The 71,364-nt window shown below is 43.0% G+C and overlaps 2 protein-coding genes across 6 annotated transcripts in view; both read left to right on the top strand.

The window, feature by feature from the left end:
* Window positions 1–822: 822 nt before the first annotated feature.
* Window positions 823–33,837, top strand: PRPF3 (pre-mRNA processing factor 3). Of its 2 annotated transcripts, XM_023213588.1 has the most exons (17): window positions 824–948; window positions 4,578–4,760; window positions 5,414–5,544; window positions 7,203–7,298; window positions 7,977–8,123; window positions 12,368–12,451; window positions 12,665–12,885; window positions 14,972–15,278; window positions 17,926–18,092; window positions 20,501–20,580; window positions 23,367–23,510; window positions 24,140–24,239; window positions 24,412–24,525; window positions 25,996–26,114; window positions 26,385–26,468; window positions 29,490–29,551; window positions 33,475–33,837. In XM_023213588.1, exons 5-17 carry the CDS (start codon window positions 8,106–8,108, stop codon window positions 33,619–33,621), a joined length of 1,647 nt encoding a protein of 548 aa, XP_023069356.1. In that variant the 5' UTR covers window positions 824–948; window positions 4,578–4,760; window positions 5,414–5,544; window positions 7,203–7,298; window positions 7,977–8,105; the 3' UTR covers window positions 33,622–33,837. The 2 variants fall into 2 exon arrangements, with proteins under 2 accessions (XP_023069355.1, XP_023069356.1); XM_023213587.1 differs by lacking the exon at window positions 7,203–7,298 and having other exon boundaries at window positions 823–948.
* A 10,651-nt stretch (window positions 33,838–44,488) lies between these two features.
* The window catches only part of RPRD2 (regulation of nuclear pre-mRNA domain containing 2), a 118,252-nt gene continuing 91,376 nt past the window's right edge, over window positions 44,489–71,364 (top strand). For 3 of the 4 annotated variants that reach the window (XM_023213589.3, XM_023213590.2, XM_023213592.2), the window contains exon 1: window positions 44,489–45,299. In XM_023213589.3, coding sequence (XP_023069357.2) covers window positions 45,095–45,299 — 205 coding nt within the window. In that variant the 5' untranslated portion in view covers window positions 44,489–45,094. The remainder of the gene's footprint in view (window positions 45,300–71,364) is intronic. The other variant, XM_023213591.3, reaches the window with a different exon arrangement.

A 71,364-nucleotide genomic window follows, 5' to 3' on the forward strand; every position in this document is an offset into this window, starting at 1 on the left:
CTATCTTTGCCCACACACATGTTGTTACGATTTAAAGGGTCAGTAGGGGCCAGGTGTGCTGGTTCAAGTCTGAAATCCCAGCACTTTGGGAGGCCGAGGTGGGCGGATCACGAGGTCAAGAGATCGAGACCATCCTGGCCAACATGGTGAAACCTCGTCTCTACTAAAAATACAAAAGCTAGCTGGGCGTGGTGGTGCGCGCCTGTAGTCCCATCTACTCGGGAGGTGAAGTTTTAGTGAGCCGGGATAGCGCCAATGCACTCCAGCCTGACGACAGAGTGAGGCTCCGTCTCAAAAAAGAAAAAAAAAGGGTCAGTAGGTTAGAGCCTCATTTTGGAGAAAAGGAAATATATAGACCTATTGATAGAATGGAGAAAGCAATACTGGTAGGTCTCACTTGTCATTTATTGAGCCCAAAGTGCTGGGATTACAGGCGTGAGCCACGGCGCCCGGCCTGACACCACTATTAAATTAGGGAGAAAGGTTAAGGAGGGGTGGCTAATTCTAGTGATTACGACTGTGAAAGGGTTTACTTTCTACCAGAAAGACTGAACACAAACGCAGAAGTCTCGCTCTTCATTCTATCCGAAGTTTACCTTTGCGCACTTATTCTCCATATGAAGAAAACTGCAAGTAGCCCAATTTCCGCTTCAGGAAGTTAAAAACATTAACTTGGCAGAAATCTAGTTAATAGGTTTAGCTCGGGAAATAGAAAGCAAGAAACTTGCTCAGGGAAACTTTTCAGTTCTACGACGCATGCGTTCAGCCTCCAAGAAAGTGGCAAATACGGCTGCGCGAATTGCCGGCCCAGCCCTCCTTGGTCACGTGTTGGGAGACAGCAGCGTGGCGGCGGCCGTGGCGGTAGCGACGGCAGGCCGTAGGGCGGTCAGAAGGTTTCCGGTTCCGGTGTAACGTTCGGGCTCCGTCTCAGGGGCTGAAGTTTGTGAGGTGAGTAGTGGCCCCGGGCCCAGAGAGGATAACTCCAGTCCGCGCGACTGTGGCCGGGGGCTCAGTCCAAGGGGAGGATCGAAGCGGGAGGGTTCAGCGGGAAGGAGTGTGAAAGGAGTACCTGGTTTGATGGAAGAAGAGATTGGAATGAGATTGTTGAGAGGAAAAGGGCGGGGGCGGGAAGGAGACTGGGTAGGGAGACCAGCTGTGAGGTGAGGAGTTTGGGTAGAACAAGGTAGAGTAAGAGACTGGTTGGAGTGACGGAGAGTAAAAATAGAAGATTTGGGGCTGCAGAGGGAAACTCAGGTTCTGCAAACAAGAGCGCGGAGTAAGGAATTCCTTCAGAAGACTGGATTTGGATTCTGCTGCCTGCTCATTGAGAAATCATTGTACCTCGCTCTCCTTCCGCACCCCCATTACCCCTGCACCTCGTAGTTATTGTTGAGCATTTGATTAGTGACAAAGCTAATTACCGTTTGAAACTTTTCTGTCCATGGCTGTTTAGTTTGCACATCATCTTATGGAGGTAACAGTGGCACCTCATTTATTGCTTTGGGCTTTCAAATTGCTTATACTTTCTAGCCTATCATCCAATTCTAGTGGAATATGAGACCCGTTAAGGTGAGGACTCTTGTTAGTTTTGCTCACTGTTTTATGTATCCACTGCACTTAGTACATTGCTTGACACTTGGTAGTTAATAAGTATTTATTGAATGAATTAAGATGTAAATATGGCAGTCCTCATTTTGTAAGATGAGTAAACTGCGGCTCCAAAGAATTAATTAACTTGCCTAAGGGCTTGTAAATGGTGGAACTCAGTGTCCCAACTGTTCTGTGTGAACTCTCGTTTTCACTTTCTATGTCGTCTGGATATGCTGCTTTTGTGCCATACGTATGTAATATGTAGAAATTGGTAGGCTGTATGTTTACTCATTATGGGGTAATAGAGTCACCATTGAATTACTCACGTAACTTGTCACTGAGGCAGAAAATCTTTCAGTCTTAGTTTCATCACTTCAGTCTGCTAGCTTCCTTTGGATATACCAAAAGTGAGTCTACTATTTGGCAGCAAGTCTTTTTTTTTTTTTTTTTTTTTTTTGAGACGGAGTTTGGCTCTGTCGCGCAGGCTGGAGTACAGTGGCGTGATCTCGGCTCACTGCAAGCTCCACCTCCCAGGTTCACTCCATTCTCCTGCCTCAGCCTCCTGAGTAGCTGGAACTACAGGCGCCCACCCCCACCCCCGGCTTATTTTTTTGTGGTTTTTTTTTTTTTTTTTTTTGAGGCGGAGTCTTGCTATGTAGCCCGGACTGGAGTGCAGTGGCCGGATCTCAGCTCACTGCAAGCTCCGCCCCGGGTTCACGCCATTCTCCTGCCTCAGCCTCCCGAGTAGCTGAGACTACAGGCGCCCGCCACCTCGCCCAGCTAGTTTTTGTATTTTTAGTAGAGACGGAGTTTCACCGTGTTAGCCAGGATGGTCTCGATCTCCTGACCTCGTGATCCGCCTGTCTTGGCTTCCCAAAGTGCTGGGATTACAGGCTTGAGCCACCGTGCCCGGCCTTTTTTGTATTTTTAGTAGAGACAGGGTTTCACCTTGTTAGCCAGGATGGTCTTGATCTCCTGACCTTGTGATCCACCCGCCTCGGACTCCCGAAGTGCTGGGATCATAGGCGTGAGCCACCGTGCCTGGCCAGCAGCAAGTCTTGTAGACTCTAGTATAGAAGCTAAACCTACCAAGAATGTAGAAGTTAATCAGACTGAATTTTTTGGAGAAAAGATGTCTTAAAACATCTTGAAAAACTGATTCCCAGATCTCTGATAAGTGGCACTGCTGGGAATAGCTGAACTTGGAAATTGAGGTCAGTGCAATTTATTGACTACCATTTAGGCACTTTTTTTTCCCCCGAGACGAAGTCTTGCTCTGTCGTCCAGGCTGGAGTGCAGTGGCGCAATCTTGGCTCACTGCAACCTCAGCTCACTGCAACCTCCGCCTTCCAGGTTCAAGGGATTCTCCTGTCTCAGCCTCCGGAGTAGCTGGGATTACAGGTACAGGTCACCACGCCCAGCTAATATTTGTATTTTTAATAGAGATGGGGTTTCACCATGTTGGCCAGGCTGGTCTCGAACTCCTGACGTCAGGTAATCCACCCGCCCCAGCCTCCCAAAGTGCTGGGATTACAGGCTGAGCCACTGCACCTGGCTTTCATTTTTTTTTTTTTTTTTTTTTTTGGCGATACAGTTTAACTCTGTCGCCCAGGCTGGAATGCAGTGGCGTGATTTTGGCTCACGGCAACCTCCGCCTCCTAGGTTCAAGTGATTTTTCTGCCTCTGCCTTATGAGTAGCTGGGATTACAGGTGCCCACCACCTCACCTTTCTGATTTTTGTATTTTTAGTAGAGATGGGTGCAGTGGGTCGTGCCTGTAATCCCAGCACTTTGGGAGGCCAAGGTGGGCAGATCACTTTAGGTAAGGAGTTACCTGGCCGATACAGTGAAACTGCGTCTTTACTAAAACTACAAAATTGGCCAGACGTGGTGGTGCATGCCTGTAGTCCCAGCTACTCGGGAGGCTGAGGCAGGAGAATCGCTTGAACCCAAGAGATGGAGGTTGCAGTGAACCAAAATTACGCCACTGCACTCCAGCCTTGGCGACAGAGTGAGACTCTGTCTCAAAAGAAAAATGAGCGTATTCTTTTCTGAGCTGAAGGATCATCAAGTCAGCTGATGGAGACCCTGTAGGTTGAACATGATAATTATCTGTATGCAGAATTTCCACTGGGATGAATATGACCACAGAGAAATGTGACAGAACATTCTTAAGGATCATGAGATTTAATTTAATATCCAGGATGACTGACCTGGATAAACCCTGTTTTACTTGCATATCTTAAAGAAGGGAATCCTACATAAGTCAGGGTTGGGTTAGGAAATGCCTGCCTGGAAGTAGGAAGAATGGAGAAGCTGGCCTCTGGATGGGCTTTTTTAGTTTTGTTTTAGTGTTACTAGGTTTGCAAGTCCTTGTTGATATGACAGGATCAAGAAAGAAGCTAGAATTAATATCTCAGATGTAGCTTATTCAGAGTTTATTTTATTTATTCCACAGATTTCATTGATCAACTTAAGAGTTAGAGTTAAAAATCAAATGGGATCTCTTTCTGCTTTGAGATAAGGTTCTTGGGGGAAAATACTTGCCTTCAAATGAGTTGGAAGAACTTGTCTAGGGATTGAGAATAGGGATGGGGAATGCATTCCTGATGTACTAACCATTTCCCTGGATCACTTTAGTCTTTTTTTTTTTTTTTTTTTTTGAGCCGGAGTCTCACTCTGTCACCCAGGCTGGAGTGCAGTGGTGTGATCTTGGCTCATTGCAAGCTCCACCTCCCTGGTTATTCCCCTGCCTAAGCCTCCGGAGTAGCTGGGATTACAGGCACATGCTACCACGCCCAGCTAATTTTTTTGTATTTTTAGTAGAGAGGATTTCACTCTGTTGGCCATACTGGTCCCTGACTCCTGACCTCAAGCAGTCCACCCACCTTGGCCTCTCAAAGTGCTGGAATTACAGGCATGAGCCACTGCAGCCAACCCACTTTAGTCTTTTCTTATTCTCTAACTTGTCTCTTTTTTTTTTTTTAGGTGTAGTATTGAGTCCAGTTTGAGCTATTTCCTGCAAAATGGCACTGTCTAAGAGGGAGCTGGATGAGCTGAAACCATGGATAGAGAAGACAGTGAAGAGGGTCCTGGGTTTCTCAGAGCCTACAGTGGTCACAGCAGCATTGAATTGTGTGGGGAAGGGCATGGACAAGAAGAAGGCAGCCGGTATGTACCTTTCTGCATCTTTTGTCTTAACATACAGGGTGACCCCAAACACTGAACTTCCCCAAAATTCTCTCTGTTGGGAATATCTAAAAAAAGGGCAGGCCATATTTTATTTTCATCTGTATTATAATGAAAATAGGCTAAATAATAATTTGCTTTTTCTCTTATTGCTTATTTTTTATGTTATTTGTGATAGATTTTAAATCTTTGGCTACCATACTGAGTCACCTAAGTTAGATTTACTTAGGAAGTATGCTTAAGTCAGATAGGCATATTCAGATTCAGATTGACATCTCAACATATAAAAGTCTTTATGAAATACATAAAAAAGCTTGAAAGAGGTAGATTTTGTTAATGGTAGTCTCCTACAACTTGCTATTTGGGAAAGGTTAGGGTGGTTATTCATCTTAAACTTGATGTTCCATGTAAACAGGTTGCTCTGACTGTACAACTTCCCACTCCAAAAAATTATAACTATTTTCACCTCATAGGGCAAGGTCATTCAATGTAAGAGAGATGGAAATCGTAGAAAAAAACTTAAAATTTGTTTCACTTCTGGGAATAAAATTCCAGTGTTGGTACCTGTTATAGGCCTACATATAGACTATGTAGTCTTACCTTTCCAATCCTACCACCGCCTTTCTTCCTGTCAGATCATCTGAAACCTTTTCTTGATGATTCTACTCTCCGATTTGTGGACAAACTCTTTGAGGCTGTGGAGGAAGGCCGAAGCTCTAGGCATTCCAAGTCTAGCAGTGACAGGAGCAGAAAACGAGAGCTAAAGGTAGGTTACAATTTACTGTCTAATGAGCTCAGGACTGTTTTGAATGGTAACAGAGTTGCTGAGCTTACCAGTTCACACCTTGATATCCTCTATTTAGAGCAGCAAATGTTCAAGAGAGGTACTTAGACGTTAAAGTAGGAGAGGTGAATTTGTGTCATCACCATCTGAACTACCTAAGTTCATGGGTTTAAATATCCAAATAAATAATTGGTAGCTTTGTCTTTTTTTAGATAACAGGAGTTTTGGTTCTCATGTTTCTCCATATTTCCTTTTTTTCCTTCTTACTGTTACCTATAAACTGATTGCTCTAAGATTTTATGTTTGATTTATTTGAGGCCTAATAAGTTGTTTTAGAATGTGACTCCACTGGTACCTGAGCTGTAGACCTCATTGTTGCCTCTTTGTAGAGGTTTCTCTGCAATGCACTTGTAGATAGGATACCAAAAAAGTAACATTTATTATATTCTTGAGAGCTTACCATTTGCTCTATGGCATATTGCTGGTCCTCTGGTGCCATAAGTGAAACACTTGGAGGAGTTGTCGGTAGCCCCTTAACTACTACACTTTTTATTCTGTAGTTGCTGACTGATCCTGGCCTTTTTCAATATTAGCAGTATCAAGTAGTCTATCTTTCTACTCATTTCCCAGTATCTCTCTTTAGAAAAAAAAAAAATTCTGCGACTCCTATCAAACCTTCCAAAGTTCTTTTGATACCTTGGCTATCCCATTGCTTTTCCTGAGGGAAAAGAGTGAATATAATGTCTGCTTGGTCCCCTGGCCAGGCTATGGAACTAAAAAAAACCAGAGAGATTTGTGCCCTTTGTGTTTAGAGCATTGTAGGGTGATCAGAGGAGAGATAGTGCTTGCCTTCAAACAGTTTGTAATTTGCCAGGCACTATGGCATGTGCCTGTAATCCTAGCTACTTGGGAAGCTGAGGCAAGAGGATCTCTTGAGCCGAGGAGTTGCAATTTAGAAGAGGGAGGGGTATCACAAAATATATATTTACGTATTATAAAATCTAAGTAGCAGTTTCATGTAAATTTTAGGGTTGGCTATAGAATTTCAGACTTATGTTGAATTTTGTTATATTTAAGGGGGAGTGATTGAGCCACAGTATACACAGATCTGTACAGTGAAGATTATGTCACGATAGGGCATACTTCTTTTTTTTTTTTTTTTTTTTTTTGAGGCTGAGTCTCACTATGTTGCCCAGGCTGGAGTGCAGTAGCACAATCTCGGCTCACTGCAACCTCCACCTTCCAGGTTCAAGTGATTCTCCTGCCTCAGCCTCCTGAGTAGCTGGGATTACAGGCACATGCCACCATGCCCAGTTAATTTTTGTATTTTTAGTAGAGATGGGGTTTCACCATGTTGATCAGGTTGATCTCGAACTCCTGACCTCATGATCCGCCCGCCTCGGCCTCCCAAAGTGCTGCAATTACAGGCATGAGCCACTGCATCTGACCAGTAGGGCATACTTCTGTATGATTGCTGAGGGCGTGCTGTGAATGAAGTGACTACATTGGGTGGGATTAATAAAAATGGCTTCTTGAAGGAGGTGTCTAGATAGCTTTGGGATACGGGTCCCATTTTTGGTCCATTCAAGTCCCCACCCCACACAATATATTATGGGAGAGTCCTTTTTCTTGAACTGTAGGAGTTCCAGGAAGCGCTCGCCCCTGGCCGAGGATATGTCCTTGCAAAACACGAGCCCTCCTAGTGAAGAGGGGATGTCACCCAAAGCCTACCACCGGTGTGTACATTTGCTTTTTCCCATTGTCCCTTCCAGTTGGCCACTCTCGGTCCTGTTAAATTCACCTTGCAAATTAGTCATCATATTTGAGTTTCCATTGTTTGATGAAAACAAAGTGTTAATGGGGATTACTGAAGAAGAAAGAGAAAGCCCGTGTCCTGGAAGAGCTTAGACTTAGTTGGGAAAATTATACTAACATTGAAATACTTAACACTTGGCAAACAGAATATCAACAGTGTAATTTAACCTAATGTGAACCAAGCTCTTACATGATAAGAGAATGTGAAACAAAAAGTTTAATCAGAGTGGGATAAGGTTGTAATGAGGAAAACTTCTTGGAGGAGGTGAGTTTTAGGCAGGATTTGGAACAGGGGGTGTGGAAAAGTTGAGAGAAATCATAAATGTGGGCAGTAGCATTTGCAAAGACCTTAAGATGGGAACATTTATAAGAACATGGGAATGAAATTTGTTTGACTGGATTAGGAGAATGTTGAAGTTGGGTGAGATGGTCCACTTGGTGGAGAGTCTAGTAGACCCTGCTTCTGGCAGGTGGCTATTTGCAAGGTTATGTCATATTCCCCTGGGAATAGCCAGAAACTGCTGGTAGGGGCTAGGATAATTCTTCTCTTCTCCCCACGGGGAAGGATACAGCTTTTCTTTCATCTTGGGTTCCCTTAGGAGGTGTTTGGTGATGACTCTGAGATCTCTAAAGAATCATCAGGAGTAAAGAAGCGACGAATACCCCGTTTTGAGGAGGTGGAAGAAGAGCCAGAGGTGATCCCTGGGCCTCCATCAGAGAGCCCTGGCATGCTGACTAAGCTCCAGGTTAGTAATTAGGGACTGGAAGCAAAGTGGTTTTGTGAGTTGAAGAAGCAAAAGGTGCATGGGTCTGTATTTATTGTGATTTTTTTTTTTTTTTTTTTTTGAGCTGGAGTTTTGCTCTTACCACCCAGGCTGGAGTGCAGTGGTGCGATCTCAGCTTACTGCAACCTCTGCCTCCCAGGTTCAAGCGATTGTCCTGTCTCAGCTTCCCAAGTAGCTGGGATTACAGGTACCCGCCACCAAGCCTGGCTAATTTTTGTATTTTTAGTAGAAACGGGGTTTCAACATCTTGGCCAGGCTGGTCTTGAACTCCTGATTTCAGGTGATGTGCTCGCCTCGGCCTCTCAAAGTGCTAGGATTACAGGAGCGCGCCACCGTGCCTGGCTTATTTTTTGTATTTCTTTTAGTAGAGACGGGGTTTCACCATGTTGGGTAGGCTGGTTTCGAACTTCTGACCTCAGGTCATCTGCCCACCTCGGCCTCCCAGAGTGCTGGGATTACAGACGGGAGCCAGCGTGCCTCACCTTATTGTGATCTTGATTTAAATTTGAGGAATTTAAATCAAGTGTTTAGCATTTGAGGAAGCTTTTTTTTTTTTTTTTTTTGAGATGGAGTTTCACTCTATTGCCCATGCTGAAACGTAGTGGTGTGATCTCAGCTCACGGCAACTTCCACCTCCCAGGTTTAAGAGATTCTCCTGCCTCAGCCTCCGGACTAGCTGGGACTACGTGCGCACACCACTACGCCTGGCTAATTTCTGTATTTTTAGTAGAGACGGTGTTTTGCCATGTTGGCCAGGCTGGTCTGGAACTCCTGGCCTCAAGTGATCTGCCACCTCAGCCACCCAAATGGCTGGGATTACAGGTGTGAGCCACCGCGCCAGGCCAGCATTTGGGAAAATTTTATTTCTTGCTTTATGTTTTAGCATTCTTTGATTTGACCAGGAGTATTCCAGGTAAGGATATTGAAATTGCCATTTACTGTGGCAAGCAAGGTGTGTTATGTACATTATTTGCCTAATTACCTACGTCACTGAGTCATTGAGAAAATTAAATGAAATGATTAGAACTCATCTTGATGACAGAGGAGAATTTCCAAACATAATGCAAAGACGATATAATCCACTAATAAATAATTTTAAGTTGACTTTGTATTTTTTTTAACAGGAAATATTTGTGTTTTTTCAATTGATAGTGTTAAATAATTTTGATACCACATGAACAATAAATGTTTACCATTTAATATTTGAGGGGGGTAATAGAACATATACAGAAATATGGATGGGTTGATTTGCATATATGTGATATTTACAGAAGGAAAGAAATGGGTGATTTTTTTTTTTTTGGAGATGTCTCTTTCTGTCACTCAGGCTGGAGCACGGTGGTGCAATCTCGGTTCACTGCAGCCTCCGCCTCCCAGGTTCAAGTGATTCTTCTATCTCAGCCCCTCAAGTAGCTGGGACTATGGGCTTGTGCCACCATGCATGGCTAATTTTGTATTTTTAGTAGAGATGGGGTTTCACCATGTTAACCAGACTGGTCTGGAACTCCTGACCTCAAGCGATCTGCTTCCCAAAGTGCTGGGATTACAGGCGTGAGCCACCATGCCTAGCCTGTTTTTGTTTTTCAGGCAAGGTCTCACTCTGTCCTCCAGCCTGGAGTTCAGTGGCGGGATCTTGGCTTACTGCAACCTCTGCCTCCCGGGCTTGAGGGAGTAGCTGGGACTATAGGCCACCATGCCTGGCTGATTTTTGTATTTTTTGTAAAAGTGGAGTTTTGCCTCATTGCCCAGGCTGGTCTTGAACTCCTGGGCTGAAACGATCCTCTTACCTCTGCCTCCCAAAGTGCTGGACTTACAGGCGTGAGCTACCACGCCCAGCTGATTATTTTCTTTTCTTTTCTTTTTTTTTTTCTTTTTGAGATGGAGTCTCACTCTGTCACTTAGGCTGGAGTGTAGTGGCACGATCTCAACTCACTCCAACCTCCGCCTCCTGGGCTCACGCCATTCTCCTACCTCAGTCTCCTGAGTAGCTGGGACTACAGGCATGTACTACCACGCCCAACTAATTTTTTGTATTTTTAGTAGAGACGGGGTTTCACCACGTTAGGATGGTCTCGATCTCCTGACCTTGTGATCCCCCCGCCTCGGCCTCCCAAAGTGCTGGGATTACAGGCATGAGCCACTGTGCCTGGCCCGATGATGTTTTTTATGGAGAATAGGGATGGATGTATTCACAATATATCCTTTTGCAATTTTTCTTTTTTTTTTTTGAGACGGAGTCTTGCTCTGTCACCCAGGCTGGAGTGCAATGGTGTGATCTTGGCTCACTGCAACCTCCGCCTTCTGGGTTCAAGCTATTCTTCTGCCTCAGACCCCCAAGTAGCTGGGATTACAGGCGCACACCACCACTCCTGGCTAATTTTTTTGTATTTTTAGTAGAGGCGGGGTTTCACCATATTGGTCAGGGTAGTCTTGTACTCCTGAGCTCATGATCCGCCTGCCTTGGCCTCCCAAAGTGTTGGTATTACAGACGTGAGTCACTGGCCCGGCCTATAATTTTTCATTTTATTATCTTATTTTATTTTATTTTTTGAGACGGAGTCTCACTCTTGCACTGTTGCCCAGGCTGGAGTGCAGTGGTGCAATCTCAGCTCACTGTAGCCTCCGCCTCTTGGATTCAAGCAGTTCTCCTGTCTCAGCCTCCTAAGTAGCTGGGATTACAGGTGTGCATCACCATGCCAGCTAATTTTTGTATTTTTAGTAGAGACTAAATTTAGTTTCACCATGTTGGGCAGGCTGGTCTCAAACAGCTGACCTCGTGATCCACCCACCTCGACCTCCCAAAGTGCTGGGATTACAGGCGTGAGCCACTGCGCCCAGCACTGTAATTTTTTATTTTTTTATTTTCTTATTTATTTATTTAGAGATGGAGTCTCCCTCTCTTGCCCAGGCGGGAGTGCTGTGGCATGGTCTTGGCTAACTATAACCTCCGCCTTCTGTGTTCAAGCAATTCTCCTGCCTCAGCCTCCTGAGTAGCTGGCATTACAGGCACCCACCACCATACCTGGCTAATTTTTGTATTTTTACTGGAGATGGTGTTTCACCATATTAGCCAGGCTGGTCTTCAGCTCCTGACCTTAAGTGATTCACCCACCTCAGCCTCTCAAAGTGCTGGGATTATAGGCATGAGCCATCATGCCTGACCCTTCTGTAATTTTTGAATTTTGAATATCACCTATTCAAGAAAAAATGTTAAAGACAAATTTTTAAAAATATCTGGAAGCTCTTTTTGCAAAATGCAAGAGGAGTTGTTTGACCATACCCTCAAAGCTTATCATTCTGAACTTCTTTAGGACAGAAGGGGTTTATAGAGACTAGGGAGCAGGTCTTTGCACCATCGTCTCTTGTTTCCCAAACTAGTAGTTCAAGTACTAATATCATGAATTTTTTTAAAAAATTAAGTTTAGGCTGGGAGCAGTGGCTCACGCCTTTCATCCCAATACTTTGGGAGGCCAAGGCAGGCGGATAAGGAGATTGAGACCATCCTGGCTAACAGGGTGAAACCCTGTCTCTGCTAAAAATACAAAATCCATCCTGGCTAACAGGATGAAACCCCGTCTCTACTGAAAATACAAAAAATTAGCCGAGTGTAGTGGCGGGCGCCTGTAGTCCCATCTACTTGGGAGGCTGAGGCAGGAGAATGGCGTGAACCCGGGAGGCAGAGCTTGCAGTGAGCCAAGATCGCGCCACTGCACTCCAGCCTGGGCCACAAAGTGAGACTCCGTCTCAAAAATAAAAATAAAAAAATTAAGCATAATATTTTGTGTAGGTTCTGTTAGGTTTGCATGCATTATTTAAGTGGTTACAATAGACCTATAAGGTAGGTACTGTTTTTTTTTCTCCCTTTTAGATGCTTAGGAGGTTTAGAGACTAAGTTCCTTATCCAAGACAACAAAGGCATTAAGTGTCAGAGTTAAGATTCAAACTCAGGTTTCTCTGACTCCAGAGTCTCAATCATCACACTGTATTGCTACCTAATATGCCAATCTTGCCTTAGGAACTTGGGTTGAAAAATTCCAGTGCACACTTTTATCTTGACTAAATTTTTTGCACTATGGTAGGCAGTATGTGGTATATTCAAAAAATTTTAAGTGTCTAGACCTGAGAGCCTTGTGTGTTTAAAAACCTGAATGGGAGAAGTAAAGAGGAGAAATTAACAGTTTTTCAATTTTTTTCCTCGAGAGCAGATCAAACAGATGATGGAGGCAGCAACACGACAAATCGAGGAGAGGAAAAAACAGCTGAGCTTCATTAGCCCCCCTACACCTCAGGTATTGTGTCTAGATTACTCTGAAAACAATAGTCTTTGGCACAGAATTTCTTGCCATCCACTCAAAATGAGAGACCAGAAGAGGTGACTGCATGTTTCACTTCATAATCATCTACTACAGTCTACCATGATGTGTGTGTGTGTATCTGTGTGTATGCATGTGTATTTGTCTGCCTGTCTTAATGCCTCTGATTTCTTTTACTCTATCTCACAGCCAAAGACTCCTTCTTCTTCCCAACCAGAGCGACTTCCAATTGGCAACACTATTCAACCCTCCCAGGCTGCCACTTTCATGAATGATGCCATTGAGAAGGCAAGGAAAGCAGCTGAACTACAAGCTCGAATCCAAGCCCAGCTGGCACTGAAGCCAGGACTCATCGGCAATGCCAACATGGTGGGCCTGGCTAATCTCCATGCCATGGGCATTGCTCCCCCGTGAGTGCCTATTTCATGGAATACCTTTTCATTTCTGAAGTTTGAGAAGCAATAAATACCTTTGAATGTTACTGATCTGGCTGGGCACAGTGCCTCAGGCCTGTAATCCTAGCACTTTGGGAGGCCGAGATAGGTGCATCACCTGAGGTCAGGAGTCAGGAGTTTGAGACTAGCCTGACCAATATGATGAAACCCCATCTCCACTAAAAATACAAAAATTAGCTGATGGCCTGGCGCGGTGGCTCAAGCCTGTAATCCCAGCACTTTGGGAGGCCGAGACGGGCGGATCACGAGGTCAGGAGATCGAGACCATCCTGGCTAACCCGGTGAAACCCCGTCTTTACTAAAAAATTACAAAAAACTAGCCAGGCGAGGTGGCGGGCACCTGTAGTCCCAGCTACTCGGGAGGCTGAGGCAGGAGAATGGCCTAAACCCAGGAGGTGGAGCTTGTAGTGAGCGAGATCCGGCCACTGCACTCCAGCCTGGGTGACAGAGCAAGACTCCGTCTCAAAAAAAAAAAAAAAAAAAAAATTAGCTGGACGTGGTGGTGCATGCCTGTTATCCCAGCTACTTGGGAGGCTGAGGCAGGAGAATCACTTGAATCCAGGAGGCCGAGGTTGCAGTGAGCTGAGATCGTGCCACTGTACTCCAGCCTGGGTGACAGAGGGAGACTCTGGCTCAAAAACAACAACAACAAAATTACTGATCCTCTTTTTCCACAGAACTTAGATCATTTCTCACAGTTCCATATTTCTTATGTGTGATTGATTAACCAGTTGAATTTTTTCTCTTGGCTTCACTGTTGTTGCAGGGTTTATTATCTTCTTATGATTGATATAACTGAGATTAAGGTTATTCTTCTGATATTGGAGCTCTGAATAGAGCCAGGTTTCCTTCCTGGTTTCAAACTCAGATTTATCCATTAAACCACGTTGTGTGAGATCAGATCTGAGGTTCCTCTGCAACTGGTCAAAGATGTTACACTTTTTTTTTTTAGCATCTACAGTTGGTCTGGCATCCCATGACTGATGTAAGAATTCAGGGATAAAGAAAGATAGGATTATAAATTCATATAATTTATAAACTCATTTTGTTTGGTTGTCCTGTATACTGAAATATCTACTTTGATATTTTTAATCAAGATGTTATTGGCAGGTCGTGGTTACTCACACTTGTAATCCCAGCGCTTTGGGAGGCTGAGACTGGCAGATTGCTTGAGCTCAGGAGTTCAAGACCAGCCTAGGCAACATGGCAAAACCCCATCTCTCTAAAAAATACAACAATTAGCCAGGCATGGTAGAGCATGCCTGTAGTTCCAGCTGCTTAGGAGACTGAGGTGGGAGAATTTCTTTGAGCCTGGGAGGTTGAGGTTGCAATGAGCTGTGATTGTGGCAGTGTACTTTAGCCTGGGCAACAGAGTGAGACCATGTCTCAAAAAAAAGATGGTATTACTCACGGATGAGATTGTTCCCTAGAGTTATTTTATCGCCTTTTTTTTTTTTTGAGAGGGAGTCTCACTCTATTGCCCAGGCTGGAGTGCAGTGGTGTGATCTCTGCTCTCTGCAACCTCCACTTCTTGGGTTCAAGGAATTCTGCCTTAGCCTCCCAAGTAGCTGGGACTACAGGTGCCCGTCTAAATTTTGTATTTTTTGTAGAGATGGGGTTGCACTATGTTGCCAAGGCTGGTCTCGAACTCCTGGGCTCAAGCGATCCACCTGCCTCAGCCTCCCAAAGTGCTGGCATTACAGTGTGAGCCACCATGCCCATCCATCCAAATAGCTCTTACAGAGAAGGCACTGCACCCTCAACTTCCTAGGCTCAAGTGACCCTTCTCAACCTCCTGAGTAGCTGGGACCAAAGGTATATGCCACCACACCCAGCTAATTTTAAATTTTTTGTTGAGATGAGATCTCCTTGTGTTGCCCAGATTGGTCTCTAACTCCTGGGCTCAAGTGATCCCTCTGCCTTGGCCTCCCAAAATGCTGTGGTTCTAGGCTTGAGCCACCACACCTGGCTTTATTTTGTTTGTTTTTTGTTTGCCTTAATGTTCCATACAGGATTTATTTCTTTGCGGGCTATTTTTCAGGAAGGTGGAGTTAAAAGACCAAACGAAACCTACACCACTGATCCTGGATGAGCAAGGGCGCACTGTAGATGCAACAGGCAAGGAGATTGAGCTGACACACCGCATGCCTACTCTGAAAGCCAATATTCGTGCTGTGAAGAGGGAACAATTCAAGCAGCAACTAAAAGAAAAGCCATCAGAAGACATGGAATCCAATACCTTTTTTGACCCCCGAGTCTCCATTGCCCCTTCCCAGCGCCAGAGACGCACTTTTAAATTCCACGACAAGGGCAAATTTGAGAAGATTGCTCAGCGATTACGGACAAAGGTATCTGGCTTATAGTATAACACAGAATTTAGAAAATGTTAAGAAGCTGACAGGAAAACATTGTTAAATCTCTATGTTCTAGGAAATTAGATAAATAGGTCATTTAAAGCAGCAGTCCTCAACCTTTTTGGCATCAGGGACTCATTTCATGGAAGACAATTTTTCCCCTGGAGTAAGGATGGTTTTGTGATGGTTCAAGCACATTACCTTTATTGTGTACTTTATCATTATTACTATTTTCGAGATGGAGTTTTGCTCTTGTTGCCTAGGCTGGAATGCAATGGCATGATCTCGGCTTACTGCAACCTCTGCCTCTCAGGTTCAAGTGATTCTCCTTCCTCAGCCTCCCGAGTAGCTGGAATTACAGGCATGCGCAACCACGCCTGACTTATTGTGTATTTTTGGTAGAGATGGGATTTCTCCATGTTAGTCAGGCTGGTCTTGAACTCCTGACGTCAGGTGATCTGCCCACCTTGTCCTCCCAAAGTGCTGGGATTACAGGCGTGATCCACCATGCCCGCCTTTTTTGGCAGGGGAGGGGGGACGGAGTCTTGCACTGTTACCTGGGCTGGAGTGCAGTGGTGCAATCTCAGCTCACTGCAACCTCCACCTCCTGGGTTCAAGCCATTCTCCTGCTTCAGCCTCCTGAGTAGCTGGGACTACAGGCGTGCGCCACCATGCCTGACTAATTTTTTGTATTTTTAGTAGAGACAGGGTTTCACTGTGTTGGCCCAGCTGATCTTAAACTCCTGACCTTGTGGTCTGCCTGCCTTGACCTCCCAAAGTGCTGGGATTACAGGTGTCAGCCACTGTGCTGACTTCTATTATTATTTTATTTTAATATATGATGAAATAATTATGTAACTCACCATAATCTAAAATCATTGGGAGCCTTGAGTTTGTTTTCCTGCTGAGATGGTCCCATCTGGGTGTGATGGGAGACAGTGACAGATCATCAGGCCTTAGATTCTCATAAGGAATGTGCAACACAGCCCCCTCGCATGTGCAGTTCACAATAGGGTTCGCTCACCTATGAGAATCTAATGCCACCGTGGATCTGACAGGAGGTGGAGCTCAGACCATAATACAGGTAATAGGGAGCAATTGTAAGTACAGATGAAACTTTGTTGGTTTTCCTGCTGCTCACCTCCTGCTATACAGCCCAGTTCCTAAAAGGCCACAGACTGGTGGGTTGGGGACCCCTGATTCAAAGCAATGAATAATTTGAAAATATGCCGGACGGAGGTAGCTTAAGCCTGTAATCCCAGCGCTTTGGGAGGCCGAGGTGGGTGTATCACAAGGTCAGGTGTTCGAGACCAGCCTGCCCAACATGGTGAAACCCTGCCTCTACTAAAAATACAAAAATTAGCCGAGCGTGGTGGCAGGCGCCTGTAATCCTAACTACTTAGGAGGCTGAGGCAGGAGAATCACTTGAAATTAGAAGGTGGAGGTTGCAGTGAGCCAAGATCGCACTACTACACTCCTGCCTGAGCGAAAGAACAAAACTCCGTCTCAAAAAAAAAATTTTAAGCAGATTTTACTTCCTAATTAGTTTCTACATAAGTGGAAATATTATTAAATTGAGTTTGAAAATTCTTCACATACAACTAAGTGGAGGGAAACAATCTGAAACATTCTGACTGACTGAGGAAGACTTGCCTGGAGTTAAAATTTCCTGCAGACAGTACACCTGGAGAGTTGAATTGATTGTATATTGAATGACCTTTGCCTTCTTTTTATCCTCTCAAAGTGAGGTTTTCATAAAATTCTATTTCTGTGTATTTACTGTAGGCATATACTGTGGAGTGAAGGGAGAGGACGAAGGTGAGGATCTATGTAAATGAACTAAATAAATGATAAAATAAAGCAGAACAACTCCTTTCTAAACTTTCAGAATGAACTTGTTGCATTAGGTGTAAAGAGTTCAAAGGGGAAATGTTTTAAAATTTGGGATTATTGGCCAGGCGTCGTGACTCACGCCTAAAATCCCAGCACTTTGGGAGGCCGAGGTGGGCGGATCACGAGGTCAGGAAATTGAGACCATCCTGGCTAACACAGTGAAACTCCTTCTCTACTAAAAATACAAAATAATTAGCCAGGCATGATGGCGGACGCCTATAGTCCCAGCTACTTGGGAGGTTGAGGCAGGAGAATAGCGTGAACCTGGGAGGTGGAGCTTACAGTGAGCCAAGATGGCACCACTGCACTCCAGCCTGGGTGACAGAGCCAGACTCCGTCTCAAAAAAAAAAAAAAAAAAAAAAAAATTGGGAATCTGGCCCCACACAGTGGCTCATGCCTGTAATCCCAGCACTTTGGGAGGCCGAGGCAGGTAGATCACCTGAGGTCGGGAGTTTGAGACCAGGCTGACCAACATGGAGAAACCCCTTCTCTACTAAAAATAGAAAATTAGCTGGGGTTGGGGGCCAATGCCTGTAATCCCAGCTACTCTGGAGGCTTAGGCAGGAAAATGGCTTGAACCTGGGAGGCGGAGGTTGCTGTTAGCCAAGACCATGCCATTGTACTCCAGCCTGGGCAACAGAGCGAAACTCCATCTCAAAAACAAAAACAAAATAAAATTGAGATTCTACAAATTCTGTTTTCTGTCATTCCAATTTATCTTTCTGTCTTGGATTATCTTGTTTTTAGGCTCAACTGGAGAAGCTGCAGGCAGAGATTTCACAAGCAGCTCGAAAAACAGGCATCCATACTTCGACTAGGCTTGCCCTCATTGCTCCTAAGAAGGAGCTAAAGGAAGGAGATATTCCTGAAATTGAGTGGTGGGACTCTTACATAATTCCCAATGGCTTTGATCTGTGAGTTTGTTTTAGTACCTTTTTAAAAAGAACAGTTTTTAATCAGCTGAGTTTAAGATTCAAGTTAATACCTTTTAGTAAAGCTAGTGGGAAGGATGGTACTCATTCATTAATTAAAATTTTAAAATCCAAGAAAGATAACTAACTACACAAGCTCCTATGTTTTTTGTTTTGTTTTGTTTTGTTTATTTTGAGAGGGAGTCTTGCTCTGTCACCCAGGCTAGAGTACAGCGTCATGATCTCAGCTCACTGCAACCTCCACCTCCCGGGTTCAAGAGATTCTCCTTGAACCTCAGCCTCCCGAGTAGCTGGGACTACAGGTGTGCACCACCACGCCTGTCTGCTTTTTGTATTTTTGGTAGAGAGAGGGTTTTGCCATGTTGGCCAGGTGGGTCTGAAACTCCTGACCTCAGGTGATCTGCCTGCCTTAGCCTCCCAAAGTGTTAGGATTACAGGCATGAGCCACTGCACCAGGCCAAGCTCCTGCATTTGTAAGTGATGTATCATATAGGTTGTTTTTAGCTTTTGGGGTTAATGTAGGATAACCAGGGACACAAATAATCTACAAAAGCAAAGTCTGTAATTATTTTTGCTCTGTTACACATTGTTGCCTGTTTTTAGCATTATTTTCCTTAATTACGTTCTTTTGCTACATATTATAGGTGTTTACATTTCCTAAAGATCTCATTGTGATAGAGCAAGGATTATTAGTTGGTAGGCAAGATAATTGTAAATATATCTTATAAGGCTGGGCTTGGTGGCTGACACCTGTTATTTCCAGCACTTTTGGAGGCTGAGGGCTGAAGGATTGCTTGAGCCCAGGAGTTAAAGACCAGCTTGGGCAATATGGTGAGACCTCATTTGTATAAAAATTAAAAAAGAAAAAAGAAGTAACTGGGCATAGTGGCTTGGCTACCCAGGAGGCTGATGTGAGAGAATCACTTGAGCCCAGGAGTGTCTGTGCTGCAGTTAGCTATGATCATGACCACTGCACTCTAGCCTGGACAACAGAGTGAAACTCTGTCTCAAAAAAAAAAGGATATAAGACACATTTGAGGAGCTTTAAATGTATCTGCGCCATCATTCTTTTTTTTTTTTTTTTTTTCTGTCTGAGACAGAGTTTCGCTCTTATTGCCCAGACTGGAGTTCAGTGGCGCAATCTTGGCTCATTGCAACCTCCGCCTGACAGGTTCAAGTGATTCTCCTGCCTCAGCCTCCCAAGTAGCTGAGATTACAGGCATGCGCCACCACGCCTGGCTAATTTTTTGTGTTTTTAGTAGGGACGGGTTTCTCCATGTTGGTCAGACTGGTCTTGAACTCTCGACCTCAGGTGATCCACCCGCCTCAGCCTCCTAAAGTGCTGGGATTACAGGCATGAGTCACTACGCCCGGTGTTTTTTGTTTGTTTGTTTGTTTTTTAATTAATTAATTAATTAATTAATTTATTTTTGAGACAGAGTCTCACTCTGTCGCCCAGGCTGGAGTGCAGTGGTCGGATCTCAGCTCACTGCAAGCTCCGCCTCCCGGGTTTACGCCATTCTCCTGCCTCAGCCTCCCGAGTAGCTGGAACTATATAGGTGCCCACCACCACACCCGGCTAGTTTTTTGTATTTTTTTAGTAGAGACGGGGTTTCACCGTGTTAGCCAGGATGGTCTCGATCTCCTGACCTCATGATCCACCCGTCTCGGCCTCCCAAAGTGCTGGGATTACAGGCTTGAGCCACCACTCCCGGCCTGTTTTTGTTTTTTTAAAGACAGAGTCTCACTCTGTTGTCTGAGCTGGGAGTGCAGTGACACGATCTCGGCTCACTGCAACCTCTGTCTCCTGGGTTGAAGCGATTCTCCTAGCTCAGCCTCCTGAGTATCCAGTACTACAGGCAAATACCACCACACCTGGCCAGTTTTTATATTTTTAGTAGAGAAGGGTTTCACTGTTTGGCCAAGCTGGTCTCAAACTCCTGACCTTAGGTAATTCACCTGCCTTGGTGTCCCAAAGTGCTGGGATTATAGGCATAAGCCACTGCGCCTGGCCCTGCTCCATCATTCTGATACATGGCTTTAGTAGATTTTATCTTAGCCTTTCCTTGCCCATTTTTTGCCAGCCACTGTTCCAGGGACTTATTGTCACTAATGAGAGAACATAGCATCTATCAGCTGTGGCATGGTAGAAAAAAGGCTGGGAATGACTGCTGTGGAGAGTGTGTTCAACCATAGAGGGACTCAGTTTTCTCATTGTAAAAATTATGTGTAATTGAATTATATATTTTAGGTACATAAATGCTATTTTAGGTATATCAAGCACAAGAACCCATTATGGAGAATGGATTTTTTCATTGTATTTCTGAGACACCTCTCTTAGAATCATCTCTACCCACATATCGCGTTTTCTTTCCTTCCTACAATTTTAGTACAGAGGAAAATCCCAAGAGAGAAGATTATTTTGGAATCACAAATCTTGTTGAACATCCAGCCCAGCTCAATCCTCCAGGTAATGTATAAATTCCTGAATCAAATCTCTATAGCAGCATTATCCACTGGAAATTTATACAGTGATGAACATGTTCTCTATCTGTGCTGTTCAATACAGTAGCCACTATCCATGTGTAATTCTTTTTTTTAATTCAGTTTTTTTCCTAACAATAGTTTGTAGTTTGACCAGTGAACATACATTTTAAGTGCATATTCCTGTGCTTAGAATTTCATGAGACAGCCAAGCATGGTGGCTCATGCCTCTAATCCAAACACTTTGGGAGGCCAAGGCAGGAGGATCGCTTGAGGCCAAGAATTCAAGACCAGTCTGGGCAACACAGTGAGACCCATCTCAAGGAAAAAAAATTTGGCTGGGTATGGTGTCTCATGCCTATAATCACTGCACTTTGGGAGGCTGAGGTGGGCAGATTGCTTGAGCTCAGGAGTTCCAGATCTGGGCAACATAGCAAAACCCCATCTCTACAAAAAATAAAATCAGGCAGACGTGGTGGTGTGCATCTATAGTCCCAGCCTCTTGGGAGGCTGAGGTGTGGAGGATGGCTTGAGCCTGGGAGGTAGAAGTTGCAGTGAGCTGAGATGACGCTGCTGCACTCCAGCCTGGGTGATACTGCCAGATCTTGTCTCAATAAAAAAAAAAGAACCCCAAAAATTTCATGAAGCTTTACATTTACAGTTCCCTGGTTGTTCCTAGGAAGCAGCCCTCAGCTTGCTCCTTTTATAGAACCACATGTTGTCGTGGCATCCACAGTTAAATGCAAATGCAAGAGCTAAATTCTTGGGTTGGTGTATTATTAGATGCGATTTGTTCCACTGCCCACTGTGAGGGATGCTAACTCCAAAGGACTTTTTGTTAGTTTCCCAAAGTTGAAACTGGGAAACAAAGTTGCTTTGTTTTTTTTTTTTTGAGATGGAGTTTCACTTTTGTCACCCAGACTGGAGTGCTATGGCGCGATCTCCATTCACTCATTCACTATAACCTTCACTCCCCCGCTAGGTTTAAACGATTTTCCTGCCTCAGCCTCCCAAGTAGCTGGGAGTATAGGTTCCCACCACCACACCTGGCTAGTTTTTGTACTTTTAGTAGAGACAGGGTTTTGTCATGTTGGTCATGCTGGTCTTGAACTCCTGACCTCAAGTTATCCTCCCACCTCAGCCTCCCAAAGTGCTGGGTTTACAGGCGTGAGCTACTGCACCTGGCCCTAATTTTGTTTTTTACATTTGCCAGGTATCATTGAATGAGGGGGTTTAACAGCTTAAAGAAAAACAACTAAGAACACTACTTAAGAAAGAGGCTGGGTGTGGTGGCTCACGCCTGTAATCCCAGCACTTTGGGAGGCTGAGGCAGGTGGATTATGAGCTCAGGAGTTTGAGACAAGCCTGGCCAATATGGTGAAACCCTGTCTCTACTAAAAATACAAAAATTATCGGGGAGAGGGTGGTGCGTGCCTGAAGTCCCAGCTGCTTGGGAGGCAGAGGCAGGAGAATCGCCTGAACCCGGAAGGCAGAGGTTTCAGTGAGCCGAGATCGTGCCACTGCACTCAAGCCTGGGTGACAGAGCGAGAAACGATCGGGCGCGGTGGCTCACGCCTGTAATCCCAGCACTTTGGGAGGCCAAGGCGGGCGGATCATGAGGTCAGGAAATTGAGACCTCTAGCTAACAAGGTAAAACTCCGTCTCTACTAAAAATGCAAAAATTAAACAGGCATGGTGGTGGGTGCCTGTAGTCCCAGCTACTCAGGAGGCTGAGGCAAGAGAATGGCATGAACCTGGGAGGCAGAGCGTGCAGTGATCCGAGATTGCACCACTGTACCCCAGTCTGGGCAACAGAGCGAGACTCCATCTCAAAAAAAAAAAAAAACAAAGATAAGAATATTTTTTAAAAGCATACTGCCGGGCACCAGGCCTGAACTGATTTTAATCTTACTGATCCCTTATTAACGAGTTTTCTCCATTTTCTATTTAAAGTTTATATATATATGTACACACACAGACACACACACATATTTGTTTTTGAGATGGAGTCTTGCTCTATCACCAGGCTAGAGTGCAGTGGCGCAATCTCAGCTCACTGCAACCTCTGCCTCCTGGATTCAAGTGATTCTCCTGCCTCAGCCTCCCGAGTAGCTGGGACTACAGGTGTGTGCCACCATGCCCAGCTAATATTTGTATTTTTAGTGGAGTCGGGGTTTCACCATGTTGGCAAGGCTGGTCTCGATCTCTTGACCTTGTGATCTGCCCGCCCCTGCCTCCCAAAGTGCTGGTATTACAGGCATGAGCCACTGCACCTGGCCTCAATATATTTTTTACATACAATGTTTATAATAGAGTTGGGTCTCACTTGGTTGTCCAGGCTGGTCTGGAACTCTTGGGCTCAAGCAATCCTCCCACCTTGGCCTACCAAGGTGCTAGAATTACAGGCATAAGCCACTGCGTCCAGCCTAAAGTTTCTTTTAATGATATTGATATTTACCTAGGTCTCTTTAATATTCTTATTGCTGTCCAGGCATGGTGGCTTATGCCTGGCCAACATGTTGAAACCCCGTCTCTAGTAAAAATATAAACATTAGTCAGGCATGGTGACGTGTGCCTGTAATCCTAGCTACTCGGGAGGCTGAGGCAGGAGAATTACTTGAACCCAGGAGGCAGAGGCTGCAGTGAGCCGAGATTGCGCCATTGCACTCTAGCCTGGGTGACAGAGTGGGGGGAATAATATATATATATATATATATATATATATTTTTTTTTTTTCTTATTGCTTTGGTATACTAATCTCTGCCCTGACAGTTGACAATGACACACCAGTTACTCTGGGAGTATATCTTACCAAGAAGGAACAGAAAAAACTTCGGAGACAAACAAGGAGGGAAGCACAGAAGGAACTACAAGAAAAAGTCAGGCTGGGCCTGATGCCTCCTCCAGAACCCAAAGGTACATCTCTTAGTGATCTCTGCTGTTAAAAAGAGTGGCAAGTTTATGTCTTAACTCTATGTTTGAGTGATTTCTGTTTCTAAGAAACATTCTTCGGGTCTTTTTTCTCCAAGTGTTCTACCATCTTTTCATATTAAGATAGGTCAACACATTCATTATAGAAGCCATTTAAGGCTTATTTTTAAGCATACTGATCATACAACACTCTGGTTTTCCTGGAAGAATACAGGTCTTGAAATTCATGGAGATAGTAGTTGCAGTATTTGCATAGACTTTTTATGTACATAATTCTTAATGTTTTAATTTTTACAATGAAAGTGCAGGATAAAGAACTTGCCCCTGTAGTTACATTCTCGTTCAGCAATATTTTGACTGAGGACTGTTATGTATAAGCTCTTTCACTAGATGCTGTGATAAGTACCAATCTTCAACTTAATTTTGTGAACTTCTGCAAATGCTGAAGTGATTGGGTGAGATTTTCAAGGTAGTAGTTATAGGAGGAAGTGAGTTTAGAAGCAGAGATTTGAAATAGGTAAATAATATGAATTGGTGTAGAAGAGATAACAAGTTACTCTTGTTATCTGGAGAAGTGACTTCAAAGATTGACTGCTGTCCTCTCTTCACTGCAGTGAGAATTTCTAATTTGATGCGAGTATTAGGAACAGAAGCTGTTCAAGACCCCACGAAGGTAGAAGCCCATGTCAGAGCTCAGATGGCAAAAAGACAGAAGTAAGTGCCATGGGATTGGGTGGAAACCCCGGGCAAGGACCTTTCCCAAACTCTTCTGGGGGATCCATATTTGGAGGGAGGGGAGAGTTCTCCGTTGCTCTCTCTTTCCCTCAGCCCTGCCTCTGATCTTCAATGCCTTTCTCACTTGTGGATGTCCTTCCTGTCACGACAGAGCGCATGAAGAGGCCAACGCTGCCCGAAAACTCACAGCAGAACAGAGAAAGGTCAAGAAAATTAAAAAGCTTAAAGAAGACATTTCACAGGGGGTACACATATCTGTATATAGGTAGGTGTCCATACTGGGCTGACCTTCACCTTAGAATTACTAAAACGTTTTCCAAGTGCTTAAGGCAGAATCACTGTGGCCTAAAAGCATACCTGACACCAGTTCCTACTCTCTTTTAATGACCCTAGTGTGGATCAAGAGCTAGTAAATCTTGTAAAATAGCGAGGGTTAATGACTTATGTTTATGGTTATGCAAGTCTTCCCTCTGAAGTCTTCTTTTTTTACCAGAATATTAGTTCTGAAAAAATGAACAAATCAATATACTTGTTCAGGCCAAGATATGAACTAGAGATTGTATGTCCTTTGAGGACTGTAAAATATCATCCTATTTCTTTTTTTTTTTTTTTTTCATCTTTTTTTTCAAATGGTCTGAGTTTGCTTCCAACATCCATGGAAGCATTACAAATTTTCTTTCCTCAGTAGTTATATCCTTACCCTGATGTATTGCTGTGTTTCATCCTCACTCCAAAATGCATTTTATATGTTGTAAATATTTTTCTACCTTTATGTTGATTTAATGTTTTTATTTTTTTATGTTGAGTACATGTTTATATTCTATTTTTAAAATGTGCTTATTTCTATTAACTAGTTCTTTATTATAAAAGTACATTATTACAAAAGTAGTGAATGTTTATTAAGATTTAAAAAATTATCTGACAATACAGAAGAACACTTACTCAGAATGTCTCCTTTCTTTTCTCTGATTCCTTAGAACCACTCTCTTTAGGTAATTGCTATTAACCGTTTTTCACATATCCCCCTAGAAAATTTTCATGCCTATATAATGATCCTATATATATTTCATTTGTTTATTTATTTATTTGAGACGGAGTTTCAGTCTTGTTCCCCAGGCAGGAGTGCAATGGCACAATCTCGGCACACTGCAGCCTCTGCCTCCCATGTTCAAGTGATTCTCCTGCCTCAGCCTCCTGAGTAGCTAGGATTACAGGCATGCACCCCCACGCCTGGCTAATTTTTGTGTTTTTAGTAGAGATGGGGTTTCACCATGTTGGCCAGGCTGGTCTCGAACTCCTGACCTCGTGATCTGCCCACTTTGGCCTCCCAAAGTGCTGGGATTACAGGTGTGAGCCACTGTGCCCAGCCGAGTAATCCTATATTATGAGGGTCTAAGGGTCAAGAGGACAAAAAGTCTGTAGGTCTTTACATTGTCAAGAACAATGAGATTATAAGCATTTTTGGATAATAGTAAATACCTCTCCCTGATTCTTAGAGTAAACTTTGGTTACCTGCTATTGTGTAATGTAAAGTGCTAGACTTTGAAGAAATATAAGAGTGTGGAAATATTTCTAGACTCATCAACTCTACCTTTTAAGCATTCATCTATTTGTTTACTCCAGAGGCCTTTGTTTATAGAGAGGAAACCATTTGGGATTCATCTCTACTTGCCACTCCATTCAGGCAGCTGCTGATGCTAAAATGGAAGACATAACTAAACTTTCCCTTCTCCAGAGTTCGAAATTTGAGCAACCCAGCCAAGAAGTTCAAGATTGAAGCCAATGCTGGGCAACTGTACCTGACAGGGGTGGTGGTACTGCACAAGGATGTCAACGTGGTAGTAGTGGAAGGGGGTGAGTCTGAAAAACTTGAGGGAGACTGTCCCCAGACAACCCTGGGCTTAGAGTGATTAGCATTGTGGGGAGAAAGGAGAAAAAGATAGTATTTTAGTGCCATACCTGATATAATACGCTAGGTTACTGCTTCTGTGTTTATTGGAATAGAAGGCCCTAAGATGTGCTCCTGGGATTGCTTCAACTACCACATTAATGTCTGAGCTCAGAGGTTCTTTCTAACCCGTCATCTTCCACAGTTCTGGCAAAATTCTTCTTCTCTGTTTCCAGGCCCCAAGGCCCAGAAGAAATTTAAGCGTCTTATGCTGCATCGGATAAAGTGGGATGAACAGACATCTAACACGAAGGGAGATGGTGAATGGGGGTTCGAGGGGATTAAGTGGGAGAGCTGTGGGAGGTGGGGATGGTGCATCTGTCCACTCATTTTATTCCCTCCCTGTGACACTCTTGCTAACACTAGATAGTGTTCAGGAATTTAAGAAAGACCCATTTAGACTTTGAGCCTCCTAGACATTCATATAATATTTACTATATTATTATATGCATGAATGGTAAAGCTTTTTTTTTTTTTTTTTTTTGCCTATCATTTAAGGCTTTTCTACCCTCTGGTTTCTGTGTCTGTCCTGGATCTGAGTACTGGTTATATGAATTTATTCAGTATTTGAAAATTCAGCAAGCAGCTAGGCATGGTGGCTCCTGCCTGTAATCCTAGCACTTTGGGAGACTGAGGCGGGCAGATTGCCTGAGGCCAGGAGTTTGAGACCAGCCTGGGCAAACAACGTGGTGAAACCCCATCTCTACAAAAAGTACAAAAATTTGCTGGGTGTGGTGGCACACGCCTGTATTCCCAGCTACTCAGGAAGCTGAGGTGGGAGGATCACTTGAGCTTAGGGAGGTCAAGGCTGCAGTAAGCTGTGATTGTGCCACTGCAGTCCAGCCTGAGTGACAGAATGAGACCCTGTCTCAGAAAAAAAAGAAAAAGGAAATCCAGTAAGCTATACATTCATGTGTACAGTGTCTATGTTATATTATTATTTGATTTTTTTTTTTTTAAGGATTGAAGGCAAAAAGATTTTCAGGTCAAAAAAGCTCTGCTTTGATCAAACTACTTTTTCTTTTTTTTTTTTTTTTTGAGACAGAGTCTCGCCCTGTTGCCCAGGCTGGAGTGCAGTGGCCGGATCTCAGCTCACTGCAAGCTCCACCTTCGGGTTTACATCATTCTCCTGCCTCAGCCTCCCGAGTAGCTGGGACTACAGGCGCCCGCCACCTCGCCCGGCTAGTTTTTTGTATTTTTTTTAGTAGAGACGGGGTTTCACCATGTTTGCCAGGATGGTCTCGATCTCCTGACCTTGTGATCCGCCCGTCTCGGCCTCCCAAAGTGCTGGGATTACAGGCTTGAGCCACTGCGCCCGGCCTATCAAACTACTTTTTCTTTTGCCTGTTATATATGTATACATACACACATACATATACGTATACATGTACATGCTCACACATATGCTCCTCAACTTATAATGGGGTTAGTTCCAGTAAACCTAAGATAAGTTGAAAATATCGTTAAGTCAAAGATGCATTTAAGGCCAAGCAGTGGCTCACACCTATAATCCCAGCACTTTCGGAGGCCAAGGAAAGCAGATCATTTGAGGTCTGGAGTTCGTAACCAGCCTGGCCAACATGGTGAAACCCCGTCTCTACTAAAAACACAAAAATTCGGGGCGTGGTGGTGGGCCTCTGTAATCCTAGCTACTCAGGAGGCTGAGGCAGGAGAATCGCTTGAACCTGGGAGGCAGAGGTTGCAGCAAGCCATGATCGCACCACTGCACTCCAGCCTGGGCAACAGAGCGAGACTCCATCTCAAAAAAAAAAAAATGCATTTAATACATCTGATACTTAGGACATAACTTAGGCTAGCCTTCCTTATACTTTCTCAGAATACTTAGATTAGCCTACAGCTGGGCAAAATCATCTTACACAAAGCCTATTTTTATCTCATGTAAGAGTATTTTACTGCATATTGCTAGCCCAGGAAAATCTCAACATTTAAAATTTGAAGTACATTTTCTACTAAATATTTATCACTTTCACACTGTTCTCAAGGCAAAAAATTCTAAGTCAAGGACTATCTATATCTGACATGCTTCTGGCCATCATACTTCCATTAGTGTTCATTCTCATCTTTGAAGACCTGGATTAGCATTTAAAATCTGCAGAGAGGCCGGGCGTGGTGGCTCATGCCTGTAATCCCAACACTTTGGGAGGCCGAGGCGGGTGGATCACCTGAAGTCAGGAGTTTGAGACCAGCCTGACATGGTGAAATCCCGTCTCTACTAAAAAATACAAAAATGAGCTGGGCATGGCAGTGTGTGCCTGTAACCCCAGCTACTCGGGAGGCCTAGGCAGGAGAAGCATTTGAATGGGGGAAGCGGAGGTTGCAGTGAGCCAAGATTGTACCACTGCACTCCAGCCTGAGCGACAGAGTGAGACTCTGTCTCAAAAAAATAAAAATATAAATAAAATCTGCAGAGAGTTCATCTTAAGAGACCCAAGAATAAAAAATAAAATCTACAGAGAGCCTTTTCTTAACTTTACCTAACTAGCCTTCCTGACTTTTTGTCCTTGAAGTATTTAAAGTACTTTTTTGTAATAGGTGTATATTTTATTTTGTTTTACACGTGCATTTTTTTTTTTTTTTTTTTTTTGAGATGGAGTTTTTGCTCTGTTGCCCAGGCTGGAGTGCAGTGGCACCATCTTGGTTCACAGCAATTTCCACTTCCCAGGTTCAAGTGATTCTCCTGCCTCGGCCTCCTGAGAAGCTGGGATTACAGGCACCCGCCACCACGGCTGGCTAATTTTTGTGTTTTTAGTAGAGATGAAGTTTCACCATGTTGGCTAGGCTGGTCTGAAACTCTAGACTTCAAGTGATCCGCTCACCTTAGCCTCCCAAAGTGCTAGGATTATAGGCGTGAGCCACCACACTGGCTGATAATTTTGATTTGGTATATCTGCCTTCCTCCTCCATTGGGCGAAAGTTTTTTGAGAGTAATAAATGATGTTGACATCTGAAGCCTGCCTCCCAGAGTGCCTAGGACAAGTTTTTATTCTTGATTGCTTGTCTTTTATTTCCTTATTCCCAGTACCTGTTACAGCTCTTGATTATAACAAGTGCTAAGTAAATGCTAATTGTATCAATTAATATTCCTTTTTGCTTGGAGCTTCAAGTCTAATTTGGGGAAAATAAAGTGCAACAGAAAATAAAACATTTGGTCCAACACATAAAAAGGGTGACAATATTTAAGAGAGTTTGGTTAGACGTGAATATTGTTTCTTTAGAACCTGAATCTCAAGTCTAAGTCTATAACAAGATTTCTCTTCCAGATGATGAGGAATCTGATGAGGAAGCTGTGAAGAAAACCAACAAATGTGTACTAGTCTGGGAGGTAGGTGATCCTTTGTAAAACATTGTAAAACTTTAGCCAACTCCTGATTATTTATACTATTTAAGTAGAGCAATGGAATGTAAGATCTAATCAGTGAATAATCCCTTAAATAATTTATGTTTCTTTTTGGAATCCATTTTTAAATGGTTGGCAATAAATTCTTCCTGATCATCTGTTTAGTTAAATTGATGAGTATTTAGTATATGCTATCTGGGGAAGTGTGTGGACAGTGCTGCTGGTAGCAGGAATACAAATTCTCTACTGGAAATTGTTTATTTTACAGTCATGAATATGAGACTTGGAAAAAGGGGAATGAATTGCTGTGGGATTTACCTTTGGATATAGTGAAGGAAGTATGAGACTTAAGAATATAAAGTTAGGAGGCTAGGCAGTGCTGCTTATTAGCTGTGTAATCTGGGCAAGACACTTAATGTCAAATCTGTTGCCTTAGCTATAAAATGTGGATACGATTTGCTGTCTATATTGTCAATTTTTTGAGAATGAAATTAGATAATTGTGTGACAGTGCTTCATAAAATGTGACTAAATCACTCTTCAAGTGGAATATTTTTTATGGTTATCTAGTTCTTTAATCCTTGAAGGCTTCTTAGAGAACCAGTATTAAAACCAGTATTAATGTTTTCATGTTTGCTTTTAGGTATAGTACATGTATATCTTTTTTGGGAGTGGGTAGAGGGTACAGAGTTTTGCTCTTGTTGCTCTGTTGCCCAGGGTGGAGTGCAATGGCGTGATCTCGGCTCACCGCAACCTTTACCTCCCGGGTTCAAGCAGTTCTCCTGCCTCAGCCTCCCAAGTAGCTCGGATTACAGGCATACGCCGCCATGCCCAACTAAGTTTTGTATTTTTAGTAGAGATGGGGTTTCTCCATGTTGCTCAGGCTGGTCTCAAACTCTCGACCTCAGGTGATAACACCTGCCTTGGCCTCCCAGAGTGCTGGGATTACAGGCATGAGCCACTGTGCCCAGCACCCGCATTTTTTTTTTTTTTTTTTGGACAGAGTTTTGCCCTTGTTGCCCAGACTGGAGTGCAATGGTGCAATCTCACCTCACCACAACCACTGCCTCTTGGGTTCAAGCGATTCTCCTGCCTCAACCTCCTGAGTAGGTGGGATTACAGACATGAGCCACCACGCCTGGCTAATTTTGTATTTTTAATAGAGACGGGGTTTCGTCATGTTGGTCAAGCTGGTCTCGAACTCCCGACCTCAGGTAATCCGACCACCTTGGCCTCCCAAAGTGCTAGGATTACAGGCATGAGTCACCACGCCTGGCCATATATCTTCTATTTTTAAAATGTACTTATTTCTAGTATATGTGCTGCTGAAGCAAGCACTAAAATGTGCTTGTTTCTGTTAATGAATTCTTTATTATAAAAGCGGTATGTTATTACAAAAGTAGTAAATGTTTATTAAGATTAAAAAAAACAATTCTAATTATACTGAAGAGTACTTACTGAGACCCAGCACAGTGGCTTATGCCTATAATCCCAGCACTTTGAGAGGATGAAGTGGTTGGATCACTTGAGCTCAGGAGTTCAAGACCAGCCTGGACAACATGGGGAAACCCCGTCTCTACAAAAAATACAAAAATTAGCCAGGCCTGGTGGTGTCTGCTTGTAGTCCCAGCTACTTGAGAAGCTGAGGTGGGAGGATTCCTTCAGCTTGGGAGTTTGAAGCTGCAGTGAGCTGTGATTGTGCTACTGCACTCCAGCCTGGGCACCAGAGTGAGACCCTGTCTTTTTTTTTTTTTTTTTTTTTTTGAGACGGAGTCTCGGTCCGTGGCCTGGGCTGGAGTGCAGTGGCCGGATCTCAGCTCACTGCAAGCTCCGCCTCCCGGGTTCCCGCCATTCTCCTGCCTCAGCCTCCGGAGTAGCTGGGACTACAGGTGCCCGCCACCTTGCCCGGCTAGATTTTTCTATTTTTTTAGTAGAGACGGGGTTTCACCATGTTAGCCAGGATGGTCTCGATCTCCTGACCTTGTGATCCGCCCGTCTCGGCCTCCCAAAGTGCTGGGATTACAGGCTTGAGCCACCGCGCCCGACCCTGTCTTAACAAAAAAAGAAAAAGTCTCAGGCTGGGCATGGTGGTTCACGCCTATAATCCAGCACTTTGGGAGGCCGAGGTGGGCGGATCACGAGGTCAGGAATTTGAGACCAACCTGGCCAACATGGTGAAACCCCATCTCTACTAAAAATACAAAAATTAGCTGGGTGTGGTGGCTGGTGCCTGTAATTGCAGCTACTTGGGAGACTGAGGCAGGAGAATCACTTGAATCCGGGAGGCGGAGGTTACAGTGAGCCGAGATGACGCCATTGCACTCCAGCCCAGGTGACAGTGCGAGACTGTGTCTCAAAAACAAAAGGTCTCTTCCTATTCTCTCTGATCTCTTCAGACCAGTCTTTATAGGTAATTGCTATTAATAGTTTTTCTTCTGAAGAAGCAATCAAAAAATAAAAATTAAAAAAAAGGTTTTCATGTATCCTTCTGCCTTATCCCAGATTCTTCAATTTATGCATAGAAATGAGTTGATAATAACCGTAGTATCTGTTTCTCTGTTTAATAAGTTCCCACCTGCATATTATCTTTTTTTTAAATCTTTTTTTTTTTGAAACGGAGTCTTGCTCTGTCGCCCAGGCTGGAGTGCTGGAGTACAGTGGCACGATCTTGGCTGACTGCAAGCTCCGCCTCCCGGGTTCATGCCATTCTCCTGCCTCAGCCTCCCGAGTAGCTGGGACCACAGGCGCCCGCCACTACGCCTGGCTAATTTTTTGTATTTTTTCATAGAGACGGGGTTTCACTGTGTTAGCCAGGATGGTCTCGATTTCCTGACCTCATGATCCACCCGCCTCGGCCTCCCAGAGTGCTGGGATTACAGGCGTGAGCCACCGTGCCCGGCCTTTTTTTTTTTTTTTTTTTAGAGACAGGGTCTTGCTCTGTTGCCCAGGCTGGTGTGCAGCGGTGTAGTCATAGCTCATTGCAGCCTTGAACTCCTGGGGACAAGCAATTCTATAGTCTCAGCTTCTCAAGTATCTGAGACCTCAGGTCCACACCACTGTGCCTGGCTAATTTTTAGAAATGCAGTCTCACTATGTTGTCCAGGCTTGTCTCCAACTCTTAGCCTTGACTGATCCTCCCATCCCAGCCTCCCAGAGTGCTGGGATTATAGGCATGAGCTACTGCGCCCATATCTTCACATATCTCAGCTCCCTCATCTCTTTTCAATTTTCTTCTATTTATCTCTGAAGAGTACTTACTGAAAAAGTCCCGGCTTCTTAGAGAACCAGTATTAATGTTGTAGGAATTTAGTTTTCAGGAATTGTCTTTCATGTTCAGAAATAAGCCAAGTTCTGCTCCAGCCTCCTTATTGGAGTCTACTCCCTGAAAGCCTCTTGAGATAGTGCTTTATGACTGCCATTGCTGCTGGTGCCTTTGGCAAGAATGCCGTTCTGCCCAATACTGTCTTTTTCTGTTGTAATTCTCTGCTGGTACCTGCTCTTCTTCTGTTCCCCACCCCGAGTTGTTCTTTGTTGCTGGGCCCCAAAGCCTTCTGCTTGTATAAATAGTTTTTTGGGCCTTTTTGAAGGCCCAAATTTAGTCCTGAAGGCCTAGTGGGAGATAAGTTTATCTCATTCCGCCTTCCATAGTTCTTCCTGACTTGCTGTTCCACCCAGGCACCAAAGAATTCCTCATCCTCATTTCAAAAATCTAAAAACCTTATGCATATGAATTCATAAAAACTTATACAAATATCCAAGGAAATGGAGGTCACAATTTTTTTTTTTTTTACCATAAAATCACGTTCAGCTGGGCACATGTCTCACAGATGTTACTAGGTCTTATAAAAGAATATTATATCTGATTTAAATAAGAAATTTAAGTATTTTTATTACATATCTCTTTCCTAGGGTACAGCCAAAGAGCGGAGCTTTGGAGAGATGAAGTTTAAACAGTGTCCTACAGAGAACATGGCTCGTGAGCATTTCAAAAAGCATGGGGCTGAACACTACTGGGACCTTGCGCTGAGTGAATCTGTGTTAGAGTCCACTGATTGAGACTACTGCAAGCCCTTGCCTCTCCCCCCTTGCCTTTGTCTCTTCAGTCCTCTCACTTATTCTATTTCCCAACCCACTCCCACTTGTTTGTGTGATCTCAGAACTGTGCCAAGCAGACACTGGGACAAAGGGAGAATATCTTGCTCCCCTCCCGAGTCAGCCTGGTGTTGCCCTTTATTCCCCTTATGTGCATATGATTAAAGAGTTATTTTTAAACTTGGTGTGATATTTTTCACACATTCCTAAGTACTAGAGTTTGGGTTTCCAGGTGATCTTTTTTCCAGACTTTTAGCAATTGCTGTAGAAAAAAACATTTTTTGTCATTGACATTTATTTATATATATAAATGGATGAATGGATGGATGGATAGATGGATGTGTATTTTTGAAGTCTAGTGGAAATGTCTCATCTCATCCTGGAGCTAGAATGATAAATACTGTTTTCCTGGAGCATAATGAAGCAGGGAGATGTGTAAAGTGGTAAGGGAGGGAGGAGGGACAAATGAGTAGCCATCCCTTAACTGAGAGAATCACCAGGTCAGACAGATTACCTCAGGACTTGGCTAAGTAGTCTTTCCAGGAAATCAGTTCTTCTAAGGGGTGCATATGTGGGAATGTGTGTTGTGGGTAAAAAGGACACAGGAAGAGTCCAAGGAGGATGCTATGCGTCAGTTTGTAAAGTGGAATAGGATTTAAGAATTTAGCCCATTTTGTCTCTTTTACTAGTTTAAAAATTCACTTCTAGTAGAAATTGTGTAATTTTTTTTTTTCTATCTATGAATCCGACTACCTGTGGTTGGTTTTATTTCAGCATTTAATGTTTCTGGTTTGATTTTAGGAGTATATGAGTCAGCATAAGTTATCTATTGAAGTCCAAAATTTTTACCGTACCTATCCTTCTGTTTCATATTGCCTGTATTGGGAATGGATTAAACAAGTCCATAGAGCTCCCATGCCTTCTTGCTAGGTGGAGCATGCTATGAATTGGTATTTGAGAATGGATGTCTGACAAGAAGTTACAACATTCTGTGTTATAAAATTAATCCCCTTAGGCCGGGCGCGGTGGCTCAAGCCTGTAATCCCAGCACTTTGGGAGGCTGAGACGGGCGGATCACGAGGTCAGGAGATCGAGACCATCCTGGCTAACACGGTGAAACCCCGTCTCTACTAAAAATACAAAAAACTAGCCGGGCGTGGTGGCGGGCGCCTGTAGTCCCAGCTACTCAGGAGGCTGAGGCAGGAGAATGGCGTAAACCCGGGAGGCGGAGCTTGCAGTGAGCGGAGATGGTGCCACTGCACTCCAGCCCTGGCGACAGAGCAAGACTCCGTCTCAAAAAAAAAAAAAAAAATTAATCCCCTTTAAAAAAAAATCTGTATTTCAGGTACTGGTCAGAGTTCCAACTTTAAGGTAGTATTAGGGAGCACTACAGTCAAGGAGGTGGGAAGAGATAGGGGACCACACAGGGCTTTGAGGAAAAACTAGTGCAACTTCTCTCCTTCTTAATTTTAATTTTAATTTTTTTTTTTTTTTAATATACCAAGTCTTGCTGTGTCGCCTAGGCTCGAGTGCAGTGGCGCAATCTCGGCTCACGGCAACCTCCACCTCCCAGGTTCCAGCAATTCTCCTGCCTCAGCCTCCCGAGTAGCTGGGACTACAGACACATGCCACCATACCTGGCTAATTTTTGTATTTTTCAGTAGAGACCGGTTTCACCGTATTGGCCAGGCTGGTCTCGAACTCCTGACCTCGTGATCCGCCCACCTCGGCCTCCCAGAGTGCTGGGATTACAGGCGTGAGCCACCACGCCCGGCCTGATTTTAAGTTTTTTAAGTTCCAGCTCAAAGGATTCTCCTTTTTTAGAGATAAGCAAGCTGAGCTTGGTGGCTCACGACTGTAATCCCAGCACTTTGGGAGGTCGAGGTGGGCAGATCATCTGAGGTAAGGAATTCGAGACCAGCCTGCCCAAGATGGTGAAACCCCATCTCTACTAAAAATACAAAAAATTAGCGGGGTGTGTTGGTGGATGCCTGTAATCCCAGCTACCCAGGAGGCTGAGGCAGGAGAATCGCTTGAACCCGGGAGGCGGAGGTTGCAGTGAATCAAGATTTCGTCACTGCACTCCAGCCTGGGCGACGAGAGTGAAACTCTTTCTCAAAAAAAAAAAAAAAAAAAAAAAAAAAGCCAAACAAAGATATAAGCACTGCTGGGCGCAGTGGCTCACACCTATAATCCCAGCACTTTGGGAGGCCGAGGTGGGTGGATCACCTGATATGGGGAGTTTGAGACCAGCTTGACCAACATGGAAAAACCCCGTCTGTACTAAAAATACAAAACTAGCCGAGCGTGGTGGTGCATGCCTGTAATCCCAGCTACTCGGGAGGCTGAGGCAGGAGAATTGCTTGAACCAGGGAGGCGGAAGTTGCCGTGAGCTGCGATCGCACCACTGCTCTCCAGCCTGGGCAACACGAGCAAAGCTCTGTCTCAAAAAAAAAGAGATAAGCAAACTAACCCAGATGAGTGAGGTTATTCATCTGAAGGATGGTGCAGGATGAAATCTTTGAAATAACTCCAGCTTGCCAGAACACAGCAATGAAGATTTTGAGTGCTTACTAGTAATTATATCTGTGAAATTTGGGAGCTAGGGAGTTGAACTAGCTATTTTAGTATTTCTTGATTTAAGCAAATGCAGGGGAAAAATTCATTGTCATAAAAATAAGTGTTCTGTTAAAGGATTTGTTACAAGTATATGTGTAAATTATACACTACTTCAAAAATGAATTGGTTGCATAAGATCTAAAAGAAATATTTATATTACAATATGCTATAGTTTATTGTAATGTACCCATAATGAGACTCAAAACTTGTCTTGAGTATATCACTTGTCTCTCTGTGCCTCCAGGTTTTAATTGTTAAATTTTCTCAAGCATTACCTCCTTATTTCTCCTTACAAACTTAGGAGAAATATGCATTTTAGAGGTGAGGAATCTGAGGCTTAGAGTAAATAATTTGCCCAAGTTTATGACTTAGTAAGTTGTAGAGCTTAATTTGAACCCAGATTTGTTTGACTACAGAGCAAACCCAGCCACTAAGTATATATTGCCTCATTTGTACAATAAAGGGGTAGTAACAGATATGTTCTTTGAAATGAGTGTTATTCTCAGGATAGTTCTTACCTGAGGATGCTGTTATCACTTGAAATACTTTGTGAATTTTGGTAATTTCATCTATTTCCAGTCCTTTTTGAATACCTTTAGTTAATGGCAGTTACTAGTTTTGGAAAGAGTTTTTTCTTTATTTTTATTGGAAGAGTTTTAGAAACCCTTTGGCTGGAATTAATAAATGATTATAGTAAGGTTGCAGGATATAATGTTACAATAGAAAAATCAGTTGCTCTCCTGTATACCAGTAATGAACAAGTAGAATTTGAAATTAAAAGCAATTCCATTTACATTAGCACCAAAAGGAAGTGGAATACTTCAGGATAAATCCAAATATGTGTAAGATCTATATGAAGAAAACTACAAAACTCGAATGAAAAAAAAAAAAACTAAATAAATGCAATGGTATTTCACATTCATGGTAGGAAGATAGTATTGTAAAGATGTCAATTCTGGTTGGATGTGGTGACTCACGCCTGTAATCTCAGCACCTTGGGAGACCGAAGCTGGAAGATCATTGAGACCAGCCTGGACAACATAGGGAGACCCCACGTCTGCAACTTTTTTTTTTTTTTTTTTTTGAGTTTTCAGACAAGGTCTCCCTTTGTTGCCCAGGTTTGGAGTGCAGTGGCATGATCTTGACTCACTGCTGCCTTGACATCCCTGGCTTAAGCAATCCTCCCACCTCGTAGCCTCCCAAGTAGCTGAGTCTACAGGCACATGCCACCACACCTGGCTAGTTTTTAAATTTTTTTGTAGAGACGAGGTATCGCTTTGTTGCCCAGTCTGGTCTCCAACTCCAGAGCTCAAGTCATTTTCTTGCCTTGGCTTCCCAAAGTGCTGGGATTACAGATGAGTCACTGTACCCAGTCTACAAAAAATTTAAAAATAAAATTAGCCGGGCATGGTGGCACGTGCCTGTGGTTCCAGCTACCTGGGAGGCTGGGAGGATCACTTGGACCTGGGAAGTACCATTGCACTCCAGCCTGGGTGACAAGAGTGAGACCCTGTCTCAAGGAAAAAAAAAAAATCCAATAGAGAGTTGAAGGACTGACATTACCCAATTTTGAGAATTACTATAAAGCTACAGTAATGAAGGTGGTATTTTTGTTGTTGTTGTTTTGAGATGCAGTCTTGCTCTATTGCCCAGGCTGGAGTGCAGTGGTGCTTTCTCGGCTCACTACAACCTCCGTCTCCTGGGCTCAAGCAGTTCTCCTACCTCAGCCTCCCAAGTAGCTGGGATTACAGGTGCCTGCCACCATGCCCAGCTAATTTTTGCGTATTTTTAGTAGAGGCAGGGTTTCACCACATTGGCCATGCTGGTCTTGAACTCCTGACCTCAGGTGATCCACCCACCTCGGCCTCCCAAAGTACTGGGATTATAGCGTAAGCCACCCTGGCTGGCTGTTTTTTTGTTTGTTTTTGTTTGTTTGTTTGAGACGGAGTTTTGTTCTTGTTGCCCAGGCTGGAGTGCAATGGTGCAATCTCAGCTCGCTGCAAACTCCGCTTCGTGGGTTCAAGTGATTCTCCTGCCTCAGCCTCCCAAGTAGCTGAGATTACAGATATGTGCCAGCACGCCCAGCTAATTTTGTATTTTTAGTAGAGATGAGGTTTCACCATGTTGGTCATGCTGGTCTTGAACTCCCGACCTCAGGTGATCCCCTGGCCTCTGCCTCCAAAGTGCTGGGATTACAGGCATGAGCCACCATGCCCAGCTGGTAGTATAGTATTGGTGAAAGAATAGATCAGTGGAACAGAATAGAGCCCAGAGATAGACTCACATAAATATAGTCAACTGCTCTTTGACAAAGGAGCAAAAGCAATAGAATAGAGGAGAGAGAGAATCTTTTTAAAAAAATGGTGTTGGAACAACTGGACATTCACATGCAAAAAAGTGAATCTAGACACAGAAATTAACTCCAAGTAGGTAACAGACCTAAATGTAAAATGCAAAGCTGTAAAGCACCTAGTAGATAACAGAAAATTTACCTGACCTCGGGGTTGGCCTTGACTTTTTTTTTTTTGAGACGGAGTCTCACTTTGTCACCCAGGCTGGAGTGCAGTGGCGTGGCCTCTGCTCACTGCAACCGCCACCTCCCAGGTTCAAGCGATTCTGCTTCAGCCTCTCGAGTAGCTGGGACTATAGGCATGTGCACCACACCCGGCTAATTAGTGTATTTTTAGTAGGGATGGCGTTTCAGTATGTTGTCCAGGCTGATCTCGAACTCCTGACCTGATCTGCCCACCTTGGCCTCCCAAAGTGCTGGGATTATAGGCGTGAGCCACAATGCCCAGCCAGCCTTGACTTTTTAGAAACAACACCAAAGACATGATCTATAAAAGAAAAAATTGTAAACTGGACTTAATTAAAATGAAAACTTCTGCTGTGCAAAAGACACTGTCAAGAAAATGAAAAGAAGGGCTAGGTGTGGTGGCTCACGCCTGTAATCCCAGCACTTTGGGAGGCTAAGGCAGGTGGATCACTTGAAGTCAGGAGTTCAAGACCAGCCTGGCCCACATGGTGAAACCCCATCTCTACCAAAAATACAAAAAATTAACTGGGCATCATAGTGGGCGCTTGTAATCCCAGCTACTCAGGAGACTGAGGCAGGAGAATTGCTCAAACCTGGGAGGCGGAGGTTGCAGTGAGCCGAGATCACACTACTGCACTTCAGCCTGGGTGATGGAGCAAGACTCAATCACAAAAAAAAAAAAAAAGCCACATACTGGAAGAAAATATTTGCAAAAGATCTATCTGATAAAGGACTTATCCAAAATATACAAAGAATTCCTAAAACTCAAGCAAATGAACAACTCAATTAAAAAGTGGTGCTAGCCTGTAATCCCAGCACTTTAGGACACCCAGGTGGGCAGATCACGTGAGGTCGGGAGTTCCAGACCAGCCTGGCCAACATGGTGAAACCCTGTCCCTACTAAAAATACAAAAATTAGCCGGGCATGGTGGCATATGTCTTTAATCCCAGCTCCATGAGATGCTGTGGCAGGAGAATTGTTGGAACCCAGGAGGTAGAGGTTGCAGTGACCTGAGATCCTGCCACTGCACTCCAGCCTGGTCAACAGACAGACTCCGTTTAAAAAAAAAAAAAAAAAAAAAAAGAGCCGGGTGCGGTGGCTCATGCTTGTAATCCCAGCACTTTGGGAGGCCAAGGCAGGCAGATCACGAGGTCAGGAGATTGAGATCATCCTGGGTAATGGTGAAACCCCGTCTCTACTAAAAATACAAAAAATTAGCTGGGCGTGGTGGCGGACACCTGTAGTCCCAGCTACTCAGGAGGCTGAGGCAGGAGAATGGCGTGAACCTGGGAGGCAGAGCTTGCAGTGAGCCGAGATCGCGCCACTGCACTCCAGCCTGGGCGACAGCGTGAGACTCTGTTTCAAAATAAAAAAATAGTGGCCGAAGACCTTAATGGACACATCATCAAAAAAGGATACAGAGATGTGAAATAAACATATGAAAAGATGCTCTACATCAGGCCGGGCGCAGTGGCTCACACCTGTAATCCCAGCACTTTGGGAAGCCAAGGCGAGCACATTACCTGAGGTCGGGCATTCGAGACCAGCCTGATCAACATGGAGAAACCCTGTCTCTACTAAAAATACAAAATTAGCCAGGTGTGGTGGCGCATGCCTGTAATCCCAGCTACTTGGGAGGCTGAGGCAGAAGAATCGCTTGAACCTGGGAGGCGGAGCCTGCAGTGAGCCCAGATCGTGCCACTGCACTCTAGCCTGGGCAACAAGAACAAAACTCCATCTCAAAAATAAAAAAAAGGCCAGGCACGGTGGCTCATGCCTGTAATTCCCGCTCTTGGGGAGGCCGAGGTGGGCGGATCACTCGAGGTCGGGAGTTTGAGATGAGCCTGACCAACATGGAGAAACCCCATCTCTGCTAAAAATACATAATTAGCTGGGCGTGGTGGCACATGCCTGTAATCCCAGCTACTCAGGAGGCTGAGAGGAGAATCGCTTGAACCCAGGAGGCAGAGGTTGCGGTCACCCGAGATCACTCCATTGCACTCCAGCCTGGGCAACAAGAGCAAAACTCCATCTCAAAAAAATAAAAATAAAAAAATGCTCCACATCATATGTCATTAGGGAAATGCAAATTAGAACAACAAATACTGCTACGCACCTATTAGAGTGGCCAGAATCCAAAAGACAACATTAAATGTTGGTGAGGATGTAGAACTGATGGAAATACAAAATGGTAAATCCACTTTGGTAAACAGGTTGATGATTTTTTTTTTTTTTTTTTTTTTTTGAGTAGCTGGGATTACAGGCAAGTGCCAACATGCCCAGCTAATTTAGTATTTTTAATAAAGATGGGGTTTCTCTATGTTCGTCAAGTTGGTCTCAAACTCACAACCTCAAGTGATAAGCCCATTTCGATTTCACAAAGTGCTGGGATTATAGGCGTGAGCCACCGTGCCCGGCCGATTTTTTTCTTCATTTTTTTGTTTGTTTGAGAGGAAGTTTCACTCTTGCTTCCCAGGCTGTAGTACAATTGCCTGATCTTGGCTCACTGCAACATCTGCCTCCCAGGTCCAAGTGATTCTTCCGCCTCAGCCTCCCAAGTAGCTGGGATTACAGGTGCCTGCCACCATGCCCAGCTAATTTTGTTTTGTTTTATTTTATGTATGTATGTATGTATTTATTTTGAGACACAGAGTCTCAGTTTGTCACCCAGGGTGGAGTGCAGTGGCGTGACCTCGGCTGACTGCAACCTCTGCTGCCCAGGTTCAAGCAATTCTGCCTCAGCCTCTCGAGTAGCTGGGATTACAGGCACCTGCCACCGCGCCCAGCTAATTTTTTGTAATTTTAGTAGAGAGGGAGTTTTACTATATTGGTCAGTCTGGTCTTGAACTCCTGACTTTGTGATCCACCCCTCTTGGCCTCCCAAAGTGCTGAGATTACAGACATGAGCCACCGCTCCTGGCCCTGTATTTTTAGTAGAGATGTGGTTTCGCCATGTTGGTCAGGCTGGCCAGTTTCTAACTCCTGACCTCGGGTGATCCACCAGCCTCGGCCTCCCAGAGTGCTGGGGTTACAAGCATGAGCCACCGCGCCCGGCCTCAGGTTGATGGTTTCTTACAAAAGTAAACATAGTCTTACCCTATGCGCTAACAATTGTGCTCCTTCGTATTTACCCAAGGAGTTGAAAATATATTCACCTCAAAAGCTGTACAGAGATGTTTATAACAGCTTTATTCATAATTGCCAAAATGTGGAAGCAAGATCTCCTTCAGGTGAATGGATAAATAAAACTGGCACATCTGGACAATGAAATATTATTCAGCACTAAAAAGAAATGAGCTATCAAGCCATGAAAAGGCATGGAGGAAACTGAAATGCATTTTTTTTTTTTTTTTTAAAAGAAGTCTCGCTCTGTTGCCCAGGCTGGAGTGCAGTGGCCTGGTCTCGGCTTACTGCAACCTCCGCCTCTTGGGTTCAAGCGATTCTTCTGCATCAGCCTCTCGAGTAGCTGGGAGTACAGGCATGCACCACTATGCCCTGCTAAGTTTTGTATTTTTGTTAGCAACGAGGGTTTCACTATGTTGGCCAGGCTGGTCTCGAACTCCTGACCTCATGATCTGCCCGCCTCAGCCTCCCAAAGTGCTGGGATTACAGGCATGAGCCACCGCGCCCAGCCTGAAATGCATATTATTGAGTGAAAAAAGCCAGTCTGAAAAGGCTACATACTGAATGATTTCAACTATATGACATTCTGGAAAAGGCAAAACTATGAAGACAGTAAAAAGATGAGTAGTCGCCAGGGGATTAAGGGGGAGGGAAGGATGAACAGGTGGAACACAGAGATTTCTAGAGCAGTTTCATTGCTCTGTATACTATAATGGTGGATACATGCCATTATACATTTTTCCAGACTCATAAGGTATAACACCAAGAGCGAACCCTAATGTAAACTATGGGCTTTGGGTGATAATGTGTCAGTTGTAGCAGATGTATCGTTCTGGTGGGTGACATTGATAATGGGGGAGGGTATTCATGTGTAGGGGCAGGAGGTATACGGATTTCTGTGTGCTTTCCACACAAGTGCTGTGAATCTAAAACTGCTCTAAAAAATAGTCTATAAAAAAGTGGGTCTTTGGCTAGAGTTACAGAAAAAAGGAAAAAAAATATGGGGTCAGGACCAGGCATGATGGCTCACGCTTATAATCCCAGCACTTCGGGATGCTGAAACCAGGAGGACTGCTTGAGGCCAGGACTGAGACCTGCCTGGGCAACATAGGGAGACTCCCCGTCTCAAAAAAATTCTGTTTTGTTTTATTTTGTTTTAGCTAGGTGTGGTGGTGTAGGCCTGTAGTCCCAGCTACTTGAGCTGCTGAGCAGGAGGATTACTTGAGTCTGGCGGATTGAGGCTGCTGTGTGCTATGATAGTGCCACTGCACTCTAGCCTGGGCAGGGACAGAGCGAGACTGTGTTTTAGGGCCTTTGCACTTGCTATTCCTAATGCCAGCATGTTCCACTCCCCGTCTCGCATATCTGCTTGGTTGCTTTTTTCTCAATGTTCAGATCGAGTTATTTCCTTCGAGAAGACTTCCTGGTTCACCATACCATTCTCATACTGGCGCGTGCGTGCCGTGCGCCCACACACACACACACACACCCCTTTTTCCCTTACCCTGCTTCACCTTTTTACAGAATTTAATAGTGTCTGAAATGTACTTGTTTGTGGTGTCCTGCCACTAAATCCTGGAGGGAAGGGATTTTTGTGTGTTTTGCTCCCCATCACCTAAAACAGTACTTGGCACAAGAGGTTCAGCAACTCGTCGAATTAATGAACAGTGGACATGAACTTGACAAAACAGGTTCCCTGTCTCAAGAGGCGTGGCCACAGTGGGGAGACGTTGAAAGAATTATAATAAAATTGTATATTTTTAGTGGGGACACAGGAGCCTTTAAATTAGCTCAGAGGATTTACACAGGTACATGCGATAAAATGGTTCCTATAAGGTTCATGTAATAGTTACGTAAGATTCTTGCAAACTATAATGTATTAATGCAATTTTAAGATTGTATCATAGCTGGCGAAAATGAGGTCACATCTTGCCATTCTGTTTTCGCTTCGAAAAATTTTGAGGAAAATTTCCTTTCGCTTCCTCATTTATTTCCTTTTCCTCTAACCTAAATGGTCAAGCGGCTGTGAATGTTATCTTCCACGGGAAGCGAGAAATACGGTTTGGTCTCGGAGTCTGCGTAGTGAATGGCTCACTGGAGCTGGCGCATGCGCATCTTTTGTGGTGCTGCAAGATGGCTGCCAGCCATTTTGTCGCGCGTTGCTTCCCCGAGGAGTTGGGGGCGATGGCTGCAGCCGCCAAAGACTAACAGTGGGCTCAGTGGTGGGAATTTTCTGTCTCTCTTGTGTGAGCTGAACACACCCAAGAGAGCGACCAAAAGCAGCAAAAGGCGGGGCGGAGCGGTGGAAACCCCCCCCCCCGCCATCTAATCTTAGACCAGCTTCCTCACCCATCCCTCCTAGTTTTTCCTTCCATCCAGCTACACGCTCATCTTCTGCGCAGGCGCACAAATAATCGTAGCGCCTCCTGGGCCCTGGGGGGGGGGGGGGGGGGGACAGGGGTCCCCCGCGCGCTTCTCGTTCTGCACTCCTGATTGGTCAGGTTGCCGCGCCATCACGCCTCCCTCTGCTTTCAAGGTTGAGAAGGAAGCAGGGATGGGGGGGTGGGGCTAAGCGGCGCTTGCGCGATACTGTTGCTGCCCCTTTGCTGCTATTGCGTTGCAAAAAAAAATCCTGACTAGGTAGCCTTGGACCTTTTCTGTGCTAGCCAGTCTAAAGGAGAGAAAGATTTCTGCAACTGAAGGGGCAGTCGGGTAGTATTAAATTTAAGATATTAACGCCCGACCTGGCTCACAGGAGTGTCGGGATAGGGGCGGGGAAGGGCCTTAGCACTGAGAGCCGAAAAGTATAAAACCATTAGTTTCGGCGTCAGGCGGTTTGAAAGGTTGTGCAGGTCCTGTTTTCTGCGTAATTTTTCCGTGATTACTGACTGGTTTAAACACGACCCCTTGAACAATATTGATAAAAACCTCCGAGACCCGCAGCCCCTCCTTGCAGCGTGTAGGAGCTGCCAGCGTGCCCAGCAGCTGGTGTTCCCGTCCGTACCTCCAGAAGAGCCCAGCGCGTGCACCATCCCCACCCCCTAGGCTCCCTCCCCACCTACGGCTTTCACGCACTCGCAGTGATTGTTTTGCCCGCTCCCGCCGCCGCCGCCGCCGCCGCCGCCAGAGGAGCAGCAGCGCTTGTGCAAACCGGGAAGATGGCGGCCGGCGGCGGCGGAGGCAGCAGTAAGGCCTCCTCCTCGTCGGCCTCTTCGGCAGGGGCTCTGGAGTCCTCGTTGGATCGAAAATTCCAGTCGGTAACCAACACCATGGAATCCATTCAAGGCTTGTCGTCTTGGTGTATAGAGAACAAAAAACACCACAGTACTATCGTCTACCACTGGATGAAGTGGCTCCGGAGATGTGAGTGTTGGGGGTGACTAGGGAAGGGAAGACTGGGGAAATGGAAGGAAGTGTGGCCCGAAACGCCTGGGGTTTTCCCACGGAGCCTCAGCATTTGAGTGGGGTTGTTCACATTAAAGGTTTGACCCCAGTGTTCCCAAACCCAGACTCCATTCCTAGCCAGGATTGTCTTGAATTGCAGGAGACTCATTTCTTGGGTTTTTTAGCCATTGAATTGTTGTGACCTTGGGCCGTTGGGCCCAGATCCATAGAGATTTACGTACATATATTTTTAATATTTCAGAACCTTGTAAGGTGTATTGATTTTTCCGAACCTTCGCGGAAATTGTAGCGTCTGTTTATTTCTTACAGGCCTTGACGTGTTAATGATTTCTGGCTTTCCTGATGGTAGGCAAGCTGTGGTTTTAAGCAGTAGTAAATCCAGTGATGTTTAATACGGAGTGCCTTGTCTGGATGAATGTATCTAAAACTTGTGTAGTAAGGAGAGCCTTACCTGGATGAATGTTAAGGAGCAGCATGAGCTCTACATATATCTGAGGCACCACCGGGTTTTACCTGTACCTGTGTTTGCTGCAATAAAATACAGGTTTCTTGTATACTGACCAGAAACAACTGCGATACTGTAGTCAGTATCATCATTAATACCTTAAAATATAAAGCGTGTCCAGTTACTTTTTTTTTTTTTTGAGACGGAGTTTTGCTCTTGTCGCCCAGTCTGGAGTGCAGTGGCGCGATCTCGGCTCACTGCAACCTCCGCCTCCCGGGTTCAAGCGATTCTCCTGTCTCAGCCTCATGAGTAGCCGGGATTACAGGCGCCCACCACCATGTCCGGCTAATTTTTTGTATTTTTAGTAGAGATGGGGTTTCATGTTGGCTAGGCTGTTCTCGAACTCCCGACCTCAGGTGATCCACCTGCCTCGGCCTCCCAAAGTGCAGGGATTACAGGTGTGAGCTCCCCCGTGCCCGGCCCCGTTACTTTTTAATTACCTGAAATACGTTTTTACACAATTGAGTTGATCTCATGGGTAATCACAAAAGGAAATGTGCTTTTTGAATATGTAGTACCTTTTCCTCCAGTTATGCCTTTTTTGTCTTTATCCTGGAGATTTTTCCATTTTGCTGCTTTACTACAGAAACGAGCTCTGTTAAAGCATGGATTGTTTGCAGAAGATTTCAAATCTTATAGGAGGAAGTGTGGAGAAGTCACTGTTTCCTGCTGAGAAGAGAGGGTTAACTCTTACTCCATATATATCTATTAGAATTTTTCTTGGCTTCCTGCCTGCGGCATTTCACCAGTGAGACCCATCATCCAGTTATTCTGCCTTATTCCACTTCTGCCATTGCTCCTGTAGTGTTTTGATTTGTTTACCTTTTAGAGAACAGATAGATAAAGCTTGCAAAATTATAGGCCCCATGCTTCAAACTATTTGTGTTTAAAGTTTTGGGAGGGATGCTTTGTGGTTCTTTGAATAATGCAAAGAAATTAGTAGATACAAGACAGAATTACCTGTGTTTACCAATAACAGATCAAATAGTTTTCTTGCCCAGAGATAAAATTATAACGTGCAAAAACATCAAATATGCTAACAGTCATCATCGAAGACTCACATGTTAAGTATCTGCTATGTGCCCAGCCATCTCATTGTACCTTAAAATCGTCTGAGAAGTAGATTTTTTAATCACTGATTTACAAACGAGGAAACTAAGACTCAGAAATTAAGTTGCTTAAGGTTACTCAGTAAAATGGTGGGGTTAGGGTTTGACTTCAGCATTAACTTTGTAAAATAATGTTTAATGTACTCGGTACACCAGTGATATATTGCAAGCAGTTCTAATGTGAGTGAGAGAACCTATTCTCCACCCTATTTTAAAACATTTTTACTAAACTATACAAGCATTTTACATTTCCTCACCCTTGGGCTCTGGGGCTTTAACTGTATGGTTACATCATTTGCAAGAATAAGTTGGTCCCCGTCCTGTCTCTGCTGTGTGGGATCACAAGTGACAATTACAGTTTTTTTTCTAGTCAGCAATAATGAGATATAATGAAGCCAGAATTTTTTACCTCAGCTGTTGTTGCTATTGTGCCTGAGCTTATTTCCTTTGTTGATATCTTAAGAGTGAAAAAATGAATGCTCCAGGAGGGCAGTGTGTCAGTTGAAGTGCATTGTGTATAGTTTATATAGTTAAGTGCTTTTGGCTAAAACAACATCATACATTGATGTTGTTTTTCTAGTGGAATGGAATTTAACTTTCTAAAATGATTAAGGGTAATTTTAGTCATTTTGTATTTACATTTAATGAACTTCATTGATCTCACTGTAAATAAAGTGTTTTGAGAGAAATATTCAGCAGAATGGTGTGGGGCGCAATGAAAACAGTTTATGCATGGGCCTTGTTTTCATTTAAGTTCTTATTTCTTTACAGTTATACTTAGTTTAGTTTGAGTTTGGTTTCTAAGTCAGCTTTAGGAAAAATTGTGAAGTAGGTATCTTTGTCATTCCCAGCCTTTCTGTCCATTTTCCTGATGCCACTTATCTTTTTTCTTCTGACATCCATTATTTAGTAACATATTTATATTTAGACCTCAGTATAAGTTTAAGTAACTGTTAGATTCCAGAGATATTTTTATTTTATCCTTTTTCATAATGTGTAATTAGACTTTTGTTCATATAAAAGAAAATAATTTAGAGAAATAGGCTACCTGAGGATATGTTCCAGATATATTTTTATTTTATCCTTTTTTTTTTTTTTGAGACGGAGTCTCTCTCTGTCACCCAGGCTAGAGTGCAGTGGCGTGATCTCAGCCCACTGCAACCTCCGCTTCCCAGGTTCAAGCAATTCTCCTGCCTCAGCCTACTGTGTAGCTGGGACTACAGGTGCCGGCCACCACACACGGCTAATTTTTGTATTTTTTTTTTTAGTAGGGATGAGGTTTCACCATGTTGATCAGGCTGGTTTCGATCTCCCAACCTCAGATGATCCACCCGCCTCAGCCTCCCAAAATGCTGGGATTACAGGCGTGAGCCACCGCGCCCGGCTATTTTATCCTTCTTTTCTTTTCTTTCCTTTTTTTTTTTTTGAGATGGACTCTCACTCTGTCACCCAGGCTGGAATGCATGATATCGGCTCACTGCAACCTCTGCCTCCCGGGTTCCTGTGATTCTCCTGCCTCAGCCCCCTGAGTAGCTGGGATTACTGGCGCACATCACTAAGCCCCGCTAATTTTTGTATTTTTAGTAGAGACGAGGTTTCACCATGTTAGTCAGGCTGGTCTCGAACTCCTGACCTCTTGATCTGCCCACCTCAGCCTCCCAAAGTGCTGGGATTACAGGCGTGAGCCACTGTGCCTGGCCTATCCTTTATTTCATAATGTGTAATGAGACTTTTGTTTGTATTAAAGGAAGTAATTTAGAGAAATAGGCTACCTGAGTATATGTTGCATAGATGATGAGTTCTTTTAATTTGCTTGACTATAGCATTCAGCATTCATTACCATCTTTTTTTTTTTTTTTTTTTTTTTTTTTGAGACAGAGTTTTTTTGCTTTTGTTGCCCAGACTGGAGTGCAATGGCACTATCTCAGCTCATTGCAACCTCCACCTCCAGGGTTCAAGCAGTTCTCCTGCCTCAGCCTCCCGAGCAGCTGGGATTACAGGCACATGCCACCACGCCCAGCTAATTTTTGTATTTTTAGTAGAGACAGGGTTTCACCATGTTGGCCAGGGTGGTCTCGAACTCCCGACCTCAGACCATCATTTTCTAAAGTGATCTTTCTGTAGCATAAACAAATGTCATTCCTCTGCTTTAAAACCTTGCAGTGATATCTCATTGCAACAACGTGAAATCTGAATTTCTTTTACATTGATCTATAAGTCCTATACAATATGCTCTGCCTACCTCGGGCTTCTTCACATCCTGCCTCATTCTCATTGTTTAGATCAAAGCTCAAATATTACCTCCTCAGAAAGACCTTCTTTGATCACCTTCTTTTTTTTTGAGATGGAGTCTTAATAGATTTTTTAAGTTACATGTATCTGTTTGTTTTAATTTAATTTAATTTAATTTAATTTTTTTGAGACAAAGTCTCACTTTGTCATCCAGTCTGGAGTGCAGTGGCATGATCTCAGCTTACTGCAACCTCTTCCTCCCAGGTTCCAGCGATTCTCTTGCCTCAGCCTCCTGAGTAGCTGGGATTGCAGGCATGCACCACTAAGCCCAGCTAATTTTTTTTTTTTTTTTTGAGACAGAGTTTCACTCTTGTCACCCAGGCTAGAGTGTAGTGGCATGATCTCGGCTCCCTGCAGCCTTCGCCTCCCGGGTTCAAGTGATTCTCCTGCCTCAGCCTCCCAAGTAGCTGGAATTACAGGCATGCGCCACCATGCCCAGCTAATTTTTGTATTTTTAGTAGAGGCGGGGTTTCACCATGTTGACCAGGCTGGTCTTGAACCCCGGACCTCAGGTAGTCCACCTGCCTCAGCCTCCCAAAGTGCTGGGATTACAGGTGTGAGCCGCCGTACCCGGTGCCTGGCTAATTTTTGTATTTTTTGTAGAGACAGGGTTTCACCATGTTGGCCAGGGTGGTCTTGGACTCCTGATCTCAGGTGATCTACCCGCCTCAGCCTCCCAAAGTGCTGGAATTACAGGCGTGAGCCACTGCACCTGGCCTCACCTTATTTCAAGTAGTGCCTTCAATTGCTTATTTTCAGTATATATTACCTTGTTTGTTACACGTTTATTGTCTGGCTTCCCTCCACTAGATGACAGGGCTGTCTTGTTTGCTGCCCTGTCCCCAAACAACTAGAATAGTGCTGGCATACAGTTAGCAATCAGTAAATATTTGCCAACATAATGTTGTGAAATAGCTAATCAAGAACTTAAGGAACAGAATTGCTTTAATTTCTGTTTATCAGAAGGAAGCATTTATAATTTAGTGAAAGAAATTACAGGTACAGTAGTTGGAGGTATGGATTTGATGTGCAATTTACCCAAAGTATCATTTCTATACTTCTTTCTTTCTTTTCTGTGGGGAGGTGGGGGAGGGACTGAGTCTGGCTCTGTTGCCCAGGCTGGAGTGCAGTGGCATGATCTCCACTCACTGCAACCTCCATCTCCTGGGCTCAAGTGATTTTCATGCCTCAGCTTCCTGAGTAGCTGGGATTACAGGCACATGCCACCACACCCAGATACTTTTTGTATTTTTTAGTAGGGACGGGGTTTCACCATGTTGGCCAGACTGGTCTCAAACTCCTGACTTCAAGTGATCCGCCCACCTCAGCCTCCCAAAGTGCTGGGATTACAGGCGTGAGCCACCACGCCCAGCCAGATTTTTATGTGTTTTGTAGAGACGAGGTATTGCCATGTTGCCCAGGCTGAACTCTTGGGCTCAAGCTGTCTGCCTGCTTTGGCCTCCCAAAGTGGTAGGATTACAGGCATGAACCACCAGGCCCAGCCCTTCTTTCCCATTTTTAATGTAAAATGTGAATCAATATGGAAAAGTATAAAAGAGTTAGGCCTGTTTTAACATGTTAACTCCAGTCACTTAATACTGCATGACACTTTCCAAAGTACTTAAACTGTGAGCCTCTGTTTCTCATAGTAGTTCTGTACCTGTAGATGAAAATTCTGCAATCTACAAGTAGAGATAATTCTGTCTACTTGTAGAGGAATCATATGATCTCTCAGGGTTTTTGGCTAGATTTAAGAAGATAATGCATGTATTTAATCATTGGGCCCTAGCACATAGAAAACATTCAAATTATTTATTATTTATGATGATGATAGTTATGCAGATAAAGTTTTAAGATCCAGAGTATTAAAAATAATTACATCAGAATTTTGTTTTGGGCACCTTGGCACAGTGTTGGAAATTACATTCCCAGTTTGTAAGAGACGAATTGGACCAGCCTTTCTAGTAAATTAGCATATGCTTTGAAGAACTAGTAGGACAAAATGGAAAATATTGTGTTCATGACATCCATTTTGTCTTTTTTTTTTTTTTTTTTGAGACATATTCTTGTTCTATTGCCCAGGCTGGAATGCGGTGGCGCGATCTGGACTCACTGCAACCTCCACCTCCTGGGTTCAAGTGATTCTCCTGTCTCAGCCTCCCAAGTAGTTGGGATTACAGGTGCACACACCACACCTAGCTAATTTTTTGTATTTTTTGTAGAGAGGGGGTTTTGCCATGTTTGCCAGTCTGCTCTCAACCTCCTAAGCTCAAGCAGCCCACCCTCCTTGGCTTCCCAAAGTGCTAGGATTGCAGGCATGAGCCACCGCACTCTTCTTAGCTGTTTTTCATAGAAACTTTAAATATGTATAAAAACAGAAGGGTAATGACACACCACCTTTCTACTGATCTCCCCACTTCAGTAGTTATCACGTAACAGTCTTTTTTTACCTATCTCCTTCACTTTACCTCCTCTCCCTTAGTACTTTGAAGTAAATTTCAATGCAAGCTGGTATGTTTTTTGCAAATGAAACATATAAATGTGGACTAGAAAAAAAAATCTTCATACAGGATTTTTTTTTTTTTTTTTTTTTGCAGAGAATTTACAAAGCACAGTTAATCTATGCCAATGGTTTCTCAGTTTGGATATCAAGATCCTTAGATGGGTCATGAAGCTGGTAATAATTTTATAGCTTAACTTTTGTTAAGTGCTTACTATATGCCAGGCACTGTTCTAAGCATTTTACACATACTAATTCATTCAGTTCTCACAATTCTTTTAAGTAGGTATTATTATCATCTCCATTTTGCAGATTAGAAAACAGGCACCAAGAGGTTAAGTAACTTGCTCATGGTTACAGAGCTAATAGATGGTGGAGATGGAGACAGAATTCAAACCCAGGCATTCTTAATCTACGGTGTACGCTCTTACCCACCATCCTACACAGCCTTTCCTGTTCATAAAATATTTTCTACAGTGCAAGAAAATTTTGATAGCTTCCTTATTTATTCAAGATTTAGACTATATAGATTAATTAGAATATCAAGATTTTAAATTCTTGTGTTTCTTGTTTTTTTCCCCTCTGTGGCAAAACTCTCTCTTAGTGATTTGAAGTTCTGATAGGCATTTATGTTTTTGATTAAAAAAGGGAAAACAAATGGAACATAATTATTGAAGCTATCATCTAGGTAAAAACCTTTCTAAATATGAGGTTCATTTAGATTGATGACATGTAGAGTGTAACAGTATTGCCATAGGCATACAGCTTTTTGATCACATATGATACATAAACAAATTAGTAATACAGGTGGGTAGATACAGACCCTAACTTTGAGTTATAAGATGAAATTTGTTTATAAATCCCTAGCTTACATTCAGTTTTTTCAGTATTTAGCAAACACCTACTGTGCCAGCACTGTTTAGGCACCCCATACAGCGGGAGAACGAAATGAACAAAAATTTTTGCCTTCACAGAGCTTAAAATTTAGCCGGGCTTGGTGGCACACACCTGTGGTCCCACCTACTCAGGAGGCTGAGGGAGGAGAATTGCTTGAACCCGGGAGGCGGAGGTTGCATTGAGCCATGATCATGCCAGCCTGGGCAACAGAGTGAGACTGTGTCTCAAAAAAGAAACACACACACACACACACACACACACACACACACACAAAGACAGCGTATACTCTAGTAAGGGGAGACAGACAATAAACAAATAAGTAAAATATTAAACATAATAGAAGGTGATAAATGCTCCAGAGAGATAGAAAGCAGGGAAGCGGGAAACAGAAGGGTTTGCAGTTTTACATTAAATGGTAAGGGAAGGCCTCACTGAGAAGGTGACATTTGAGTAGGGAGGTATGATATTAAGCAATATAGACATGAGGATATGAAGTGGGAATGTTCAAGACTAAGTGAACAGAAAAAACAAAAGTCCTGAGGTTAGAGTGTACCTGGTGAGTTTTGGGAGCAGCAAGAAAGCTTCTGTGGCTAGAAAGGAGTAGTTAAAATGAAGATTAGTGGATGAGTTCAAAGAGATTATGGTGGGTGGTGTTGGGGAGGGGAGAAATGGGATTCACCAAGGGTTTTATAGGCATTGTAAAGACTTCGGTTTTTATTCAGAGTGAGATGGCAAGCCATTTAAGCAGAAGGAGATGAACTCTTTTATTTATTTATTTATTTTTTTATTGAGACGGAGTTTTGCTCCTGTTGCTCAGGCTGGAGTGCAATGGCACCGTCTCAGCTCACTGCAACCTCTGCTTCCCAGATTCAAGCAATTCTCCTGTCTCAGCCTCCCGAGTAGCTGGGATTACAGGTGCATGCCACCATGCCCAGCTAATTTTTGTATTTTTAGTAGAGACAGGGTTTCATCATATTGGTCACGCTGGTCTCGAACTCCTGACCTTGGGTGATCCCCCCGCCTCAGCCTCCCAGGCTGTTGTAATCCAGTGTAAAATATTGATGGCTTGGACCAGGTTATGGCCAGTGGAAGTGAAAAGTAATTTAATTCTATTTTTTTTTAATTTTTATTTTATTTATTTATTTATTTATTTATTTATTTATTTATTTATTTATTTATTTATTTATTGAGACGGAGTCTTGCTCTGTGGCCCAGGCTGGAGTGCAGTGGCGGGATCTCAGCTCACTGCAAGCTCTGCCTCCCGGGTTTACACCATTCTCCTGCCTCAGCCTCCTGAGTAGCTGGGACTACAGGCGCCCACCACCTCGCCCGGCTAGTTTTTTGTATTTTTTAGTAGAGATGGGGTTTCACCGTGTTAGCCAGGATGGTCTCGATCTCCTGACCTTGTGATCCGCCGCTCTCGGCCTCCCAAAGTGCTGGGATTACAGGCTTGAGCCACCGCGCCCGGCCGAAAAGTAATTTAATTCTAGATCTATTTTGAAAGTAGGCCCAACCAGATTTCTAGATGGATTAAATGTGGGATGAGAGAGGAGAATAATCAAGAATGACTTTTTTTTTGCCTGAGCAACTAGAAAGATAAGAGTTACATTTATTGATATGGGGAAGGCTGTGAGTGGAGCAGATTTTGGGAAGGAGATGAGAAATTTAGTTTTGGATGTGTTAGGTTTGGGATGTCTATTTTAAGAAATCTTTTTAAAGATATAATTCACAAAAAAATACTCATTTAAAGTGTACAATTCAATTGTTTTAGTATATTCATAGAGTTGTTCAGCAGTCACCATAGGGTGTCTAGTATATGGATTGTTTTTAGAGCCAGGAAGCTGGAAGAGATCAACTAGAGAGAGAGTGTAGATAGGGAAGTAAGTCTAGTAAGATAGAGTGGCAAGTACAGATAGAGAAGAGGTCCAGAGAGAAGGCTATGGTATTGTGAAATCTATATTTGGTCTCTATCCCATTTCCTGGCATACTACTCCAAAAAAATCCTTGGGTCTTCAAAGTGATAAGTGTCATTTTGTATGCTAATGAGTTGACTGATGGTTAGCATCCCCTGGGTAGCCTAAGGATAGGGGCTGGTCACTAGAAAGAATAAGGCAGGACTAGAGGTTGTGACTTTCTGCCCTACCCTCTAACCTCTGGGGAGGGGAAAAGGGCTGAAGGCGTAAACTGAACACCAGTGACCAATGATCAATTATGCCTTCATAACGAAACTTCCATAAAAATCCAAGAGGACCGGTTTCAGGAAGCTTCTGGACAACCGAACATATGGAGGTTCCTGGAGGTTGGCATGCCCAGATTGAACGTGGAAGCTCTGCACTCTCAGCCCTACTTTGCCCCCTCCATCTCTTCATCTGGTGTTCATTGGTGTCCTTTGTTATGTCCTTTATAATCAACCCGTAAATGTGTTTCCCTGAGTTCTGTGACCTGCTCAAGCAAATTAATGGAATCCAAGAAGGGGGTTGTGTGAACCCCGATTTATGGTGGTTGGGTCAGAGCAAATGTTAAAACAACCTGAGATTTGTGCTTGGCATGAGAAGTGGGGGGCAGTCTTGTGAGATTGAGCACTCAGTCTGTGGGATCTGATGCTCTCTTCCAGTGTCAGAATTGAATTGGAGGGCATCTAGCTGGTGTTCATTGCAGAATCGCTTGCTTGGTGTGTGTGGGGAAATCCCTCATACATTTGGTCAAAGAAGTCTTTGTTGATTGTCAAATAAGAATATAGGAAAAGCACTTTAAGTTTGTTTATTCCTCTATTCTCAGAAGGCCGTTGGGGCATTCTAGTATTTTAGATGACTCTTTCTACTTAGTTAGTCTAGTGTGTTATTGACTTAGGTTCTTTTTTGAGGTTCAAGGTAAACTTTGTTTCAGCCCCCCCAAAGAAATAATAAATCTATTTTGGTCTCTTGCATATTTTTACTCTTGGTTTAGGCTTAATGGCATTTCTGGATTCATTGAGCAGGAGCTCTGTTATAATTGCATTATTATCCATCCTCTCCCTCCCCTTTAGATGCCTAAGTCACCTTTTTTTTTTTTCATTCCATTGCTCTAGGTTCATAGAGTTATAGGTGGTATTTTTCCAGGTTTCTGGCAATGTTTCAAAACATGGAACTGTCTTAATTATAAGTTATAATTACTGTAATGGTATATATTAAGCCTTTTTGTCTGTATTGTGAGACTTTCCAAACCGTTGTTATCTTCTTCCTTTCAGCTGCTTTGTCTCTCACAGCAAAAGGGTGATTTCATCCACGGCCTTAGGTGGGTTTGAAGCAATATGTAAAACATAATTTTGCTGTACCAAATTCCATAGTAAGCTAAAGGGTAAATTTTGCAGCAAATAAACATTCCCGTAACTCAAAGTGTGAAACACTACTGACAAACTTCACATGGTTCTGTGGCATGGAGGTATCTTGAAAATTACAATGGCAATGGAAAAACACATATTAAAATTTGCCCCCACAGGCCATCCCAGAATTACTTTAATGTTAGTTTTGTCTGTAGAGGAGGGATGAGTGTATGTATGTGCGTAATTTTTTAGGGAGTAGGGGCTTACTGATTTTATTCTTTTTTGTTGTTGTTATCAGCTTCCTTGGGTTGAATGATTTTACTCTTAATGATTTGGCTTCCTGCCTTTCGTAAACTAATAAATAATAGTTGCATCAAAATTCTGTCTTCCACCTAGGCTTTTTTTGTCAGTTATATTCTCTTTTTTCCTCCCACTTTTTCCAAGTGTTTATTGTTTTATAGCAGTGCTTTTAAAAGTCAGAAGGGGAGATTTTGGTCAGTTGTTTTAAAATTTCAACTGAGAAGTAAGGATATATGAGGTTTAATTTGTTGAAGGAACTCAGAGACCCTAATAAAAATTACCCAAGAACGGAACAATTTACAAACCAGCTTGACTGACTTTCTCATCTATTTGTCAAGGAAACAAAAAGTAGTTGTGTTTTGTAGTGATTTCAAATTCCACTGCCCCCACAGATATTAATTATAGAACACTGGAGGAATGTACGTCCTAGGGAGAAAGTAGTAGAACCTAGTTATTCCCTTTGAGAAAAGGCAACAATTCCATCTGCGCTTTGAAATATTAAAGCTTTTCTGGCTGAGATAATTTTGAAAAATGCTTCATTCTTATTCTCTTGTTTTTAGAGAAATATTGAAATAGAGGCTCTTTGATGAAAGAAATGAAATGTTTGGTTTGCTGGGTTTAAATTTTACTAGTGTTTGATTGAGGCCTTGATCTCTCCCTCATCTCTCTTTCTTCACTTCTTTCTCTTATAATTAATTTCACTTACTTGCACTTTCTGGTTCTTTGGAATCCATTAGCAGAGAGGTAGGGTGATTCTTTATTACCCTTTAGTAAAAGTTGCACTGTGAAAGGAAAAAAGGATCTTTTAATGTTTGGAATTATAACTTAACATTTTTTGTTTTAAAAAACCTAGAATGGATCCTGAGCTGTTTTTGTGTTCCTTTACTATCATCATAGTTTTAGAGTGTAGCATGATACAGTCTTTTAAAATGATGATCTTTGTGTCTAGGAGGCAGTATTACTTGAAAGATTAAAATTCTCTTATAATATGTTATACCTAAAGATACAGAATGAGAAAATGAACTTAGAAATATTGAGTGCTGGCTGGGCGCAGTGGCTCATGCCTGTAATCCCAGCACTTTGGAAGGCCAAGGTGGGCAGATCATCTGACGTCAGGAGTTTGAGACCAGCCTGGCCAACATGGTGAAACTCTGTCTGTACTAAAAATACAAAAATTAGCTGAGTGTGGTGGCATGTGCCTGTAGTCCCAGCTACTCAGGAGGCTGAGGCAGGAGAATTGTTTGAACCCAGGAGGCGGCAGTTGAAGTGAGCCGAGATTGCGCCGCTATGCTCCATCCTGGCAACAGAGCGAGACTCTGTCTCAAAAAAAAAAAGAGAAGGAAAAAAAAAAGAAATATTGAGTGCTTCCTCTATGTAAACCCCTGTACTGGGTAGTGAAAGAGATGGAATTATAAGGAACTTAACATTTAGTAACTAAGATAGGAATTGAACAAATATAACTGGTTCTGGGAAGTATGATAATATGAGTTTTATACGCTTTAACAGTTTAGAATAGGTATCACTTTGGTTGTATTGCCGGATCCTTATTGTTTACTGAGGATCCTCACTAGCTATCAAACATGTATTACCTATAATCTTGATGTCAGCTCTGCAAAATAGGAATTTGTACATAAAAAATATGAATTTATAAAAGATAAATGTGTAACAGATGAATTTATAAATTTATTAAAAATTTATAAATTGAGTCTCATCTAGATAAGTAAATTGATTTTTTGGGGAAATTGTCAGAACATTTATAGCGTAGGAAAAGGAAACCATGCCTGGTTTCAGGGTGGTTAAGCATAATTTTAATTTTCTTTTTGTTTTATATAAACAGAAGGTGAAGGTAAGTGGGAGAAAGAAAAGAAATACAGTGGATTCAGAGCCCAAGTTACTTACAAGAATGTTATTACTACTTAATAATGTTCTTAAATTTCCAGTCATTAATGTAGTTAATTTTATAAACATAACACTAATAGTTTAGTAAGAAAATAACATTTACTGAGTTCTTATGTGATTGCATTTAATATGACAATTCATTAGTTAATATATTATTACTGAGTAAATCTATTAGTGATGTATATGTAAATTACATTGGTGACAGGTAAAATAATAAACCCTATAAATGATAATAAATTAAGTACTTGAGGGCTCAGTGAGGTTAAAATAACTTGTTCAAGGTATACAACTAATGAACAATATATTGAGCCAGGTTGCAAACTTAGCCATTCTTGACTCCAAGGCTTACACTTTACCTTTACGGTAGACAGCTTCCTGCTTCTTTAAAAGTGTATTGGTATTTTATAGTGTTCCATGGACAGTGTGGTATGTACAGGATAAAAGTTCCCAAACAGTGTTGCACCTCTCCATTCTCATATAGAAGCAAGTAGGAGAACCCACTTCTCTCCTTTTAAGCCAGACCATTAAACAGATTTGCAAAAATGTAAAGCAATTTACTCCCACTAAATATTTGTTTTACAAAATATAGTTATTTTTAATTAAGAAATAATGTATTGGCTAGACAGGGTGGCTCCCTGTAATCCCAGCAACTTGAGAGGCCAAGGTGGGTGGATCACTTGAGGTCAGGAGTTCGAGACCAGCCTGGCCAACATGGAGAAACCCCGTCTGTATTAAAACTACAAAAATTAGCCAGGCATAGTGGCGCACGCCTGTAATCCCAACTACTTGGGAGGCTGAGGCAGGAGAATCACTTGGACCCAGAGGTGGAAGTTGCAGTGAGCCAAGATGGTGCCACTGCACATCAGCCTGGGCATCAGAGTGAGACTTCATTTAAAAAAAAAAAACAGCCAGCGAGTTGGCTCATGCCTGTAATCCCAGTACTTTGGGAGGCCCAAGGAGGCGGATCACAAGGTGAGGAGTTCGAGACCAGCCTAGCCAACATGGTGAAACCCTGTCTCTACTAAAAAGTACAAAAATTAGACCATCATGGTGGCGTGCACCTATAATCCCAGCTGCTCGGGAGACTGAGGCAGGAGAATTGCTTGAACTTGGGAGGCAGAGGTTGCAGTGAGCCGAGATCACGCCATTGCACTCCAGCCTGGTTGACAGAGCAAGACTCCATCTCAAAAAAAGAAAAAAAGAAAAATAATTTATTAATTGTAATGGATTTATTGTTTTTAATGAGTTAATGGAATTTTTTAAATTCTTAGGTTTAGTTTCTTTCTATTTATTTTATTTTTATTTATTTATTTTTTTGAGATGGAATTTTGCTTTTGTTACCCAGGCTGGAGTGCAGTGGCGCGATCTCGGCTCACTGCAACTTCCGCCTCCTAGGTTCAAGCGATTCACCTGCCTCAGCCTCCTGAGTAGCTGGGATTATAGGCACATGCCACCATGCCCAGCTAATTTTGTATTTTTGCTAGAGACGGAATTTCTCCCTGTTGGTCAGGCTGGTCTCGAACTCCCGACCTCAGGTGATCTGCCCACCTCAGCCTCCCAAAGTGCTGGGATTACAGGTGTGAGCCACCGCGCCTGTATTTTTAGTAGAGATGGGATTTCACCATGTGTGGCCAGGATGGCCTCGATCTCTTGACCTTGTAATCCGCCCGCCTTGGCCTCCTTAAGTATTGGGATTACAGGTGTGAGCCACTGTGCCCAGCCAGGTTTAATTTCATGTAGTAAATAGCCATAGCTATAACCCACATAAACAAAACTCTTTGAGGTCCTCAGTAATTTTTAGCAATATAAAGCGTTCCTGAAACCAAAATATAGAATGACCTTTGTCAGTAATCTGCAATGTAAATATCCATTGTCTCTCACCTTAACATCGCATATTGCCCAATGGTCTCTAGGCTTTGTTTTATCAACCCGTTAATTTTTATTTTTAATTTGTGAGATTGTAAGTTTGTTAGCTTTTTATTTTGCCAAGAATGGGCGTAAAAATATACTACACTTATAGCATCACTACCTACCATTTTATAAACTATCACTTTATTAAAGAGGTTACACTTCAATTCCAAAAGTGTTAGAAGGACATTTTCTCAGAATAAAGGATAAACCTTCAAACTACATAAATTTAACTATTTGAGAAATTTACTTTGATATCCTTGTCTTTCAGATCTCAGCTCAGGTGTCATCTCCTTGGAGGTTGACCTTACGGTGGTTGTCTAAGAGCCCACCTCTTTCCCCAGCCCATCGTTTTCTTATCACATTACCCTAATTTTTTGTTTGTTTGTTTGTTATTTTCCTCCTGGGTTCAAGTGATTCTCCTGTCTCATGGGTTCAAGCAGTTCTCCTGTCTCAGCCTCTGAAGTAGCTGGGATTATAGGCATGCACCACCATGCCCAGCTAATTTTTGTATTTTTCTAGTAGAGACAAGTTTCGCCATATTAGCCAGGCTGGTCTTGAACTTCTGACCTCAGGTGATCTGCCTGCCTCAGCCTCCCAAAGTGCTGGGATTAAGGCATGAGCCACCACGCCCGGCCCCTATTTTATTTTATTTTTATTTTTTTGGGACGGAGTCTTGTTTGCAATGGCGTGATCTCGGCTCACTGCAACCTCCGCCTCCTGGGTTCAAGCGATTCTCCTGCCTCAGACTCCTGAGTAGCTGGGATTACAGGCGCTCTCTACCACATCTGGCTAATTTTTTTTGTATTTTTAGTAGAGACAAGGTCTCACCATATTGACCAGGATGGTCTCTGTCTCTTGACCTTGTGATCTGCCCGTCTTGGCCTCCCAAAGTGCTGAGATTACAGGCGTGAACCACCACACCTGGCCTTTATTTTCTTCATAGCTTTTCTCATTATAAGATACTGCCTTGTTTATTCATTTATTTGCTTATTTGTTGAGACACATGGCCCCCCTCACCCCCAAAAAGAATGTAAACCACTAACAATAGATCGTTTGTTTTGTTCACCACTGCATCCTCAGCACCTAGAAGAAGGCATGGAACATAGAAAGTGCTCTAATTGGCAGGGTGTGCTGGCTTATGCCTGTAATCCCGGCACTGTGGTAGGCCAAGGTGGGAAGATTGCTTGAGCCCAGGAGTTGGAGACCAGCCTGGGCAACATAGTGAGACCCCCATCCCTACAAAAAAAAAAAAAAAAAAAAGGTAGATGTGGCGGCGCATACCTGGCTACTCAGTCCTGGCTACTCAGGAGCCTGAGGTGGGAGAATTGCTTGAGCCTCAGAGGTTGAGGCTACACTGAATTGTGATTGTGCCTCTGCACTCCAGCCTGGACAGCAGCAAGACCCTGGCTCCAAAAACATAAAAGTGCTTAATCAATGAATCTTTTTTTTTTTTTTTGAGACGGAGTCTCGCTCTGTCGCCCAGGCTGGAGTGCAGTGGCCTGATCTCAGCTCACTGCAAGCTCCGCCTCCCGGGTTTACGCCATTCTCCTGCCTCAGCCTCCCGAGTAGCTGGGACTACAGGCGCCCGCCACCTCCCCCGGCTAGTTTTTGTGTATTTTTTAGTAGAGACGGGGGTTTCACCCTGTTAGCCAAGATGGTCTCGATCTCCTGACCTCGTGATCCGCCCGTCTTGGCCTCCCAAAGTGCTGGGATTACAGGCTTGAGCCACTGCGCCCGGCCCAATGAATCTTTCTTAAGTGTGACCCCAGACCACACGATGAGAACTGCTGCAATAGAACACAATTTTTTGTTAGATTTATGTATATAGGGAGACATACTGTATTGTACTGTTGTATGGTGGTTAGTTGGTAAAGAACATGGGCTTTGATCTCAAATAGACGTTATGGTTGCTACTAACCTCTTAAAACTTTTAAATAGAGATAATAATTGTATAGTTCACCTTATATGATTGTTGGTGGAATTAAATAAGATGCTTCATATGAAGTGTTTTGCAAACTACCTGACATTTAGAAAATTCAGCAAATGATAACATCATTTAAAATGCAATTATGATATACAGTTATTATAGCATGTTTTATGCAGGCCTGTCTGCATAAGCTTTAAATTCTTCCAATTAATCCTGCATACTCTATGTGAAATGTTAAGGTTAATAATCTAAAGGAGTGGACATAGATTTTTTTAAGCCCTTTCTTATTAATACTAGCGAATAGCAAAAGAACATATAATTTGGAAACTGTTTTCCTATTTTGATTTTTTCAAGGACCTGTTCATATAGCAACATCTTGTGGTTCCAGAAATTCGTTGGTAACTTAAGAATGTTTTATGTTTTTATAGCTTGTTTGTTTGTTTTGAGACAGAGTCTGGCTCTGTCGCCCAGGCTGGAATGCAGTGGCGATCTCGGCTCTGCCTCCTGGATTCAAGTGATCCTCTTGAATAGCTGGGATTACAGGCGCCCATCACCATGCCTGGTTAATTTTTGTATTTTTAGTAGAGTCGGGGTTTCATCATGTTGGCCATGTTGGTCTTGAACTCCTGACCTCAGGCAGTCTGCCCGCCTCAGGCGATTTGCCCGCCTCGGTCACCCAAAGTGCTGGGATTACAGGCGTGAGCCACTGCACCTGCATCTTATTGAGTGCGGTGGTACTTGCCTGTAGTCCCAGCTACTTGGGAGACTGAAATGGGAAGATCACTTAAGGCCAGGAGTTTGAGGCCACAGTGCACCCTGATCATGCCTGTTAATAGCCACTGAACTCCAGCCTGGTCAACATAGCAAGACAGCTTTCTAGTTTTTAAAAATAAATGAATAAGAGATGAGACAAGGTTTCACCACGTTGCCCAGGCTGGTCTCGAACTGCTGGGCTCAAGCAGTCTGCCCACCTCAGCCTCCAAAAATGCCAGGATTACAGGAGTGAGGGACACTGTGCCTGGCTGGGATTTTTAATTTTTTATTTTTTGAAACAGAGTCTCACTGTGTTACCCAAACTGGGGTGCAGTGGTGTAATCATGGCTAACTGCAGCCTTGACCTCCTGGACTCAGGTGATCTTTCCCATCTCAGCCTCCTGAGTTGCTAGGACTATAGGTGCAGGCCACCATGGCCAGCTGACTATTAAAACTTTTTTAGAGATGATGTCTTGCTATGTTGCACAGGCTGGTCTTGAACTCTTCAACTCAAGCTATCCTCTTGCCTTGACCTCCCAAAGTGCTAGGATTACAGGTGTGAGCCATGAGACCTGGCCTCAAAGAATATATATATATATATATATATATATATTTTTTTTTTTTTTTTGAGACGGGTCTTGTTGTTGCCTAAGCTAGAGTGCAGTGGCGTGATCTTGGCTCACTGCAACCTCCACCTCTCGGCTTCCAGTGATTCTCCTGCCTCAGCCTGCCGAGTAGCTGGGATTACAGATGCGCACCACCACGCCCAGCTAATTTTTGTATTTTTAGTACAGACGGGGTTTTACCATGTTGGCCAGGCTGGTCTTGAACTCCTGACCTCAGGTTATCCACCTGCCTCGGCCTCCCAACTTGCTGGGATTACAAGCGTGAGCCACCGTGCCTGGCCAAAGAAGATATTTTAAAAGGACATCAATATTCTTGGTGTCACTGGATTTTTTAAAATAAATAATAGAAACAAGGGGTATAAAAAAATCTACATTAGATCAACAAAGACCAAATATTATCATATTTTCATGTATTTTTTTTTTAAGAAATAGGATCTTGCTGTGTTGCTCAGGCGGGCCTCAAACTCCTGGGCTCAAGCTATCCTCCCACCTTAGCCTTCTGATAAATATTTTAAATTTAAGACATTTCCAGAAGAAAATTTTATATTAAGATACATATTTTTGGATGATCAATTTCACTTTAAGAAGACTTAAAAAACCTCATAATAGAAAAATGAAGAGCTTTTGAAATTGTTTCATAGGATATCCCCACACATGCATACTATTTTTAGTATCAACTAGGATAAGAATTCACTTCTGTCCTCTTAGGCTTCTCAGATTGCCATATGTAGCACATATGCATCAACTGACAAATGTGATAAGATATGGAGAAAATATACCATACTATAGTAGTGAACAAAAATAACAGTACAAATTTGTACTTTGTACAACGGAATTTCCCAAAAACTGGTGATAGTTTAGGGTTTCACAGTCAAAGTTTAGGGACTACCAAATTAAAGTTAAACCTGCTTTCATGCTGCTGGACTTTAGTACCCTTAATAAAAAGACCCATGAGTTTCTGGAGGGGGTGGGTAGAATATTCAACATTTTCTAAACTTATTTGACCATGGAATCCCTTTCTTTTTTAGCCGTCTCATGTGATTAATGTTTCCTGGAACATGCTTAGGGAAAACTTTGGTAATGTAAGTGTTTCTAGGAAAATCCTAGTTGCAGAGCAGAGAGTACCAATTTATATTTGTGTACAGTAAGAAAGGCTTCATGGACGAAACAGTTTTTCAAAAACTATGTGAAACAGGTGAAAGAAGACATCTGACATGTAAGCAAAAGTGTGAAAGAATCAGAGAGGAGTCATAACCAGAAGGCACACATGCATAGCTAAGTGAGAATGGAAAAGACAAAGAGAAGGAATAAAAGGCATTATTATTATTATTATTATTTGAGATGGAGTTTCGCTCTTGTTGCCTAGGCTGGAGTGCGATGGCATGATCTCTGCTCACTGCAACCTTTGCCTCCTGGGTTCAAGCAATTCTTCTGCCTCAGCCTCCAAGTAGTTGGGATTACAGGTGCCTGCCACCATGCCCGGCTAATTTTTTTTTTTTTTTTTTTTTTTTTGTATTTTTAGTAGAGACCAGGTTTCACCCTGTTGGCCAGGCTGATCTTGAACTCCTGACCTCAGGTGACCCACCTGCCTTGGCCTCCCAAAGTGCTGGGATTACAGGCGTGAGCCACTGCACCCAGCCAAAAGGCATGATTTTTAAGACATAAGAGTTGTGGTAGGGGAATATATTTAAAAGAAGGTAACTAGCTGAGTGTAGTGGTGGCGTGTGAAGTCCCAGCTAGTTGGGAGACTAAGGCAGAAAGATCACTCAGCCCAGGAGTTAAAGGCCGTAAGGCATGATGATTCTGGCTGTGGATAGCCACTGCACTCCAGCCTGGGCGACATAGCAAGACCCCATCTCTTAAAACAAGTAATTACATGTACACATAAAAGCTACAATAAACAGTGATTGTAACACTGAACCAAGATTACTTTTTGTAGTACTAGTATTAACACATTTGGGTTTTATTCAAAGCTTTTGAAATTCATAAAACTGAAATTAAATCAGTGAAGTGGCTGGATATGCGGTGGCTCATGCCTATAATCCCAGCACTTTGGGAGGCTGAGGTGGGAGAATTGCATGAGACTGGGAGTTTGAGATCAGCTGGGGCAACATAGTAAGAGTCCATATCTAACCCCCGCCCCCGCCAAAAAAATTAGTTGGGCATGGTGGTGTGTGCCTGCAGTCCCAAGTACATGGGAGGCTGAGACAGAATTACTTGAACCCAGGAGATCAAGGCTGCAGTGAGCCATGATTGTGCCACTGCACTCTAGCCTGGGCAGCAAAGCAAGATCCTGCCTTTAAATAAGTCAATAGATAGGTAATATATTTAATATTTTAAGAATTATTCTAGGATATCAAATAAAAATATAAATTTACTAAACTATAAATATTAAGTATGGGTTATCATAATACAAATCATTAGCTCCTACTGGCTTTGCCATGTCCTTTGACTTTGGTCTTTTTGCTAGAGGTACCCTTAGTGTTGTCATGTGTCATGTAGCTGGTTAGGTTGGACTTCAGTATCGTCTTGCCATGCTTAACTCTCTCGAGTAGTGCTTTCAGAACTGTCTCTGTTTAGTGGTTCAGAATTGCTGAACTTTTAATTTTTCTCTTGGCCAACTTGGCTAAGATGCCCTAATAGAAGTCTGAATTCTTTCTTTCCCCAAAGAGAAGTCCTTTATTATGGAGGGTTTTCTTTCCCCCTTGGGTGCATATTCTCAAACTTTTAAGTAGGTGGTGACAAGTGTAGAGGGGAATGAATTAGGGGAGTTTCCTGAGTTGAGTAATAAATCGTAGGTAAGTAGGGTATAGTTTGTATTGAAAAGTGAGAGGGGTGTGCTGTATGATTAGATAGAAGACATTAAGATAAGAAAGATAAATAAAGCCGATTTTGTATTATACCAACAAAAATACTATATTTTGGTTCTTATTTATTTTTATTTATTTATTTATTTTACTTTTTTTGAGATGGTAGGGGGATCTCACTATGTTGCCCAGGCTGGTCTCGAACTCCTGGGTTCTAGTGATCCTCCCACCTTGGCCTCCCAACATGTTGGGATTACAGGCATGAACCACTGCACCCGGCCTGTATTTTGGTATTTGAAATAGCACAGTTGGCCAGGCGTGGTAGCTCACGCCTGTAGTGCCAGCATTTTAGGAGGCCGAGGCAGGTGGATCGCCTGAGCCCAGGAGTTTGAAACTAGTCTGGGCAACATGGCAAAACCCCACCTCTACCAAAAATACAAAAAAAATTAGCTGGGCTTGGTGGTGCTGCATTTATCAATACCATAAGTTTATGTCACTTTTTACAAAATGAACCATTTGAAATGGTGGGCACCTGCAGCTGGACACCTCAGTCTGTGATACATATCAAGTAGTCCAACTTTTTTTGGTAATGTCATGACTTTTTGTTGCTCCTTTGGGGCACTTCTAACATCACTAGTGGCACTTTGTGTGGGTCCCATGTTGTTTACTTAAGGTTTACAATATTGCACTAAACCTGAAAAATACGAGAACCACAAGAGATCACTTTTTACTGACATATGCAATTTTCTGGAGAGATGAACTGCTTACATAGAGATAATTAGCATCACAGGGTGTTTTAAGTGGGTATCACAATGCTTGAGCTCACTGCAGTAGCAACAGGAGATGGCTACAAAATTATTACAGTACAGTATGTACAGTAGTGAATTTTATGCAGTTATGATTTAATACTGAATTTTTATGATTTACATTACTCTCAACTGTGGATGGCTGCACGTATGTCTTTGTGTGCATAAGTTTTGATAAATTTTAACTTTTTAAAATAGGTTTGTTTATATTTAATGGTAGTAAATGAGAAAATAGACTAGTGTCTACATAGTTTTTATGTGTTCATGACATACCTAATTTTCTCAACTTTTTAAATAGTTTTAGACTACATGGTTCATCTGTGAGTTTTTTCAAATTGTTGTAAATCTCCTAAAATTTTGAAAATGTGTTTATTGAAAAATCCACGTATAAGTGGGACCCGTGCAGTTCAAACCTGTGTTGTTAAAGAGTCATCTGTCTAAGCATATATTTACTAGTTAATGGATAAGCACTTCAGAGTACAGTGAGTTAAGTGAGAAGAGAATAGGGTCAATGAAAGAACCTTGAGAACACCAGAGTTTCAAGAGTTAGTGCAAAAACAGGTGTCTTAGGGAGAGAAGAGAGGATCAGAATAAAATAGTTTCTCAGAAACTAAGGGAAGAGAAAGTTTGCCAGAGGGAAGGAGCATGATTGTACTGGGTTGCAGGTGAAACTGTACTGTTTCTAGTCATGTGACAGGCTAGATATTTTGCAGGATCCTTCCACCAGAAATACAACTAAATCTTGCAGAAGTTGCAACAGACCTTTTTTTTATTTTTATTTTTCATTTCACTCTTGTCGCCCAGGCTGGAGTACAATGGCATGATCTCGGCTCACTGCAACCTCTGCCTCCTGGGTTCAAGTGGTTCTCCTGCCTCAGCCTCCCCAGTAGCTGGGATTGCAGGCAGGTGCCATGACACCCGGCTAGTTTTTGCATTTTTAGTAGAGACAGGGTTTCACCATGTTGGCCAGGATGGTCTTGAACTCCTGACCTCAGGTGATCTGCCGCCTCGGCCTCCCAAAGTGCTGGGGTTACAGACGTGAGCCACTGTGTCTGGCCATTTTTTAATTTTTTTCTAGTGGTGTGATCTCAGCTCACTGTAACCTCTGCCTCCTAGGCTTAAGCCATCCTACCACCTCAGCCTCCTAAGTAGCTGGGACTACAGGGGTGCACCAGCACGCCCGGCTAATTTTTGTATTTTTTTATAGAGATGGGGTCTCACTATGTTGCCTAGGCTGGTCTTAAATTTCTGAGCTCAAGCAGACCACCCACCTTGGCCTCATATAGTGCTGGGATTATAGGGATGAGCCACTGCACCTGGCCCAGACATAATTTTTAAGTAAAATTTTAGCTTTGCAGTAGTTTTGGATTTACAGAAAACTTGTGAAGATAGTACAGAGAGCTCTTGTGTGTGTGTGTGTGTATGTATGTGTATATATGTGTGTGCATATATATACGCACATACATACATGTATATATAGTATATACATGAATATATACGTATAATATATACTGTGTATTCATATATACGTGTAATGTATACATATATACATATAGATATATACATATGTACACACATATATACACATACACACACACACATATATATACACACACACCCTGCATCCTGTTGCCCTTGTCGTTAACGTCTTACATTAGTATGGTATGTTTATTAAAACCAGTGAATCATTATTAATATGTAATTTTTTTTTTTTTTGAGATGGAGTCTCGCTCTGTCGCCCAGGCTGGAGTGCAGTGGTGCGATCTTGCAACCTCCACCTCCTGGGTTCAAGCGATTCTTCTGCCTCAGCCTCTCGAGTAGCTGGGACTACAGGCACATACCACCACACCTGGCTAGTTTTTGTATTTCTAGTAGAGACGAGGTTTCACCATATTGGCCAGGCTGGTCTTGAACCCCTGACCTCGTGATCTGCCCACCTCAGCCCCTCAAAGTGCTGGGATTACAGGCATGAACCACTGCACTTGGCCTAATATGTAATTATTAAGAGTCCATATTTTATGAATTGCCTTAGTTTTTACCTACTGTCATTTTCTCCATAACTCTACATTTAATTGTTATATCTCTTTAGTCTCCTCTATATTTTGACAGTTTTGTTTTGTTTTTCCCTCCAGACAGAGTCTTGCTCTGTTGCCCAGGCTGGTGTGCAAAACTGTCAAAATCACGGCTCACTGCAGCCTCGACCTCTCGGGTTTCAGCAATCCTCCCACCTCAGACTCCCGAGTAGCTGGGGCTATAGGTGTACGCCACTACACCTGGCTAAATTTTTGTAATTTCTATAGCGACAGGGTTTCACCATGTTGCCCAGGCTTGTCTTGAACTCCTGAGCTCAAGTGATCTGCCTGCCTCGGCCTTGCAATGTGCTGGGATTACAGGTGTGAGCCACTGTGCCCACAGTTTTCTTTTAAGCTTCTCTAGATTTGGTCAGATATTTTGTAGAATGTCCCTCAGTATGGGTTTGTCTGTTTTTGTTGTTGTTGTTGTTGTTGTTTGTTTTAATGATTAGCTGGGATTATTGGTTCTTTGGAGGAAGAAATGAAGTTCCATTTTCATCACATGATATCAAGAGTGTCCATCCTATCAACATGGCTTACTGCTAATGATACTAACCTTGATCACCTGGCTGAGATTGTTTTTTTTTCAGATTTCTTCTTTTTTGAAGCCTCTTACCACATTGTACTCTTTGGGAAGAAGTCACTGCACAGCCCACAATTTAGGGGAGTTATGCTGTCTACCTCCTTGAGGAGGCAGCATCTATGTAAATTTTTCAGAATTCTGTGTAGACATTTACAAGCACACATTTTAATGCATTACTGGGTATACTAAAAAAGTAAGGGAGGTTTCCAAGGGTCTGTTCACTCACAAAAGTAAAGAGTCAGCTGAAACAGAAGCAGTGAATAAGTTTGTGAGCAAACAGGACTGGCAAAGTTTTCCTGAAGGCAAACGCTCACATCAGCACTAATGGGAGACTAAGCCTTGGGCCCCCAGGAAAGTTGAAAAGCCCTTTGAGAAAGATGCTGTATTGAACCTAGGTCAGTATTGCCCCTAACTCTCTGCCAGAGTAAATGCAAATACGTTTTTAGAAAAAGCTGTCTCTGATGAGGCTTTCAGAATTCCCATAGTTAAAATTCAACAAAATATAAGCTTACAATAAAAGAATTGCCAAACACAAGGAAATAAACTACTGTGGGTGAGATTTAATAGAAACAAACCCCAAAGACTTAAACTATTGAAATAATAAGAGATGAAATATAAAATAACTGACTGGGCACGGTGGCTCACGCCTGTAATCCCAGAACTTTGGGAGGCCAAGAGGGGCAGATCACCTGAGATCAGGAGTTCGAGACCAGCCTGGCCAACATGGTGAAACACCATCTCTACTAAAAATATTAAAAAATTATCAATGCATGGTGGCACATGCCTGTAGTCCCCCAGCTACTCGGGCGGCTGAGGCAGGAGAATCACTTGAACCTGGGGGGCAGAAGTTTCAGTGAGCTGAGATCACGCCATTGCACTCCACCCTGGGCGACAAGAGTGAGACTCCCTCTCAAAAAAAAAAAAAACCCATATATAAAATATTTAAATTAATAAAAGAATGTAAAATGTTAGAAACAAAAAGTATAACTGTTGAAATTGAACACTTAGTGGATAATTTGAACAACGGGTGAGACCACTGGCAAAGGGAGAATTCAGGAACTGAAAGATCTGAAGTAATTTCCCAGAATGTAATGTCAAGAAATAAGTTATAAAAGGAAGAGCATGAGTCTAACATGTGTGATTGAAGTCTTATAAGGTGAGAATTAAGAACAGGCAATATTTTAAAGGAATAATGGTGGAGAAAATAGAATAATTGATGAAAGATAGGAATATACAAATATAGGGACCATAATGCATATGAAGGAAGGGGGTTAAATAAAAAGAAATCTACTTGTATATACTTTATAAATAACTGAAGAATATCAAAGTCAAAGGGAAGCTCTTAAAAACAGTAGGAGAGGATGGGTATTCTATCAGTATACAGTATTCTTGCGATATGAAAATATCACTGCACAGATCATGAAATGCAAATTGATAATTATAGATTATTAATTACTTACAAAGGAATGACAGATTGATAACTGTGGAAGCAAGAGGACATTGGAGTAAAATATTCAAAGTGCAGAGAGAAAACAGCCATCAAATTAAAATTGTCTACCTAACAAAACTAATTTTTAAGAACAAGGGCAAAAGACATTTCCATAAAGATAAAAGCTAGAAACCAACAGATCTTCACCTAATGACCGTTATTTTATTTAATTCATTTATTTATTTTTGTAGAGATAAGGATCTCACTGTGTTGCCCAGGCTTATCTCAAACTCTTGGCCTCTAGTG

The sequence above is a fragment of the Piliocolobus tephrosceles genome, chromosome 1 (genome assembly GCF_002776525.5).
Source record: "Piliocolobus tephrosceles isolate RC106 chromosome 1, ASM277652v3, whole genome shotgun sequence".
NCBI lineage: Eukaryota > Metazoa > Chordata > Mammalia > Primates > Cercopithecidae > Piliocolobus > Piliocolobus tephrosceles.

Bases quoted from the DNA above. Each gene is read 5' to 3' on its own strand.
- PRPF3 (XM_023213587.1), top strand. From the start codon at position 4,616: ATGGCACTGTCTAAGAGGGAGCTGGATGAGCTGAAACCATGGATAGAG. The intron at 15,279-17,925 runs GTATCTGGCTTA...TCTTGTTTTTAG, and splicing joins CTCAGCGATTACGGACAAAG to GCTCAACTGGAGAAGCTGCA. The intron at 18,093-20,500 runs GTGAGTTTGTTT...CTACAATTTTAG, and splicing joins ATTCCCAATGGCTTTGATCT to TACAGAGGAAAATCCCAAGA.